This window comes from Ahaetulla prasina, chromosome 4 (genome assembly GCF_028640845.1).
Source record: "Ahaetulla prasina isolate Xishuangbanna chromosome 4, ASM2864084v1, whole genome shotgun sequence".
NCBI lineage: Eukaryota > Metazoa > Chordata > Lepidosauria > Squamata > Colubridae > Ahaetulla > Ahaetulla prasina.
The window spans coordinates 49,606,300-49,659,044 of NC_080542.1; the positions used below are offsets into that span (position 1 = coordinate 49,606,300).

The 52,745-nt window shown below is 36.2% G+C and overlaps 2 protein-coding genes across 3 annotated transcripts; one reads left to right on the top strand and one right to left on the bottom strand.

Annotated features, from left to right (window-relative positions):
* Nucleotides 1–9,936: 9,936 nt before the first annotated feature.
* On the bottom strand, nt 9,937–45,785 carry EFTUD2 (elongation factor Tu GTP binding domain containing 2). Its single transcript, XM_058181260.1, has 28 exons — nt 45,717–45,785; nt 44,595–44,709; nt 44,099–44,264; nt 43,078–43,156; nt 42,120–42,195; nt 41,321–41,386; nt 39,573–39,608; nt 38,460–38,550; nt 34,739–34,821; nt 33,202–33,368; nt 32,673–32,797; nt 30,808–30,871; nt 29,257–29,351; nt 26,367–26,498; nt 24,802–24,929; nt 23,513–23,706; nt 22,760–22,871; nt 20,987–21,127; nt 19,462–19,563; nt 19,105–19,187; nt 18,155–18,241; nt 17,572–17,698; nt 16,577–16,664; nt 15,312–15,430; nt 13,125–13,219; nt 11,703–11,856; nt 10,814–10,921; nt 9,937–10,695 (listed from the first exon to the last, which is right to left on the bottom strand). The coding sequence occupies exons 2-28, from the start codon at nt 44,697–44,699 to the stop codon at nt 10,600–10,602; spliced, it is 2,919 nt and encodes a 972-aa protein (XP_058037243.1). The 5' UTR covers nt 44,700–44,709; nt 45,717–45,785; the 3' UTR covers nt 9,937–10,599.
* A 77-nt stretch (nt 45,786–45,862) lies between these two features.
* On the top strand, nt 45,863–51,598 carry CCDC103 (coiled-coil domain containing 103). Of its 2 annotated transcripts, none has more exons than XM_058181276.1 (4): nt 45,863–46,155; nt 49,160–49,319; nt 50,267–50,399; nt 50,925–51,598. In XM_058181276.1, exons 2-4 carry the CDS (start codon nt 49,192–49,194, stop codon nt 51,399–51,401), a joined length of 738 nt encoding a protein of 245 aa, XP_058037259.1. In that variant the 5' UTR covers nt 45,863–46,155; nt 49,160–49,191; the 3' UTR covers nt 51,402–51,598. The 2 variants fall into 2 exon arrangements, with proteins under 2 accessions (XP_058037259.1, XP_058037258.1); XM_058181275.1 differs by having other exon boundaries at nt 45,864–46,155; nt 49,175–49,319.
* The last annotated feature ends 1,147 nt before the right edge of the window (nt 51,599–52,745 follow it).

The window sequence follows — 52,745 nt, forward strand, 5'->3', positions numbered from 1 at the left end:
AAACAGGCTCAAGCTCAATCCCTCCAAGACGGAGTGGCTGTGGATGCCGGCATCTCGATTCAGTCAGCTGCAGCTGCAGCTGACTGTTGGAGGCGAGTTATTGGCCCCAAAGGATAGGGTGCGCAACTTAGGTGTCCTCCTGGATGAGCGGCTGTCGTTGGAAGATCATTTGACGGCCATCTCCAGGGGGGCCTTCCACCAGGTCCGCCTGGTTCGGCAGTTGCGCCCCTTCCTTGATCGGGATGCCTTGTGCACAGTCACTCACGCACTCGTTACCTCTCGCTTGGATTATTGTAATGCTCTCTACATGGGGCTCCCCTTGAAGTGCACTCGAAGGCTTCAGTTAGTCCAGAATGCAGCTGCGCGGGTGATAGAGGGAGTGTCGCGTACCTCCCATGTAACACCTCTCCTGCGCAGACTGCACTGGCTACCTGTGGCTTTTCGGGTGCACTTTAAGGTTTTGGTTATGACCTTTAAAGCGCTCCATGGCTTAGGGCCTGGGTACTTACAGGACCGTCTGCTGTTACCATATGCCTCCCACCGACCCGTACGCTCTCACAGAGAGGGACTTCTCAGGGTGCCGTCTGCCAAACAGTGTCAGCTGGCGGCCCCCAGGGGAAGGTCCTTCTCTGTGGGGGCTCCCACACTCTGGAACGAACTTCCCCCGGGTCTGCGCCAAATACCTGACCTTCGGACCTTTCGCCGCGAACTGAAGACACACCTTTTTATTCGCGCGGGGCTGGCTTAAATTTTATGGATTTTATAGTTTTTATTATTAATTTTAAATGGGGTTTTAGTTTCTATATTTTTTTAAATTTTTAGGCAAATTATAATAAGTTTTTTAATCTTGCATTTTATATAATACTGTCTTGTCTGTTTTTATTTGCCTGTACACCGCCCTGAGTCCTTCGGGAGAAGGGCGGTATAAAAATCAAATAAATGAAATGAATGAAATGAACTTTCTTTACTTTGAAGTAAAATACCTGGAAATACCTTTCTTTAAAATTTCTCATTTATCCATTGTAAGATATGTCAATTTTTTATTCCTATTTTTTATTATACAATTCAAAGAGACTCCCTTGCCTGCACTTGAGGTAATTCCTGGAAAGATATTGACTGATTGATGTACATCAAATTAAATGTTAGTTCTTAGTGACCATGTAGAAAGAGGTTTATTTCAGGATGACCTTTCCTCAGCTACTTAATTCCTAATAAAACATGATGAAGTTTTGCTACCTCTTTCCGCAAGATTTAAGGTATTTCTTATAAAGAAAAACATTCAAGCCTGGCCATATTTTCCAAATTCTATATCAAATCTGATAAAAGCAGGTGAGAAAATATGTTATGATCTGATTAGATCAAGATTGAACATTCTGGCCATAATTCCAAAAAGTACATTTGGTGCAAAAACAGCACTGTGCATCACCAAAAGTACACCATACCCACAATGAAGCATGGTGGTGATAGCAGCATTACACTTTGGGACTGCTTTTCTTCAGCTGGAACTGGGCTTTAGTCAAGGTGAAGTAAATAATCAACAGTTCCAAATATCAGTCAATTTTGATACAAAAACCTCTGCTACAGCATCTTCATGCTGAAGATGAAGAGGAAGTTCACCTTTCGACACAATAACAACCCAAAGCATACCTCCAAATCAACAAAAGAATGAGCGGAGAAAGATCTAAGGGTTTTTTTTGTTTGTTTGTTTTTTACATTTATACCCCGCCCTTCTCCGAAGACTCAGGGCGGCTTACAATGTATAAGGCAATAGTCTCATTCTATTTGTATATTTTTTTTTATTTTTTTTTACAAAGTCAATTTATTGCCCCCCCAACAATCTGGGTCCTCATTTTACCTACCTTATAAAGGGTGGAAGGCTGAGTCAACCTTGGGCCGGGCTCGAACCTGCAGTAATTGCAGGCTCTGTGTTCTAATAACAGGTTTCTCTACTGCCTGAGCTATCCCGGCCCATTTTGGAATGGATCACCCAGTACCTGAATTTGAATTCAGTTGAAAATCTGTGGGGTGACCTGAAGAGGGCTGTACACAGAATAACAGAGTTGGAAGGGACCTTAGAAATCTTCTCATCCAACCCCCTGCTCAAGCAGGAGACCCTATACCATTTCAGACAAATGGTTGTCCAATCTCTTCTTAAAAACCTCCAGTGTTGGAGCGACCACAATTTCTGGAGTCATTCCACTAATTGTTTTAATCGTCAGGAAATTTCTCCTTAGTTCTAGGTTGTTTTTCTCCTTGATTAGTTTCCACCCATTGCTTCTTGTCCTGTCTTCAGGTGCTTTGGAGAACAAGTTGATCTTGTCTTCTTTGTGGCAGCCCCTTAGCTAATAGGAATACTATTCTTTTCACCCCTATTCTTTTCATTCTGAATTATTTTCATTAAGGCTAGACATACCAATTCCTGCCACCAATCTTTGTTTTAGCCTCCAGTCCACTAATCATTTTTGTTATTCTCTAAATTCTTACTAGAGTTTCAACATCTTTTTAAATATCATATTAACCAAAGTCAGATACAATATTCAATTGTGGTCTTACCAAGGCAATATAAAATGGTATTAATACTTCATGTGATCTTAATTCTATCCCTCTATTAATGTAGCCTACAACTGTGTTGACTACTTTGGCAGCTGTAGTATTTAAGTGATTTTCCACTAGAACTCCAAAATCCCTCTCACCAGGGCTGAAATGCTACTGGTTTGCACCGGTTGAGTGAACCAGTAGCGGTGGCGACGGGTGGTTCGGAGAACTGGTAGCGGCGGCAGCACAAGGCTCCACCCACCCGCCTGGACGTCATTTTGTTTTTTACCCTCCGCGCATGCCCAGAAGGCTTTGCGCATATTCAGACTGTCCAAAATCACATGTGACGCGCACGTGCAGCGCGCACACTTCCAGACCAAAAGGGAAGGTAAGTAGATTTCATCTCACTGTTAGTATTATTGAGACAGGTGCCACCTATTCTACTCCTGTGCATTTGATTTTTCTTGCTTAAATGTAGAACTTTACTTTTCTCACCATTGATTTTAATTTTGTTAGATATGACCCAGTATTTAAGTCTGTCAAGATCCTTCTGTATCTTGAGTCTATCTTCTGGAGTATTGATTATTCCTTCTAGGGTGTCATCTGCAAATTTGATGAGTTTCCCTTCTATCTCTTTGTCTAAATAATTGATGAAGATATTGAATAATACTGGGCATAATAAGACCGAGCCATGGAATACCCCACTGTGCATATTTCCCTGCATGTAGATGCAGCTCCATTGAGGACTACCTGTTGAGTGCAATTGGTCAGCAGATTACAAATCCATCTGGTGGTGATGCTCTCTGACCCACATTTTTCTATCTTATCAAATAGTAGGTTGTGGCCTGCTTTATCAAATGCCTTACTGAAGTTCAGGTAAATTGTATCCACAGTATTTTGCTGGTCCATTAATTTTGTCACTTTGTCAAAAAGTGCAATAAGATTTGTCTGGCATGATCTGTTTTTGACAAACCCATGTTGGCATTATGACTTTGCTTCTAGGTGTTGGCAGATTTGTTGCTTATCTTTTCAAGAATCATTCCAGGTATTGATATCAGGCTGATAGGTCTGTAGTTTCTTGAAGCTATTTTTCCGCTTTTTTGAAGATGAGAACTAACATCAGCTCTTTTCCATCCATTTGATAGTTTCTAGGTATTCCAGGTTGTTTGAAAAATATGGTTCAGTGGTTCTAAGATCACGTCTGCCAATTCTTTCAGAACTTGGGGTATAATCCATCTGGTTCTGGTGATTTGAACTCATCTAGAGTGAATAGGTGTTCTCTTACCATTTTCTTGTTTATTTTGATTTGCATTCCTAACATGCATTTTATAGTACATATTTTTAATAGGTTGGACTGTTTTTTCCTTTTGTGTAAAGGCAGATGCAAAAATGAGTCAAGCAGTTCTGCTTTCTCCCTGCTGTTCATAACCTTCTTGCCATTTTCTCCCATGAATGGACCAATTGTTTCCTTGACATGATGCCCACACAGTCTGGCAGATTTGGAGCACTTTTGCAAGGAAGAGTAGGCAAAGATTCCCAGGGCAAAATGTGCTATGCTGATAGGCTCCTACCCCAAAAGACTGACTGCTGTCATTAAATCAAAAGTGCTTCAACAAAGTATAAGAGCGCAATCACATTATTGTCAGTTTTTGTTATTATTTGTCCCCTAAAAAGATTTCATTTTTTCAACTAAATTGTATAGGTTTATATTATATTAATTATATTATATTATATTATATTATATTATATTATATTATATTATATTATATTATATTATATTATATTATATTATATTATATTATATTATATTATATTATATTATATTATATTATATTAAAGATGGGAAGAATTCTGAAATGATGTATCTTGGTCTGATTTTTTTTTGAACTCAAAAATCTGGCATTTTAACAGGGATATATAGACTTTCTATATCCACTGTAAAGAGGCAAGAACAAAAACATAGCATATAAACACGCATGCACAGGTTTATTTGACAAGGCACTTTTAATTTAAAAAAGTGGAAAGTTAGTGTGTTGTAAAACAAAACAGAAGCTTGTGGTATAGTTTTTATTTACAAAAATACTAGGTTCACAATGATCTGAGCTGAGGCATTTTCAGGTTGGGTGCCTATTTTCCCAGAAGAAAAGAAAAATAAGATGACAAAGCATATCTACTGATGAAAAAATTATGGAGTGGTTGGTAAGGAGGATCCTTGATAGTTTGCCTCAAAAATTATGCTAACATAGGAGCAATGTCAAAGCAACTGCAGAAAGAACAAAGCCCAAGGTATTTTTGTGGCTTCAGCAGACATGGAATACTGAGACAAAAAGGCCCCTAAGCATGTTTACGATAGGCAGAAAAGAAAACATGATGAGCAATGAAGTGTTAGCTAGAAATGTAGCTTTATATAGTCAGAACTCTGCATAGCTTTTCCCAAGCTTCTGTCCTCCAGTTGGTATGAATTAAAAGGTTCATCACCTCTAGCCTCTATGGCCAATGGTTATTTGTGCTGATAGTAGGTGGATTCCAGACTTCTTGAACCCAGGTTGCAGAAAGCTATAAGCTGAGGTGGAGGATCTGTGATCTTCCAGAAGTTGCTCAATTACAAGTCCACACCAATTTGGCCAACAGTGAATTCAGAAATTACAATTAATCAAAATCACCAGAAGTATAGATTTCTCATCTCAAATTCTAAGAGATGGCTTATATTTCAACTTATGCTGGCTGGGATACATACTGTCACTGAGCAATAACTTCTTTTCAAAAGAATACTTGTAGCTGTGCTTTGCCAATTCAGTTCTGTCTCACACAACCACAATAGAAATAAACTCCGTTTGTCAACCCCACTTTTTCTTATAGGCCTCCCAAAATAAGCTGCAGCAGCAACAATCCATTACAAAATATAGCTGAATGGAATTTAAAACTATATGACATTAGATCCCAGTTTTTCCTTATTTGGTAATTGTACACAGCCTTTAGCATATGGGTGATAAAATGTGAACAGAAATATTACAATCTAGGAGATTTAGCCATTGATCTTAGCCACTGAGTGGTGGCTCAGTGGTTAAGATGCTGAGTTCAGCGGTTTGAATCCCTAGTGCTGCGTAACAGGGTCAGCTTCCATTACTTGTCCCAGCTTCTGCCAACCTAGCAACTCAGAAGCATATAAAAATGTAAGTGGAAAAATAGGGACCACCTTTGGTGGGAAGGTAAGATAGAAGCCCTGCCTATCTGAAGTTATAGAATTTATCTTTAGCTGTTGATATTGTAGATGTATATGGTTTATAAATAATAATGAACATCAGTGATTAATAGGAATTGTATTTTCAATGCCATGATCAAATATCTATAGGCTCCTGTCCAATTTTGAAGGGACTTTATGATCAATTTAGACTTCTAAATGGCATTTTGTTCTGTCCTTGACAGAAGTATCACCTCCTCCAGAATTTTGATTCTCTGGTTTTCTGGCTTTACAAATATGAGGAGGCTTATGGTTGTGGCATAAATGGCATGGTAACCAATGCCATTTACCAACTGAAAGGGAAGACAAATATGAAATCTGTTCACCTGATACATTTGGGCAACTGCCTTGACTTGTATGGATGGCACCATGACATTTGATAAGGCAGTAGGTATACAAGAAAAAAGCCAATGTATGTGTGTTCGTTTATTCATGTCAGAAGCATCACAATTAAAATATGGAATACTATACCTTATTTTACTATTGATCTAAAATTTAAAATTTAAAATACAAGATTAAAGTATATAAAAGTTAAATAGATCTTGCCCAGAAACTAGCAACATTGTGGTTTGTTGTGCTGTCATGAGCTCAAGAGTACACTGATCAGAACACAAAGGGCAGCACATGTTGTTGTCTACATGTCATCAAAATCACAAATGGCAGAAGCCACCAGGTAGTCTCATTTGTTCAGAGTGTATGTGGATCTTGTTGTACCCGTGCACAGTCTACTCAAATATTTCCATATTTCCTAGCTTTCACCCAGGTGCCAGCTCCTCTGTTGGTTCCATCCAGGATTGGTTCTTTGTAGCTTATCATAGGCCCATTCTGCTCTCAAATTTTTCAAAGTCTTCCTTTGACCTAAAGAATCATTTCCTGGATTTTAATCTCTGATGAACTTGCTATAGGCCACAGAGAGATGGACCATCTGCCTAGATACAGATGACCCAGAAGCATCTGAAGTGTAAAGTCCTCATTTCAATCAATATATGTTATTTTGAGAATTAAGTTTACAGATTAAAGTATATTACCAGATGTAGCCCTAGCTTTATATCAGAACCACATACTGGTACCCAGTAATCTAGACAATTTACGATGTGAAATCTAAAGCAGTCCCTTACTATTGGATATTCTGGATTCAAACCCCCTAATTCCAAGACACCACACAGTGTGACTTTATGCATTATTGGACTAACACAGCTCTAGGGCATCAGACTGGATAAGACTGGTTTAAGACTTAAAGTCAGAAATATCAATTCCTTTGCAACTTCAATACTACTCAGACCATGGAAATCCAACTCAATTTTTTTCTTGTTTAAAGAAGTGTGTGCTCTAAAGAACTTTTTATTAAAATTCAGAGAACAGCAGGAGCCAAGACTGATTTTTGACATGACAAACTTTATCAAAGAAGGCTGCAATCAAATTGAGTACTATGTGAAGATGATATTGTGGATTAAAATATATACAACCTGGTTCCTAAGCCTGGAATGAAGTTTGAAAAGAGGAAGTAGAGAAAAAAGCACAAAGGTGGCCAAATAATTAATTGCCCCATGTGGTTAATTATAATAGTATCAGCTGATTGCTGGAAACAATATTGTATTTTCTTTAATCCATTTTCCAATTCCCTTTGCTGTAATAATACAGTATTCTTCCTCTCACAGGTGCAGTTCATAGCCTATATAGAGATCACTTCCTCAATCAGAAATAGTGGGGATATGACTGGCAATGGTTTGTCTTTTTACCCTCAATAGCTCTGAAATTTCTAGTGGCAACTCTAACAAAGCTGAACAACCCATTCCAGAAAAAAATGGTCCCTGGAGCTTCTATTATTCATTAATATAGCTTGTGTTTCCTTAAAATCCCACATTCCCAATGTGTTTTCCTTAGAAACGTGTTACTGAAATGTACAATACCATATTCATTTAGAAAAGTCTTTCCCAAAGCCATTTCCCCCTCTATTTGGTATACTGCATATATGAAAATATAATTTGCTCTAATCTTAATTGTAGGAAATATGACTTCTGCAATAGAATAGTAAAAGTCTGGAACACTCTACCTGATCCTTTTTTTAGTCTCTCTAATCCCCATACCTTTTACCTTAAACTGTCTACCATGGACCTTTCATGTTTCTTAAGAGGTCTCTAAGGGGGCAGGCAGAAGCACACCAGTGTGCCTACTGTCCCTGTCCTACTGCTCCCAGTTATATGTAATCATTCTATGTGTTTATGGCTCTGTTTTGCCTATTTATATCCTTTTTTTGTGGCAATTTTTTATGTGTCCATGTCTATGTCTATACTGTTACTTGTTTCCTTGTTCTTGTTGACAAATAAATAAAATAAACAAATAAAAGCTTATACAGAATTCTATGAACTCAAAAATTTCTAGAATTATATTCAAGATTAAGAACAATACATATTATAATTTGGAATATAGGGCTACACAAACGTGAGTATAAAATATCGGACATATACCATGACAAATGCTAGAAATGCATAGGCCAAGATAGATGTTGCCCAGCTATGTATTTGTATTTTATTCTTCCATGTCTAGATCAAACTTAAAGATTGCCAGAATGAAGTTATCGTCTTGGGTTGTCATTGGCTAAAAATAAGTCATTATCAGTAACGTTTCTGGTAGTAGGTAACATATCAGCAGTTGGGCCAGGCTCTGCATCTCTCCACATTCACACAGCATGTTATCTGCTAAAAGCCTCCACCATATTGGTCTCATATATTCAGAGTCCTCCAAGTAGCATAAGCCAGGTCAAATCCTTCAGCCATATCCTCCTTTAATGTTATTCCTTGCTTAACAATCTCCTTCCTCCATCTTTAATTCGCTTTTGTTCTTGTGTATCTTCATGAATGTTTGGTCTTGCCATAAAGCTGTTCCTCGATCTGAATTGGCTGGCTTGCACGTATCCATTCAGAGAATGTCGAGGATCATTCTCTTGCTTAGTTCTCTTAGCACAGGGCTCTGCAACCTTAAACACTTAAAGTGCCATTTGGACCGGTTTCCCACAGAAAACACCAGAAGCCACAAAACCTGGATGGGCGTGGCCAACTCAACATCACTCATTCTCACCCAGTCACATGACTGTCTGTCTCTTTCCCTGTCTTTCTATCCCTTTCCTTCTCTCCTTCCCTCTTCCCCCCCTTCTGCCTCTTTCCCTCCCTATCTCTTTCCCACCCCTTCTTTCTTTCTGTCTCTCTCCCTTCCTCTTTCCCTCTCTGTCCCTCTCCCCCTACCCTCTCTTTCTCTGAACTGGTGCTGGGTGGTGGGAATCTGACGTCCGGAGGCCAACAAGCCCAGGAGCAGCTTGCCAATGATCAGCCGGTCGCTGGAGAGCCAAAGACCAGCTGGCTGGCGGGGAGGCGCTGCATCACAACACCTGCAGCTCTAAAGAAAAAGCAACTGACATCCAGGAGGCAAGAGCAAGCTGAAGATGATGCTCTGCATCATAATTGGCTCCAAGAGAAGGGGATCCGTCTCCCCCATTCTGAAGCGCGCTAACTTTCACTGTACTGCACAAAGGCGCTGCAAGGGCAGCGGGCAGGCCATGGAGGCAGCAACAGCAAATTCACCACAACAAAGGCAGAATGCTGTTTTGGCAAGTGTAGGGGCGCTTCGTTCTCACACTAAGATTCTGGTCATCGCCACCACCATGACAGCTCTTTCCTTCCTCTGCCATGACAGGGACCACAGCAAATGGCTCCCTGTCCATTTGATAGCTAAACAAATAAACAAGTTTTTTATTGAATAATTATTGCTAAATGAAGGATATAGAAAGAAGGAATAGAGCCATAGCTTAGCAGCAGACCTATATTTATACCTATATGGCTCAATCTTGTCATCTCCGTTAAAACTACAGTTTAGGAAATAACAGTTGATAATGACCACTCCAGATCCTAAACATTTAACACTGCAAGCCTAAATAATTATGGAACTCAATTCAATAAAAGACAGGTTGCTTCAGTCTTTGGCCTCTGCCAAATTCTTCCCAGATGGGGAAAGAAAATCACTAGCAAAATTCAACAATAGAGGAAACATTTTGAAGTGGGCACATGGGACTTTCAGTATCATTTTGAATGGTACTGGTGGAAGGAGAGATTTCTTTCACTCCCACATAGAGAAATGAAACCAAGAATTAGACCTAGACAGGTATATTTCAAGACATAAAAATATTTATTCTCTTTATACTATTCCGACATCAAAACCTAAATCAAATGTCCAAAGTCAAATTTAATGAATTAGGATAGCAAGAAAAATGGGACTTTATACATCTGTATCTCCTGTTAACTTCAAGAAGGCAGTAAATATTCTCTTATAGAACTGTTGCTGAGTTCTTTATCTTTCACAATCCAAACAGTATTTGGCAGTGAAGAATCACCATACTACCCACTGCGAGCAACTGGATTATTAAATCACAATTCAGTTGAAATAGAATAGATTAAAATTTTCCCTAATCTTTCAAGCAGCTTGGTATTGCTTTAAACAAAGACAAAATTACTATTGGTTGTATATTTTTTCCTAAAAAAAATGAGCACAATTGAAGGGCTTGAAATTACGCTTTTCCAATGTAGTAAGTTGAGGACACGAGCACAGCTCAGTTCTCTAAGGGAAGATACGAAGCCTTATTGAAGAATGAAGCAGGATGATCGGCAAAGTTCACAACAAAGCTGAGATCTGCTCTTATAAAACTGGTATGCCAAAAATCTGTCTTGACTATGGGATAGTAGTAGCAAGAATGAAACAGCATTGCTGGGAAAATGCTACTACGTGACAGAGGAGGAGGCGAAGGAGGAGGAACTCAGCCAAACCCAGCATAATCACATGGGATAGTTCAGTACCACATCCTGTTTGGCCAATTCCAGCAACATGGGGTCATCGAAGAACTTGCTGATGCTCACATCCTCACTTAGACCCTAGAGAAGAAATAATGAATGGTGATCATTAGATTGGAGGGGAGGGAGGCAACAGTCTGAATTCCACTGCAGTGAAAGAACTGCAGAAGTCAAGAGATAAATTGGCTTCTCATCTTACCTTCCTGCGTCTAGTTTTGATCATAAATTCTCTGGCCAGGTGGGGGGCTGGCTGTGGCTCAAGAGGTCTGATCACGATGCTCTTGTCCAGGGGATCACCTGGCACAATCTGTAATGTCAGGCACATTTAGTAAATGTTTAGCTGAATTTCCAATCAATCATGACACATAAAATGTTCAAAATCTCCATGTTGGAATATTAATAAAATAATAATTTAATGCTTACAACATGGTTCTACTGAATGAATACACACATTAAATGACTGCTTTTTAAAGCATTCTTAAAGAGTTATATCCACATCTCAAAATTACAGATCTACTTTTAAAACATATTGCATGGATTAAACTACCTATAGTTTATAGATCCCTCCTATTGTTGTAAAAATGTTTATAAATCTTTCCTTCTGTTGTAGTTGTAGTTAAATATAGCAACTATGAAACAGGTTTGTAAAAAGCTTACTGCTCAAATTCAGAAGGAAACCCAATATTGACTTCTAAATGGCTTAAGTGATGTTAAAGAAAAAAAATAAAAAATGCTAAATGGAAATCCCAATGACCAGGGCGAACAAAATTTCAGGGTATCCAACAGGAATCTGTTCTTCCACCTTGGCAAAATTTCTGCCCTTCCCCCATACCAAAAATAGAATTTATGTAAAATAAAAGTATCAGTAACATAGAATTCAGAACATGCTATTTGCCCTCTTTCCCTGCAAAAGCATATGGTAATTCATCAATTAATGTACAATATTTTACAGGGTCTCTTACATAAATCTGTGGGACTTCTTTAAAGAATTCTGCCTGGGTAGGCTGGGAGTTTGAATAAAAAATTAAGAATTTTGCATCTTTAACTTTTTCTCATCTATCTGCTTACAATGCCTCCATACCACTTACTTGCCAATGGTGGAAGACAGAGAGTGAGAATGCTTGTCCTTGGGTATGTGTCCTGAGGTCTGTCTCAAATCCAAACGAGTCAATAGCTGGGATAAAGGCTTTGATAGTATACAGAGGGGATCCTGGGATTGGTGCATCTTGAGTCACATGGCCTCTGCATAAATACAAAAAAGAAAGCAAACTCTTTTGATTCACATTCCCAACTGAGAGGTTATATGTTTGCCTCAATGTGATATAAGGAAACAGACAAGTTTTATTATATTGAAAAATTGGAGAGGTTATCAAAACATAGCAAGGGTGGGGTGGGAGGAGAAGAGAACAGATCAAGTGCAATGTCCTTTTCTTAAAAAGAATAAGGAAGGATGTAAACATGTGTTTTGGTGAAGACAACCAACTTATTGCAAAATGCATAAATGAGGCACGATGGGGATAAATTTCTCATTTGTTTTCAGAAAAGATACCAAGTCAGAACCTTCATTATCAAACAAACAAACAAAAAAACAAAAACAAAACATCACAACCCAGCAACTGCTACTTCTTGCTAAGAGGAGGCATAAACAACTGAACATGTTCTATTGCTTATCTATATTATTGCCATATACAACATACCCTTTATTTCCAGGTTGTACCACGCATTTCATCTTTCCTATTACCTGATGCAAGCTCCATCATAATGTATGAGGTTGCAAAATTATATAATAGAATTCATGATCAGGAAGATGTTGCTCCAAAATGTTACTAACCATTTTCTTTTTTCCTGAGCAAAATATCCCTCTTTCTTTGTAATAACTTTTTGGAACAGTTATAGCTTTTGCTTTTGGTTTGGGATTTTACATTCACTTTTTAATGAACGAATATTTTCCTGTTTTATTTATAGTATACTTTTATGCAAGAATATTTTATAGTGGCTCTAGCTTTATCTTGATTTTATCCATTTCATCTCTAATCAGGATTTAGTTTGCTTAGTATACATTCTTACTACTTTGACTTTTTACCATTTTGGTTTGTAAAAAGAACTGTATATTCCTGGATATGGTTGTATCTTGAGCTAGAAACAGACAAACAAACAGTGGAATTGCCAACAGACCCATTTTTCATCACTTCTTTCCCATTTTTTCCCAGTGGGAAACTACATAGTTTGGTCCTAAAGCAGCAGTGAGAAGTCAGCTTGGCCAATATTAGAGATGTTCGATAGAACCGTTCTTCACCCTTACATGAGAACGGACAATCCCTCCCCTTCTTTCAATCCTTCGCTTCCTTTGTTTAGAAGAGATTAAAACAGTGCTTGCTACATTATGAACAATCTGTACTTTAAATACTAAATTCCAAGAAACTATGTACCAAGTTTAAGAAATATGTCACCAGAGAGTATTTCAATCAATATTATTTTAAACTTTAAGGTAGTTTAAAGTTGCCACTTACCTACGTCTGGCCAGGACAGTGTACACTGCAGAGACACAATCAGCAGGAGCCTGTACCTCCACGAAATAATATGGCTCCATTAACCGTGGTGTGGCCTGAGGAAAACATCATGCAAGAGAGTTTAGCTGGAGATAAATGCTTTCCAAAAAAGCTCATCACTAGTAAGGTTCTGTTTTTCCAAGACTAAATATATTTCCCATTTCCTTTCCCACTTATTCCAAGGGAAAAACCCCAATAGCTACTATTGACTATAGCATTTTATTTTTATTTTTTCATTTACTTTATTTTTCTGAATGTACATCAATATCATTATATGAACAGTGACATCTTTCCTATTTAACCCAAATATTTCTTCCATTTCTATTATCTTTTGCTGCCGTACCTCCAGAGGTTCTGCCCAAGCCCCTATCTTCAAAAATATCTTTCCTTTTATCCAATTCCATTTTTTGATCTCTTAATATATATCGTCCCTTATTTGATTCATAAGTCTTTATTGTCTACTTCTTCTCTTCTTGTTTTATTTGTTGATTTATCTGTTCTTTCTTTTCCTCTGGTCTTTCTATTATCACCTCTGTTTCCTGTGTTTTATGCTCTTTATTCATTGTCCCTTGTTGAACATTTTTTGATTTCCCCACAATGTCATACATTAAGTCTTTTATCTCCCTATGTTCTTTATCAACATATTGTAAGTACTTTGGAGCATCAAAACCATTTCTTTTTGAAATCCACTCATTTCCCCTAATGCAACATCTTGTTTTATTTTAATAGGTCCAAATATTGCTCAATAACCTGTCAGTAGTCTGTCACCACCCCAAAGTCTCAATTGTCTATGACCTCAGAAAGCCAGCTTAGATACTGTTTACTCAATCCTAGTGTTGCGTCTCAGGGGAATGCAATAGTTACAGTTCTTTGTGTCCCACAGTTAGTCAATTAGTTCCATTTAGGTAATTCAGGAAGATTTCCAAATATCTCTTTAAGTCCACTCTGTAGGTTCAGTCATAGATCCTGGCTTTTAAAAGTCCCTTTCTTTAGAAGTCTTTCATAATGTCACAGTTAAAGCTCAAATAATCATGAAGTAGACAGATATAGAACAGTAGATAACACAACAGTCCTCCAGGTGTTATTTATTTCCACTTTTTTCCCCCCTTTATCTTATCAGTACTTCCCAAGGTTGCAGGAGTTTAGTATATATTCCATTCACCGGTAGATGGCACCTTCAGCTTAAATTTTAACATTGCACAAAATCTAACAGATATTTCAGTTTTTGCAAATAGTCAATATCCAGACAAATAATTCCAGCATTTTAAAATGCCTTACCAAAATATTGCCAATAAAGTTTAAAAATTGAATCTTTCTATGTTTTAAAGATTTTGTGCTCTCCCTTCAGTTCCTTTTCTTTTGGGTCTATAATTTTTCTCTCTGTAATTATTCGCTGCTTGACAAGCATTTCAAAGAGTCTCTTATCCAGGGTTTATTTTCTTTGGGGTTAGGTTCTAGGTAAAAAAAAGAATCACTTCACCCAGTTCCAATCACTGTTCATCTACCCTACTCCAGCACATTCCTTGTTACTTCAGCTGCCCCAGCTTCACAGCAGCCACAATGGCTGCTTCTCCTTTTCGTTATTGAATGGGAGAGAATCCCTGGGTCCAGCTCTCTGCAACCTGCCAAGTGTCCCTCCTTTCTTTGTCACCCCTACAGGGTGATTTTAGCCCCTTGGGGGGGGGGCTCCAACGAGGAGGATTTGGTGCAGGTTTGCGAAGCCCCATTCCTCCGTCTGATTTCATCACAATATCAAACCGGAAGTCTTGACTACAACATTTTAAACAAATAATTAACTATTGGCACCTTGGATCCTTTTTTCCTAAGCTTGATTTGAAAAATAGAATTGTAGTAGATACTATAGCTGAAGTGGTTCTACAACTTAGTAATTCCTGTTTTCTAGTATATTTTCAAAACCAGGAAATTAACCATCCACTAAACTTCTATAGAGAATTAAATAATGTGTTAAGATGAGTTAAGTTAAACAATCTCTACTTTCAAATTATAGTTAAGGCTCCTCACACTATGTCAGGTCATAGTCTAAGTCTGAATGAAGGGTTAAGACTAACTAAAGTATAGCTTAGTGTGTCTTGCAGATCAAGCCCACTGAGCCAGGATAGTACTGTTTCTATCTTAGAAGTTTCTTACCATGAGGAAGGCAGAATACACCACTCGACGGGCTGTTGGGATGATCTGTCCACCTCCCCGATGTAGTGGTTCCTGAGCAATAACAGCATCCAATATCTTAAATTTCACATTGCGGATCACTAGTGAAAAAGAGAGCATAGAATATAGTAAGTAAGAACAGGTTTGTTCATATGATTAAAAATGCAGTATTAACTTAGGAGGCTGTAAGAATAAGCAAATAGAATATCTCATGTCTACAAGTTATTCTCAATGTACTTGTTTCCCAAAATGTACACATTTTATATACTGGACTCCAACAAATGCTCTATCGGTCCCTGAAACATTCATACTTTGGCTCACAATCACAACTGGGACCAGAATTTGTTGTTAAGTGGTTGTGGTTGTATGCTGAGTTGGACCCAATTTTACAACTAATTTTACAGCGGTCACTAACCAAATAATTGCAGTCATTAAGCAAATTTAGCTTCCCCAATGGACAATTGATGAAAAAGTTTGCAAATTATGGTTATGTTGACCACAGGATGCTGCAGCTAGTTGCAGGTGTGTCAGTTGCCTAGCGCCTCACATAACTATGGGGGCGCTATGGTGATAATAAGTATGAATACAGATCATACGTCATTTTTTCTTGTATCTTTGAACTATTGTTAAATGAATAGTTATAGGTTAAGAACTATCTGTAGGCTGTTTCAATTGCTTGAACTAACTTCTGATTCTGAATAACAAGAACCTAAAGCAATGTATGCCAATGGAGCATTCTAACCAATATTATATAATGCATAATTTCTAATTCTTTGATTCATCTGAAAAGTGCTAATGGTGTTAAAATAAATTTTAAAAATTTGTAACAAGTTCCCTGAGAAACTCTTTCCTGGAAAAATATTGTTTGTTACTCCAAAGGTGCTTTTTCAAGAGGCAACTGGACTTTCTTGTTTTTCTTTGAAGACATTTCGCTTCTCATCCAAGAAGCTCTGACTGGATGGTGGGGAATGAAAGGATTTACACTCCTTGCAGACAGCTGATCATTTGCATTCTTTTAGAGACCATTGAGGCCACCTGCAGATCTATCTGTGTTGTCAGGGTCACCTAAGTAGTGCAAATGGGTGTGGAGCCTTGGAACTGTTGAAAGGACTGTGTTGTAGTCTGGAGATAGATGATGTTTTATCCCTTTCCTTCTGTTGACAGAGGGCTGTTCAATTTTGACATTGTTTGTTAAATAAATGAGTAATCTATGAATGGGCGTTTGGCTGTCTTAAACATTTACTTACATTCATCACATAGGGGCCCTTCCCTAGTCCCCCACTGGAAGCCTTGCACAATACTGTCCTTCACAGAACCTAAAAGGGTTTTGTCAACCTGTACAAAAGAAGCAGCAGTGTTATCTGATGGGGGAAATCAATCTCTGTATATTAACCCACAATGTGGTATGCTAATTAATCTACTTCATGGATTACATTATGCATGGAAAGGGTCATAAGGGGTTATTCAATAAGCTAAGGTGAAATGAAACTATGACCTACAATGTGTGAATTCAGTTTGTGTGTGTGTATAGCACTAATTGGAGAAACACAGTCCCAAAAGCAAATATTACAGCACTACATTTTAGAGCTGAAACAAAGTGGTTCTAAGATCTAAAGCTCCAGATTTCTTTTTTTCATGATACCCTCTATTACTAGAAGCATAGACCAGGATTAATTTTCCTATATTTATTAGTTGTGATAGCAAGAAAAACAGTGGCTTTAGAAAGTGGAAGTTTTCAACTCCAAACCAAGAAAATTGGAGAGACTAAAGATCAATATAGCTCATATTTTGCTTGTTTGTTTAGCTCTGTTACTATAATTTACATTCCATATTTCAAGATATGGGATTAAATATTTGGACTGTACAATGCTTTGATTCAGTTCCAAAATTTTGTTTTGCAATATCTGGTAAATCATAGTACATATCATAACTTTTTAAAACAGACACCTCTTTTCTCAAGATTATGTGGGAGCAATAGTATGATATTAGCAAGAAGCAACTATTTTAATGAGTTTGCCGGTGAGTGCTACATTCATATTCCTACACCTAAGCACCTTTTTTTGAATTAAAAAGGGCTTGCTTCCTGAGTATTGCATAGCTCAATTAAATATTCCTAGATATGAATATCCATTTGGGAAGCTTATCTCCCTTGACACCCAAAGATGTAAAAGAGGAAGTAAAGAAGAAAAAGAAGATTGCTTATCACAATTTCTACTATAAATAGCTTCTGCACAATCCTTACCTCTGAAGGTAAGGTATCATCCACCAAGATGTTTGGTCCAGTAGCATCTGGTCCAAAGGCCCAGATAGAACGAGCAGCCAACAAATCCCAGTCATATTTTGTCTGGAAAAACTCACCCAGTTTTTTCCTAATAAGAGATCATATAAATATTTGAAGAGCATAAAGTGAGAACTCAAAGGTCAGACAGCTTAACATTTTTCTCCAACAGTGAACTACACCATGTTTTTTTCTGACAGATATTTATTTGTCAATTCCTCCTTATACTTTTTCAAAGCAACCTGGCATAACTTCTAAATCTCTTAAAGGATGGGCATGTTTTCTATGGCAATCACTTATAGACTAATTAATTAACCAACTGCATATTTTTGAAACAATTAAGGTGACCTTGACGCAGCAAGCAAACTGCAATGGCAGAGTAATGCCCATAGAAATAAACGTATTTTTAAAAATACAGTTGCTATTTTTGTTTTTAAAAAAATGGCTCAATTTATTCACAATTCAAGTGGTAAAGCTGGGCCAGAATTAAAGAAATTATTTACTACACGAATGCTCCCACATTGGCAGGTCTCTAGAAAATTCATACCTGTTCCATGTTATTTGCACAACTTCATTCTCAATGTCTTCAGCTAGACCCTTTTCTAGAGGCTCAGCAATCATTGTAATCTTGTTTCTGAACAAAAATATAAATGTTATTTGGCTGACGAAGCCAAAGGACAGGCTGGATATTTTCTAAAATGAAGGCATTGATAAATATCAATTTGGAACTTCTTTACTTGGAACATCTTCTATTTGAGAGTATTATAATAAGGAAGAATCTGAATTCAATTTTTATTCATTGCTTGGAACTTATAGGTGAACTGGGGCTCTTCATCTGGTTGAAGTCTTTTTTAAAATTTAAAAAAGCAATCTGCGTGCCTCAGGCTACACACGTACCTTGAGCCAATTTAAAAACTCTTGGGAAACAATCACTCTAAACTATCAATCCCAATTTAGTGAGCATAGAACACGGGAAGGAAATGAAAAAGAGATAGCACGACATACTTGGTGTAACCCACTGCAAGAATGTGGCTCGCAATAGATTATCTGCAAACCAATATAGTCCTTGTTCTCTTTCTGAAAGGAGCTGGAGGAGTCAAATAATAACTATTTGTAAGAGAGCCTGTGGGCATTGCAGAATAACTTACAGCTAATCTACTTTTTTTCTAGGCAATACTATACTGTTTATTGTTGAAAAATTGTAATAACTGGACAGAATATACCTTGATCCAAAGAAGGAATGGAAATAACTTACTAATTTGGATAGATATGATGAGGGAAGATTTAAAATGGTTTTGTAGTTCTATGTATAGGCCTCCAAGGATACTTTTCCAAATCAACTATTTCCCAAATCATTTGAGAGATTTTAAAAACAGGTAACGTAAAAAGTAAGTAAGTAAATAGCTTCTTGAAAGTTTCTAGATCATTTTGAGCAGGCAACATAGCAAACACTAGTCTTTATCATATTATTTTTAAGATTCTCATCAAAGATCTTACTTCTTATTGGGTGTCTCAGCAAAACACTTCAGGGAAGATGTTTCCACAACTGTCTCACAAAATGTGACCACAGGATCAGCTACCTTTGAAAAACAAATAATGAGAATGGGTAGAGGGCCAATTATCCAATTTTTCCCACGGGGAGAGCGGAAGTCAAATTCAGGGGCAGTATTAAAAAGGCAAACTCCTTCCCAGGTATCTATAGGAGACGGGATTAAGAGGCACATAAAAAGTCATCATCCTGGTGTCACTATTTATGTACTTGTGACAGATGTTGAGGTGTGAGTGACATTCACAGGATGATATTATTTTGTGTATGCTGTCACTATATTTTTGCTGTGGTTGCATTGTTAGTACCTTGATATCAATCTCCGAATACATTTTCCGAAGATCATGCATTACACAGTCAAGATAGAGCTCTCCTGTTCCCAAGATCACATGTTCCCCAGATTCTTCCACCTGGATAAGGCAGATAGAACATAAAAATATAAGAAAATAATAGATTAGCAGCTTTACCTAGCTATAGTGACAGAAGCAAGATATGGAGACTAAATTAGATTTTCCCAATTTTACCATAATTCAGATACATGGACTTCAACTCCCTGAATTCTCAACAGCAGTCATGCTGAATGGGGAATTTGGGGAACTGAAGTTCCCATATTTATGGGACATGCAGATTACCGAGGGCCTGGATAGACAGATAATTAAATCTTCTTTTTCAACAACAATGTGCATTTGAATGATGGATGCTAGATAAAAGAAATAACTTAGCCATTATTTGTTTCTATGGAAGAAATCCTGACAGCAGCCCAGAATCTTGTACTAAGAAATGGCTATTAGTGACTGATCATATGAATTAAAAAAAAGACTTAATACGCAGAAACATGTCAAATATTAAAGGCCCATTAGTAAATTTCAGAGAACAATGAGTTGCCATTGCTGCATACAAAGCATGTTCTAGCATTCTGAATTTCAATACAATGAGTGTGTCCAGTGGAAACTTATCAAAAACAAATAAGCAAAAATGCCCGAACAATTTTCTTTGTCACAGGTTTCCCACTGAAACTTCTTATTGAAGCATTTTCCTACCTAAGCAGGGAGTTGGCTTCCAAGGTTTCTTCCAACTCTGTTATTCTATTCATACTCCAAAACTAAGTCAATTTAACTATTATCAAAATTAGTTCTCCAATTATTAACATTTCTCCACTGGGACAGGAATTTAAATCTCAGGATACAGACAGTCCTTAACAATGGTAATTGGGACCATAATTTCTGCACTGCTTAACAATAGCAATCCCAGCAGTGCCTGTTGCTGTTATCAAGTGAAAATTGTGAGTTGCTAAATGAGCGCAATCTTCTGCCAGCTTCCCAAAAGCAAAGTAAATGGGAAAGCTGAAGCGAAGTTACAAGTATCAGATGACTCACAAGCAGGTTAGAGGATGGGTGAGTACTAGGGAATGAGATGGGGGATGCTCTGCGAGTGCATGCAAGCTGGAGAAGGGATGCTGAGTCACTGTACAAATGTGTGTGTACTGGGCTAGGGAGGAAATGCTGTGGTATAAGTGCATTATGGAGTACAAGATCCCTGGGACCACATGTTCTTTAGGGGGTTCCATAGCAGAAAAAGCATCAGGAGAAACTTGCAATCTTCCTTTTAGCTTCCTCATTCACTTTGCTTGTGGGAAGCCTCCAAATGATTATCAGGTCACTATGGAATGCTGCAACCAGATTGGAGCACATGACCACAGGGGAAATGCAATGACCAAAACTTTGAGGATCAATTGTTAGTTCCACTTGTTAGATGCTGCTGCAACTTCAAGCAGTTACGAAACAAGTGGTTATTATTTCAGCCCTCTGTCAACCTTCTGAACTGAACACGCACCTTGGTGGTGAGAGAGGGATAGCTTTTATTGACTTTCCGCAGGCCATCCAACATTTTGGGCAGCTCAGATGGATTTACAGGCTCCACAGCTATTTTGATCACAGATGTGGTATTGAACTTCAAGGGACGGAATATTTGAGCCTGAACAAAAGAGGTAATTATTATAATTCATCACACTTGCATTCTTCCAAGAGCTCTGATGGTAGATATTGATCTCCCTCCCTACAAATTCTCCAAAAGCATTGTGTATTTTTTCTTATTGTAAGAACATGGAAACTTGGGCCTTCAAATAACATGAGACTACACTCACTATTATATCCATTGGTCTGATATATTTGGAGACCAAGGCTTCTTCCCACTGTATCCTAGGATGTATGAAACCTCTAGAGGAGATACATTATCTTATAGGGCCACCTATTTCACATAGTGATCTTCGCAATAACCTATAAAAAGTATCAAAATAAAAACAGAATAAATCCTTCCCATAAGATACCAGATTTCCTGATTCAAAACATTTGAGAGGAGAGCCAGGTGTTTACAATCTTCCAGAAGATAAAAAAAAAATAGGGTTGGGGTTAGCTACAGGATGGCTACAAGCAGTTCAAAGTTTTAGGGAGATAGTTCCAAAATCTTCATTTACTTCAAATGAATGCCTCCTGCTACAGAACCTTCCCTGTGCATACTGGTCATTGTTTTCCATACAAATATGACTGAATAGAAAATTTTGTTGGTCAACATCCAAAGTTTTTCCAGTAGTCATTAGAAAATTTGTAGAACAGGCTGGAATTAGAACCTAAGCTTTTTGATGTCAGAAAACATTTAATCAACATGCATGACCAAAAGGACAAGCTTATTATTTATTTTGAAGACTGTAGCAGTAAAACCAATTATTTATTTGCAGCTACAATAGCAAACTGCTGTGTAGCTATAAAAATAATAGCTGAGAAATAGATAAGGCTACTTTCAGAAGGGGTTCTGAGAATATAGCAATGATGAGGAGAAATCATTAATCTTCTAAAACAAAAGAATGCTTGGTTCTAAATTGATAGTCACAAAATGTGAAATTGATTCATCATAATGGGACAGCGTCAAAGTTTTTAATTCTGAGTACAGGGACTTGGAACAGCAATTATCAGACTAACGTTGCTCCTAGAGCTGAAGATAAATGCAGTGCCATAAGCACCTTAACAAATCTAAGAACTTGGCTAATGAGCCAAGACTATAGATACAAAGGTTTGGAAAAATAAGAAAAAACAAAACACCATTTCCCCCCCATTGTTTCAACATTTTTAGAGCTTCTGTACGTCAAGAACAATTCTTTGAGAAGAAAAAGGCTTGTGCAGTTCATCTCATGGTTCAGTCTTCCATTCAAAATAGTCAAAAACTATTCAAAATAGGTTTTTTAACCCACAAAAACTGCTTTTCCAAAGCGGGAGAGCTTCAATACCAGAATGAAAAGTAGTAAACATTGGAGCCAATTATAGCTGGAGGAAAAGGGAAATGACCATGGAACTAATAAAAAATATTAGGCAGGGCTAATTTACTACTTTGAAAGACAGAAAAACACACTATATTTTATTCCAGTTATATCTGAACCAGCTAACCAAATTATTTACTAATATCTTGCTTTGCTTAATATTCAAAACACATACCAAAGTTGATAGTTTATCACATTAAACTAAAAATAGTCAGGATAAAGGGACAAGCAAATGGATATCAGGAACATTGTTCTTCTCACTAATATGAGAACAACTTTATATTAACTTTTGATACCTCTTCATTGCCCCTGGGTTCAGTGACAGTGGCTGTTTTCACGATAGGCTGGTCTACTCCCTCAATAAGTACCCAGTTACCAGCTGGCACTCTATTAACTTCTATATGGTACCTGAAAAAAAGATATCAGCTAATGAATCTCCAGTATTCATTGATTCATGATACAAGGATATTCTAGCAGACTTTAATTAGAAATTCCAAACTCTCTTAAAAGGGCTAAAGAGATAATTACACAAATTATGTGACTTAAAAAACCCTGCATGTGAAATCTTCAAAAAATAAATTGTCTTAAGTAAATAATTGTCATAACTGTATCATTCTTGGTCCTCCATGTCAGGCTCCCAGAACATTCAGGAAAAAGCTGATGAACGTCCCTTATTATTTGAGGGGGGGACGGGGACCTTGAATATAATAGGTAATACTGAAGAGGATCTAAAGCTGTGTTGGTATAGATTAGATAGCACCCTGAAAAATATAACCAAACTTTCATTCAAAAGCAATGTTCTTCTTTTAAAAAATGAAGTTGCAATTGGCTGAAAGAAGGAACAGAGTTGGATTAATCAAATAATCAAACCCTCAATCACCATTGGAAAGCTTGATAATTCTGTCTGCCTGCCTACCTACCTACCTATGAAATTACCACCCATCTCAGCAGGTGACTGTGGGCAGTTTACTAGCGCACAGTAATAATATAATAAATTCTAATGTGGGATACGAATAAATAAAGATTTTTTTTTTCTAAGAATCATCTACCTTGCTACAGAGATCCAAAGGCGTCCCACAGTGCAAATCTGTGAATCTTCTTCATCTTCTAGAGTATAGTTTTCTCCAAGGACCTTGACAGGTTGCTCTGCATGGATGGTTCCACTTAACACCCTACCAAATGCATGGAATTGGACCCCATCATCCGTACTATACATTTTCGTGGTGTGGCACATAAGTGGACCCTTTCAAAAGAATTTTTAGTTTTGGTAAAAATCACCTTTTAATTTACCATATATAATTTCTTTAAATATCATCATCACAATAATTATACAAATCTTGAAACCAGTAGTCACAGTGACATTCTGATTTACTGAATCCCAAGGCTGCATCTGAGAAATTTTGAATGGCCAATGCTCATTATTAAGGCTGATATCACTTTAACAGTGTATTTATCTTATGGAATTGCAGTATTCTGAATTGAAGGAACCATCATAGGCTTTAGAAATCCTGTTGGAATGCCCCAGTGGTACACAAAATGAGCCATACATTGATGTTGGGAATTATGCTTCATTTTTAAATATAAATATATTTGTGTCTTGCGACAATTGTACTTTTCTTCAGGATGGAGTCTCAAAAAAATCCTTGGGCATATGCCTGTTGCAGATGGTTATCTTTCATCATTCCTAGCAAAGCATAGGAATGATCTGTGCATTCTGATCTCTTTATTCATCACTAGAACAAGCAAGTCACTAAAATTTGCTGCCCTACATAGTTTTATACAGACTCCATGTTTCTGAGAGAAATAACATGCTACGCCTGAAGCTAAGGCATTTAAAATGGACTACTATAAGTCAGCCATCTCTGCCCAACTGGTCCCTTACTCCTCTGACCCATTAGCAAAAGGATGAGACAGAAAATGCTGTCTGATAATTTTCAGCACCTACAAAGTTTAAAACAATTTTTGTACCCATCCCTCAGAAACCTGATTTCCAAATTGTAGATGCAGCACATCTACTCTAAAGAGCAATGAATTAAAGGATATTTTGTCAGTGAGATTCAGCAATGCTATTATCTAACCACAAACATTTTACATAATTTGCATTGGAATAAAAAACTGCTAAAGTGAAATAAGCAACTTACACATTTGTAAGTTTGAGAAAGGCAATGCTTCAGTTTAAAAGTTCCTCTTTTCTTCTGTGTTATTTCTACATTTCTTCTTTTATTTAGTAACAATAACATAAAATGTAGTAAAATACAATAAAATGCTACTCAAGCACAACTGCACAAACCAGTCTGATGCCCAATACAAACAAACAAAGAGTAAATAAAACTCTTACATCAGGATCACATTCACTCATGGCCTCTCCTAGGTCAGAGTCAACGCCGCCTGTGTAAGTATGCTCAATCTTGGTCTTTGCCCCTATTTTAGGGGAGGGGATGTGTTGCACACACATATCCACAAAACCTAGAACAAAGGTAAATGGAACAGCAATACATCTGTATTTTGAAAAGGCAGAGATAGAAGCTTCTGCCTCTTTCTAATTTTCCATTGCATTATAGTCTCTTTCATGTCCAGAATACCTGCTATATTAAATTGTATTATTATTTTTTTACGCAGTAGCATCTATTCTAGAACAGCAACCTAATTTTTTTCTTTATTTAATCTGAAATTATATTGTAGAAACCTGGAAGGTATCAGTTTTGAAAGATGTTTAGGACGAGCTGAAGTGTGGGTATAAAGTTCTAAAATTATCTAAGATATATATAACTGAGGATACATCTCATTTCATGCCAGTCCATTCCCTACATGATATTCTGATAAGATTCATCTTCAGATTCTTTGATTAGAAGAGAAAAAACATTCCTTATAGTGAACACTTATCCTTTCCCAATGATGGAATACTATTTTGCACACACTGACAAACTTTCCAAAGTAAAACTAAATTGTGTTCACCTGGGCATTGTCCCTTATGTATGATTTTAAGATTAAAAGATTTTATCTGTTGTAGTGTTGCATTTTAATGAATTATAAATAACATAAGAATTCTGAACAGAATGATAAAAAATAAATCAACATTCATAGTTAAAGAAATAAAAAATTAGGGTAGCCCATTAAAATAGAAATGCAGAGGATTCAATATATACAAGAGAAATAACACTTTGCAGCATATATAAACTCTCTTGCAATATACTGTATGCATAGCATTTCAACTTTAAAGAAACAATGGAATAGTTTTCATTGCAATCCATATTAGGTTAATCACTCTGCAGTGATTAGACGTTTAGCACTTGTATGGTTCCTTTTAATGTTCTGATTTGTATGTTAGTTTTAGTCTTTTAAAATATTTTGAAAACCATCTTGTATACTGAAAAGAGCCTAATAATTTTTCTAATATATAAACGAACATAAGCAGTATGTTATTACTCTGAGGCCCACTCTAATAACAATTCTTTTAATCTATAGCAGAGAATAAAACTGAGACATCCAGGATAATAAACTTGAATTTTATAATATTTTAATGCTGTCATTTGTTTTAAAAGTTCAGGTTTATGTACCAGTCAAATTCATGTTATCCTTGTAAAATTAGGCTGAGAGGAAGTCATTGGCCCAAGGGCACTTGCTGAGCTAAAAACACTGCGTATCACCAGGGATAGGCTTACATCCAAAATAAGTTGCCCTTTCTCCAGAAAAAATAAAGCAGCTTATTCAGGAACATCTTTGCAGTAAAACATTTCTCTTCATCCTGTTACTTTGAGCTTTCATTCACAGATTTTTATGTTAGCTTGTCTCAAATCAAGGATGCTCTCTGTCAGATAACACTGAATAGTTATTGCAACACATGTTTAGCTATCCTTAGCCAGGGAAGGTTTAGGGAGTTAGGAAAAATATAATTATTTTTACCTGTGAACTCTCCAAAGAATTTCTTGCACACAAGCCTCAAGAGGGGGCGGATGTTTAATTTCAACTCTTCCTTGGTCAGATGAATTCCCAGTTCATCCAAAGTTCGAGGCAAGGTAGTATCTACATCTCCAACTACCTGCGCAAAATGGATGTAGGAAAATAATTGAAAGATGCAAGTAGTGAAGATTATATTAATTGGAAGGAGTGACTATGTGATTTATACTGACAATACAAATATGATCCCCACAATACAATGCTTCCTCCCTTTCTGTTTCTGTCACTTTACTTTCTAAGCTAAGACCAATAAACAATTATAGACTGAAGGGATTCTGCTGTTCCAAAAAACCTATTATTTTAGAAATGATAATTGATGAACAAAATCCTCTAAGCTGCACCTGGTTACACCACTTACTGTTTAGATAATTCCTTTTTAATTCATAAGTAAAGCCCAAGCAAGTAAACTCTGGACAAATTTTGAAAAACTGGAACTGAACCTCTGAGATTCATGTAAATGTCTTGTTTCTAAATTATGTAAGGTCATGGAAAAACAACTATCTCTTAAGTATTCTAAAATGGTCTTAGAAAATGATTTCCAATAAAGGATTAACAAAATGATTAATTATCAAAAGTGGAATAAGATATGAAATATAAATCAGTAGTTGCTTCTTTGGCTCAAGATAAAGAATTTCTTCTGAAACTGGTTGGGTTTTTTTAAAATACCAATAAGAAAATCTATCAATAATTAATAAGAAAATCTCATCTTTATGTTCAAATACTTTATGTAAAGTAAACATTACATATTTTAATGTGTGGTAGTTTTATCCCATTTGTTCTGGGTTGTTCTTGGAGATTTCAAAAATTATGAATCGAATACCATATTTTTCACACTATAAGATGCTCCAGATCACAAGACGCACCTAGCTTTTGGAGAGGAAAACAAGAAAAAAAAAATCTGCCTCTGCCTCCCAGAAATTTGCCTCCTTGCAGCAAACCACAACAGCCTGGTCAGCTTCAGCACAGCCTGATTTAGCATGAGCAGCTAATTGGCAGTTGGATCTGCCTCCTGGAATTTCGCTGATCAACTGTTCCAGGCTGCGGAGATTGCTGCCCTCCATCGCCTCCTTGTGGAGGTGATGATGGGCGGCAGTGGCGATGGGCAACAATGATCCCAGCAGTCTGGAATAGCTGATTGGCAGTATTCCGGGAGGCTGATCCAACTGTCAATCAGCTGCTTGTGCTAAATCAGCCTATACTGAAGCTGACCAGGCTGCTTGCTATTTGCTATAAGAGGCAAATTGCTGAGAGGCAGAGGCCCAAGGGTGGGTGGGCGGGGCTTTGGCAACATTCACTCTATAAGACGCAGACATTTCACCCACTTCTGAGGACCGAAAAATCCAGTAATTAATATGTATCTCCAGTTTGCTTTGCTGAATATATTTCTGGATTCAATGCATAGATTCTGTTTAAAAAAATCAGTGATATTTTTTTCTGACTGCTGACTGAATATCTATAACTAAACATCAGAAAGATAAACAAATGTAACTGGAGGTCTGGTTTCAGAACATTTGGCATACTGCCATAGAAGAGAGACTCTTCTTTGCTTCATGCTTGTCAAGCTTTCTTTAATATATAATCTAATTTTACTCTTTATGTTGATCAAGGGAATATGACTGATTTATGTTGCAATGACCTGTTCTTTTTCTTTTTTATCTCCTTGCAGAGAAATTGGAGAGGAAGGGATTACAAGAGAATAAACAGTCACACAATGGGGACTATGCAGCTAGAAAGCACCGTCTCAGTCAATTCAACAAGTTGTCAGATTCAATCATGGCTGCCTTTATATGTATTTGTTTTTGAATAAACCAAGAAAAGCAATTTTGTATCTGAGAAGAGACAAAGTAAAGGGACAAAGCATCTAAAATAACTGAAGGAATGTAAATTTGTTTACACTCCTACTTGTATACCAAAATCTTCTTCAGAGGGTCAGCTCTGGCTACCCTTCCTGCTAAAATGCAAAATGTGGCTAACCAGGTATAGGTCTTTTCACTAGTAGTCTTCTGACACAGTAACATCAAGCCAACTGAGGTACACCCAGCATTATCTTCATTGGCTTTTCTGTGCTTGTTAAAGGTTCTTTATTTATCTCAGGCATTTTAAAGATCCTGCTGTGCTATTTTTAATCCTGTAATATTTTTTTTAAAAAAAAATCTGTAGTTTTTACTGTTACTGCTTTATCAGGCATGTTTTTGTCAACAATTTTAACCCTTTGAAAGTACCTTACGTTTGAACAGTTTTAATTTGGCTATAAATTGCTTTAAAATAAAAATATATCAACAGAAACAACCTTTCTTCTAACGTCCTCTTCTTAGATTGATGTATTCTCTCAAATTTGTTTCCTACATTGCAGGCTGCTTTTTCTGTTGTTATAGAACAATCCTCCTTCAGAACATTTAACTGTTTGCTCTGTTAAAAAGCTTTGCCTATCTCTTCCTGGACTGTTTTAATTCACTAGTTTATCTCTCACTATAGGAAGCAATTTAGTTTTTGAACTAAGGAAGAAAACTATTTTATTTTCTGAAGTTTATGCAAACAGGATAGATGTCAGATAAAGAATCCCAGAGCTAAGAGCTTTTGGAAATCTACTCTCTAGATATAAGTAGACAACTGCTGACAGATGGCTGTCATATTGTTGCTTAAATACATGTAGCATAGTAAAGTATATAACTGCTTGAGGCAAATACCCCTAATGTTTTATTCTTGGAAATGAAGGATAAGGTTTTTTTTCTGCTCATCTTTCTTCTTGAAATGACATGACTCTCATATTGTAAAAATAGCTTACATTTCCAATATTCCCAAAGAAAACATGATTATGTTTTCCAGAGTTAAAAACCTACCTGGGCCAATATTTTGTAAAGAGGCTCAAGAATAAATTCCACAAAGCTTCGCTGGGAACTACTTGTTGGTGCTTTTTTAGTGAATTTTCTCCTAGAACATACAAAATAATACATAACTGACCATGCATGACACTTAAAAATCCTATTCTAGTGTTGTACCAAAATCCTTAGGAACATTGTAGCCATGTATCAAAGTAACTGGGAAAAAAACCCTAAAAAATGCTCCCATTTTATTTTCCCAACCATACCAATCAGAGTAATAGTTACAATTTCATCCCCCCCCCCATTTCTCTTGAACATCAGATGAGTGAAATTGGAGATTAAATACCAGATGGAATGCAACCACAGCTATCAAAATCTCTTCTGAAATGACTCAGGTTTTGAATATCTGAGAAAGCAGTTTGATTTGCTTGTCAGAATAAGCAGAAATGCATTTGTTCATACATATACCTCAATAACTGGTTTGGCACAGCAACCAACAGGACAAGTACAGTCATTAACAGATAGTTATGATTGCAGAAAAAACAACTGCAATCAGCCTGCCTTCCACTGAAGATCTGTATACTGCATGAACCAGAAAGAGGGTTGAAAAAATATCTACAGACCCTTCACATCCTGCACATAATCTATTTCAACGTCTCCTCTCAGGATGCCACTATAGAGCACTGCATGTCAAAACACCCAATTTCCCTCCTGTGCCATCACTCTGCTGAACACTTAATTCCAACAGCACTGTCTCATTTCTCACTTTCGCTATTATCTTCTCCTCTGGGTTTCTTGTGATTTATTGTTGTTTTGTAACTTATGATTAACGATTATAACTATAATTATGACCTATAACTTGATGTTTATATGTACATTGTGAGCTTATGCACCAGAGATAAATTCCTTGTGTGTCCAATCACACTTGGCCAATAAAGATTTCAATTCAATTCTATTTTATTTTCTATTCTAATATTCCACCTCAATTCTGCATGGATGTGCATTCACAGAAGAGACAATCCCTTGCTCCCTTCTCATAGACCAAGATATCCATTCACCCCATTTATTCACCATGTCAGCAAAAATACCACAAACTATCTCTTGCCAATTGTTTCCATCTTTTGGTGTTGTACCAATATGCTTAGGAACATTCTAGCCATGTCTTAAAGTAACTGGAAAGCAAAACTCAACAATGCCCCCATTTTATTCTCTAATTCTACCAGAAGAAATTCACTCACTTATCCGCTATGGAGTGTTGACAGACAGGGCCCAGATGAGAGCCTCTTCTGCTGTGGCACCCAGCCTCTGGAATATCATCCCCCCCCCAGAGATCAGATTGTCCCTGTCCCTGTCCCTACTGGCCTTGAAGACGCGGTTTTGCACTCAAGCCTGGGGAATAGGTGTGTAACAGAACCCCGTTCTTTGTTGTGTTGATCAATTTTTAAAAAAAATTCTGAGCTTCTGTGTTTTATCTTTTTTATATTTGTTTTTATTTTTTTATATTGTTCATTGGGCAATCATATAAATCAAATAGATGGATAGATAATAAAATAGTTGTTCCTTACGTTTTGGGATTGAAATAAATATCTCCCCACAGTCGTTTAGCAAACTCTTGGTAATTGATGTCTCCTGTAACAAGCAGAAAGAAGTGGAATCTCATTTCAGTTCTAACAATCTGTACAATAGCCAATTTCCAGTAGGTTTTCCTCTGTTCCACTCTAATATAATGAGAAAATGAAACAGAACTTAATGAGGAGCTGCAATGAAAATAGACAGGCTGTTGCTTGAGGAGGAAAATTCTGAAGATACTATAGAATCTAAATTCTTCTTTTGAATATCTATCTTGAAATTTTCCCCTCAGTAAGCAATTGGGCAATTTACAAAAAGCTGCAACCCTTCATGATGCATGTTATACCAGACCATATTTCTCCCTTCTGATCTTAATGAAGGAAGCAACCTGGGATTAGAAGCCTGTGTGCTATCCATATTTTAAAGCATCCCATTTGAATCCTTTTTACTAGTGGCCCTTCTCTGCCCGTCACAACTTGAGATACAATATTACTAACTGAAACTGAATATACACACATGTATTACAACTCCAAATATAAGGCTTGATTACTAATTAGAAGTGGGAAACTATGAAAATTGGTGTGTAGTCTGGATGGCAAGTGAAGAAACAAAGTGAGACCCTTTGAGACCACTGAGACCATTTGCACCATTCAGATGATCCTGATGACATAGATAAACCTCCAGGTGACGTTAATGACTCACTAAAGAATGCAAATGACCAGATGCCTGTAAGGAGTATAAAGCCTTCCATTCCCCACCAGCCAGTCAAAGCTGAAGAATTGAAACATCTTCAAAGAAAAACCAGAAACTCCAGTTGCCTCTTGAAAAAGCACTTTTGAGACAACCATTCCCGATGACAGAATCTCCATAGACACTAAACAAACTGAGAGGATGCTAAAGTGATTTAATAAATAAGAAAAAAATAGAGAAGAGACCAATGCAAGAGACCAATATACATAGCTGCAGAAGATCAGAATGTTCCAAGAGCTTGTATTTGTATATGCACATACCATATAAATATATATCATGAATGTGTAATGGGTAAATTCCTTAAAAGAATACTTAAATGAGGTTATGACAGAGGCAAGATAGAAGTTCTTATTCAATAATCATTCTTTAGCTCTTAGGTGTTCTTACATGGGATGCATAGAGTTAAGGGGAAAAAGATAAAAAATAAAGAAAGTCAAAGACATTCCAGGGAAAATGCTTCAAAAGTCATTTGGAAATTTTAATATTCTATTATTTTGTAAACAACTGAACTCCAGTTTGAAAGGTCTCCTAAATCTTTGCTCGGCAGCTTTTGGAACTTGTTTTTCACTTTAAAAGATGGACAGATGGACAGGTAGATTAAAAGATTCTTAACAAAATAGCAAGACCTTCTAGTAAGCTTTAGTAGAAAAAGATGACTCTCTGAGAACATGCTGCTCACTAAGCGATGAACAGAATATCAACATTGTTTCTCAGGGAGCATCACTGTGAAGAACATAGGCCCCAGCCTTTAAAATGAACACATGCTAAACTTTGTGACTATGGGAAAGTATACAAGGATCATTTATTTATTCAAGTAAAGTTTTCCTTAGGAATTATGATTGAAACAGCAGACAAGCCAGATTCCTATCTCTGCTACTTTCAAGCTATACAGCTCTATCAGTGGAAAGCCTCAACTGCTGGGCTTGTTTGACTGTGATGTAATATTTGCAACTGGTAAATCTAAATACGTATGGACAATCCATACATCAACACTGAAAAAATAAAATATAACAAACATTTGGACAAACAACATACGGATTTTGCAATTGGATTAGCCTTTTAGATAAGAGGATGTCTTAACATAGTTGATAGTTATTTATCCAATGCTTACCATACATGTCAGCATATATCTTGGCAAAGGAACCCAGTGTGAAACAAATGCTAAACTGAGAGCTGGCAAAACAGACATTGCCCAAAAGAGGTGAAAGGATCAGGTTCTCATCTGTGGAATACATGCTGAAAACAAGAAAATATAGTATCAAACAACTTCATCAAGAGAAACAGTAAGATCATAAGATAAACATGAATCCACATTAAAGCTTTTGCCAAAAGCTTTTTGTTTTGAATTAATTAATGTCAAGTTGCTAACTAAAAGTTTTATTCAATGAATCCGAGGTGTAAGAGCACATGTTTACAGCAATAAGTAAAATTATATGAGCAAAAGATGAATTATATTCTAGGTGTACTTTTAAAATCATTTTCTTAAAAAAACCCAAATATTTTAAAATAGAATCTTCCCAAATTCAACATTTAAAAAATGTGATGTTTAAGGAAGTCTGATGTTCTGAATTGATAGCTGTATTAAATGTTGAGGCAGTAGGATTCATGCGTAACTATTATAAGCAATCTCATTTCTGTACCTGATTAAGCCATTGACTTCATCCACTATGTGCCGCAGCTTATAATAGGCATCAGTAGGTGGCAGCTTTAGTTCTAATATCAGCCTGTCAATCTTGTTAATACACACCGTCACTGCCAATCTTTCCTGTACTGCATGCTTTATTAACCGCTCAGTGTTCAGCATGACCTAAAGGGAGACATAATAGATAATGGCATCAGGTAGGGCTTGAAGAATAAAACACTGCATCTTATCTGGTGGAGGAGCAGCCTACATAACAAGTATGCTCAACTGTAAGCTTGCCTGTCTGATCTATTTATCTATCAATCTAATATAAATATTAAAATAAAAATAACTTTTCACAAAATAAATCTCTATACTGCATAAAATATCAGCCAATTACAGGTTTAATTGTAGTGCATTATATTTTATAGTACACAGACATCTAAGCCTATGCAAACATAGAGAAAAAAGTCAGAAAGGATGCCATTACCAAAAAAAGAAAGCTATTTGTATAACCTTTTCTATTTCTGCACTGGGCAATCTTTACCCTTGGATAAAACCTCATGCTTAACAGATAGAGCTATCAATTCAAATGACTCAAAAGGAAGAGGAAGAAAGAAACTGAGGTATGTAGTCTGTAGTCTTTCCTTGAAATTGTAAGAATAGAGATTTTAGAAACCATCTTGAGGCTCAAATGCCAGATTGCTTAAAAAAATTTTATGTCAATTTTAATAATGTAACTCAAATGTTTCCAGGTTTCTTGCTTCAAAATTCTCTTAGCATCTTAGTCATTTTTTCATAGTGCCATAGGTCAAAATTGTGAACTACTACATCTCAATCTGAAAGTTTACAATCCTGTGGCACTCTTTTGAGTTCACTGCAATGCCCCAGTGCACTGAGATACAGTTTGGGAACTGTGAATATAACATGTTTCTTTTCCTAATCTGAGTAGATATTTGAAACAATAACTCTCCTTCTCCTTTTCATTTTTTTATAATCATTTAGGCTGCAAACAGTCTTCTTTCAGAATTGGAGGGGGGGAGATAGCTGTTCTTCCTTTCTGTCTAAACAATCTGTGTACAAGTAGTCCTAACTTACAATAGTTCATTCACAATATCAAAGTTCAAAGTTACAACATCATTGAAAAAAGTGACTTATGACCATTTTTCACATTTATAACCATTACAGCATTCCCATGATCATGTGATCAGTGGCCAAAATTCAGATGCTTGACATCTGACTCATACCTATGACAGCTGCAATATCCCAGGGTCATGTGATCGCCTTTTGACCTTCTGACAAGCAAAGGCAATGAGAAAGCCTGATTCACTTAACAAACATGTTACTAACTTAACAAGTGCAGTGATTCACTTAACAATTGCAGCAAAAAAGATGGTAAAATGGGGAAAACTCACTTAACAAATGTCTCACTTAGCAACAGAAATATTGGGGTCAATTGAGGTAGTAAGTTGAGGACTACCTATACTTGTTTATCTGAAGTATTGTGTCTTTTTCCAGTAGGAAAAAAACCAGCCTAAGAGAACACACACACTCACCCCCTCAGCTGCATCAATGAAAAGTACCACACCATCAGAAATGCGAAGACCTGCTGTGACCTCATCAGAGAAGTTTACATGACCTTTAGGAATTAAAAAAACAAAAAACACAATTAAAAAATGACAAATCAGTACATTTTTCCCCTTAGGAAATAAAGATAATTAGAACATGAGAAATCAGCCGATTGTGCTGCAAAGCTTTGAACATTACAAGTCAATGGCATTTTTTACGTCCAATAGGGAAACAAAGAATACTGCCAATCTAAAAATATTCTTAAAAGTATTTGCTGATTTCCAGTGTCCAGAAATTCCTGGAAACACGTTTCCATGAATAAGTAAACCTTGAAAAAGACCCGGCTTGAACTTGTTGTAGAAAGAAAATTTGTAGCCCTGTGGTAGAATACCAGCAGATTTTACATAAGTAAAATCTAAAATATAACCAATAATATCCTTAAATTGGCTTAGGAAAAAAGAAACTAGCCTTTAAAAAATGCCACTATTTTAAGGAATCAATCCTTAAAATCAATGTTGCAGTAGTAGTAGCAGCAGCACCATTTTCTTTATGCTGGCCCAGAAACCTGAAAAATTATGAGATAGTACAATAATGTGAAATCCAAACATTTGTTCCAAATCAATTTTAAAAGATGTTAAAATTTGAACATCTATATGAACCCACTAAGTGAGGTCATCCAATAGTCTGATGAAGTATCATCAATATGTTGATTGATTTTATATTACTACCTCAGGCAGTATGGGAGATTGTCAATGTCCTGTCACAGTGCTTGGAGTCTTAAAGGATCTGGAGGGGACTAAAGTTGAATTTTAATGAGATGGAGTTACTATTTATACAAAGAGACTCTCTCAATGCCAATGTATCTCTGGATGGGTAGACATTACTCTAGAACAGGGGTCTGCAACCTTAACACTTGAAGAGCCATTTGGATCACTTTCCCGCAGAAAACACCAGAAGCCACAAAACCTGGGTGGGCATGGCCAACTCGATGTGACTCACTCCCACCTAGTCACATGATCCCCCGCCACGCCTACGCAGCCTGTCATTAGGGCAGAGAACTGGCTGTTAAATTATTTGTAACACCCAGTCCTGCCTAACCTCTCCCCTCCCAACCACCTCTTGTCACACCCGACCTCGTCTCTCGGCTGCTTGCCTCAAAAATCTCAACGTATTTATAGTTCTGTAAAAATATTGTTCATATTTTCTCTCTCTCGGTTTGTCTTTCTCTTTCCTACGCTTTCCTTCTCTCTTTCCCTTCTTTGTCTCTCGTCTCTTTCTTTCCCTCCCCTCCCTCTCTCTGTCAATGAATTTATGAACAAAATGGCAAAACTATTTTCTGGACTTTCAGAGACACATTTCGCCCTTAAAATACACATCTCTCCCACCCCCCGGGAGGGGGAGGAACTCCTGAATCCATGCTGGGTGGTGGGAATCTGATGTCCAGAGGCTGATGAGCACAGGAGCAGCGCGCTGATGATCAAATGGTCTGCAGAGAGCTGAAGACGAGCTGGCCGGCAGAGAGGTGGGGCATCACAACATTGGCAGCTCTACAGGAAAAGCAACTGACATTCGGGAGCTGAGAGTGAGACGACAACGACGGATAGTTGCATTGTGGCTCTGCATTGTAATGGGCTCCAGGAGGGGACCCCTTCTCCATTATGAAGTGCACTAAATTTCACTGTGCTGTGCAAAGTGCTGCGAGAGCAGCAAGTAGGCCTTAGAGGCAGCAATAGCAAATGTACCACAACAAAGGTGGAATGCTGTTTTGCGTAAAGGCAAGTGCAGGGAGATTTACTTCCGAACTAAGGCTCTGGCCATCGCCACCAGCACAACAGGGTGACAGCTCTTTCATCCCTCTGCTGCGACAGAGCGACAGCAAGCCGCAGCAGAGGGATGAAAGAGCCACATATGGCTCTGGAGCTGTGGGTTGCTAACACCTGTTCTAGAAATATCAAGTCCATTGTAGGAGGAGTGGCAGAACTTGGAGGCAGAGTCTGTTCTGACCTAGGCTTCCTCAGAAAGCATGAAGCAAAGTCTTAATCCTGGTAAAACCTCTTTTATTAACACAACTGTGAATTCTGTTCATTCACAGTCAACATGGCTTTGGCAAACAGTCTTTCAGCGGAATATTTATCAACCCCCACCTTATCTCACTTGGAACGCTGCCAGAGAACCAATTTCCAAATGCAGAGCAAGGCCAAACTTGGCACCAAGTCTATTAGAATCATGAACGGAACTTTTCAATATTGAAATGAGATGAACTAATTGCTTCCTGCAAAAGCCCACATCCTGTTTGCTCCTCTTTTATGTCCTATGGGAGGGGCCAATCATCTCCAAGGTGTGGACTTACTCGCGAGTCTATCTTGCTTTCTTAATTGTTCTTGTCTTCTGGCAGTTCTGCACATGCCCATGCTGGGAACGGGCTCCAGCTGTTCCTCTGCTTCGCTGCTGTCTAACTCCCTCTCTGCCTCTGATGCAGAGCCCTTGTCCAAGCTTTCCCCAGCCCCCAGGACTGGCCCAAGTTCCTCCCCAACATCCTCACTGTCCGACTCTGCTGCCGGCTCCGCCAGCAGGCCACAACAGAGTCAACTTAGAGGAATCAACTTAGAATCTCTATATAGCCACAAACAGATTAAGTCTTGAATTCCATTGTACCTTATCTAACGTCAAGGCATACTAACGTTAGTTTACTAGAATTTTGTGCATAGACATAGCTAGTAATAAATTAATTTTAATACAGAAGTTTAATGGGAACTTCACGTTTGGTCCTGATATTTTGTTCCTGGCATTCATCATCTGGTGCTCCTCCTTTACTTATTACTTATAGTAGGATAGCAGGTGGAGGCCATAGCTATGGGGACCTTTACCAAGCTTTGGGTAGTGCAAAAAGAGTGAACCCATTTGATGCAAAAGGAGCTAGCCATTACCATCTGATTAGATTACTGCAATGTGCATTAAATGGGATTGCCCTTGGAAAAAAATTTGGAAACTACAACTGGTCCAGAAGGCAATGGTCTGCATTCTTATTAATACTTGACATTGGCACTTTGTAACACAATTTCTGCAACTGATTGTGTTTGAGTGTAAATTAATATGCTGACATTGAACTATAAAGACCTTTAAGGTATGCCTTGACTCCTGTGTATCCGCAGTACTACCTTCTCCCAATTATATCAGCCAGGCTTATCAGATCTTCACTGTAGGAAACAGTGAAGAATGCCAACACTAGGTAACACTGCTTTTTTGTAACAGTCCCATTGCTTTGGAATGGCCTCCTACTAGAAATCAATCTCACCTTTTCCTTAATAACAATTTTAGGAAACTATTAAAAATCAAATTATTTCAGCAAACATTTTTATAATCTTGCCAATTTAATTTCTTGAGCTATTTTATTACAACATTGTACTCATTTATTTATTGCAATTTACATGTTTTCTATGTAGATGCTTAAATTGTCATTTCACTATATTCACTATAGTCCACTAAGATTTGTCTGAATATGATGATATGAAACCAGTAATTAATTAAATACAGAATTTCAAAAGATGCAGATGTCAAGAACTGCATGTCATTCAGTATAAATTTTTTTGTTGTATACCATATACAAATATACCACTATTTTAAGATTCTCTTTTTAAATATAGTAGAGTAAAAACTTATTAGGCCAAATTTCTGCTGTTTTCTAGGTATCTTGATGATTCAACTTACCAGGTGTATCCATGATATTGAAGAGAAATGATTTGCCCTTGGTGTCTGGGAGGACAATGGTCACTGGTGTGCTTTTAATCCCAACACCCCTCTGAAATAAAAACAAGATCATGATAGGGATGAAAATATGAAACTGTGGATCACAAATTTAGGATAGCAAGAATCAAAAAAATTCTACATATTTCTAGGAATACTGAACATTCCTAGAATTCTAGGCACTGAACATTAAATTAGAGGTCTGTTGTATGGTATTTGACAAAATGAAAACCCTTGAGCACCAAGAAAGATAATATTATGAGAACCTGGAACCTTTTTTCTAGATTTTGTATTATAGATAAGAATAGGAATAAAATTACCAGAATTAATTTATATTTATCTATTCTAGGTCAGATCAGATTCCCCTTTCCTAAAAACAACAACAACATAAAAGTAAAGAAAAGAACAACCAAAATAATGTTGAATTAGAACATATTTCTTCCTGGAAAAGCTAAACAACTGGAATTCTTAAATTTAAGGAAAAAAGAAAAGCAGAAGATAAAAACAATAATATATAAATTTATACATGTAAAGGGAGAAAAGGAAGATGTTTACACTTGCAGAACTCATTGTCAGAAGGTTTTGTTGAGATAAATGGAACTGCTTCCTTATCCAATATTTGTATAAAGAAAATATTAAATGTGGATTGGGATAGGATTTAAGAAATTGCTGAAACGAAATTCACATCAGCATAGCTATACGAGCTAGGATTACTGGAAATTATATTCCAGTAACAACTGAAAACATAGCTGTTCCTTACTCCATACATTAGTTTTAGATTTAGGACTATTAAGATCAATAAGGGTTTTTATAAAGTTACAGGGAAAACCTGATAGGTCACTACAAAATAAATAGTGAATAAAATTGACATTCTGCCCGAGATAACAGGCTCTTTTTTATATGTGCTAGAATTGAAGTAAAATTTATTGTTGTCTGGTTTTATACAGTTTTTAATATCTCAAAACATAGTAGGGATATAATGAAACAGTTAATTCAGGATACTATACAAGATTAAAAGAATCACAGATACAAAACTTCCAAAAGGCCATAGTCAGTCACACACCTAAATATACTTACTTCTTGCTCAGTGAATAGAATGTCTGTATAGCAAAGCTGAGAAAAAACAGAAATAGCATCATTCAGACTGAGTTAACTGAGGCAGAATATTTCATCCAGACAGTTAAGTAATAATGAATATTGCTTATTTTATTTCTGCTTTTCCAATCTATCCTCAATAAGACACATAAAAGTTCTCTGAAATCTCTGTTGTTATGTATGTATTATTATTTTTTATTCTTTAGATTTATAACCTGATTTTCCTCCAAGAGATTGAAACATCTTATATGAGGCTCACATCTTATTTCATTCTAACAGTCTTATGAAGCTCTGCTATATGAAAGAGAAGGGCCCAAAGTGACCATCGAATTTCCATGGCAGAAGATAAAACTGAACCTGTGACTCCTTGCACAAAAATCCCAAGAAAACTATCTAGATTATAATGGATTATATAATTGGAAGACTAATCACTTTTATATGCTTTTTTTTTTTTATTGAAAGAGTTTTAAAAAACAAAAACATTTTTCCCCCTTTTTTCCCCCCTCCCTCCCAAAAAAACCCCTTCCCCCCTCCCTCCCCCGGCTTCCCGGGTCAATCACAAGGTATTGTACATAAACCAAACATAGAATAAAATTTTCCCTTCCAAGTAACCACATCCAAAGCTTTTCATCTCCCGACCCCCTCCCCATAACATAAAATAACTTTCTAATTATTCAAAGGCAATCTGATATTTCTTAATCTGATATCTATTTTGTAGATAATCAATCCATTTTTTCCATTCAATTAAATATCTTTCCTGCGTATTGTCTTTTAAAAAAGCTGAGATTTTAGCCATCTCAGCCAAATTAATAACTTTCAATATCCATTCTTCTATTGTAGGTATCTCTTCTTTCTTCCAGTATTGTCCAATCAACAGTCTTGCTGCTGTTATTAAATTCAGAATCAATTTAGTCTCAATCCCTGTACAATCCGTTATAATTCCCAAAAGGAAAAATTGTGGCAGGAACTTTATCTTCTTCTTCAGTACATTTTGAATAATCCACCAAATTCTTATCCAAAAGACCTTAATTTTCTTGCAAGTCCACCAAATATGAAAATATGTAGCATCATCACAATCACACCTCCAACATTTCGCTTGGATATTAGGATACATACATGATAATTTTTTGGGATCTAAGTGCCATCTATAAAACATCTTATAAAAATTTTCCCTTTAATTCTGTGCTTGTGTAAACTTAACATTTCTAACCCAAATTTTCTCCCATGTTTCCAACATTATTGGTTCCTGAATATTCTGTGCCCATTTTATCATACAATCCTTTACCAAATCCTTTTCCGAATCTATTTCAAGCAACACATTATACAATCTCTTTATATGCTCCTGGGTCTGATTTCTAATTTGCTTTATTAAATTTTCCACCCTTTGCATTATACCAATTTTTTGATCTTCTTTCCATCTAGCACTTATTTGCCCATATTGAAACCAAGTATAATTCCTCCCTTCTTCATTTAATACCTGTAATGATTTTAATTGCAATCTACCTCCTTCAGCATACAAAAGTTCTTTATAAGTAATCATTTCCTGTTTCTGTTCTATATTTATATTCTCTATTGCATGTCTGGGGCTCGCCCATATAGGAATCTTGAATCTAATTTATAGGAATATTTTTTCCAGACCCGCAAAAGAGCACTTCTCAACACATTTTTATATGCTTATAGTACCATATACCTACTTCCCATAAAAAATGAAACAGCATAATGGAACTTACATCCTGGTCGTATCGCTTCCTGATTTCGGGATGTGTCTGTTCGATCAGGCAATCCACAAAACAAGTCTAAAGACATTAGAAAAGAAGAAAAAAAAATGCACCAACTAGTTAAACTGCAGTGTTAAGAAGTATAAAGATGTGGTTCTTTTAGCTCTTTTTACAGTTAGAAACAAGATGACCCATAATAACAACTAAACAGCATGGGAGTGGGAAGTGTTAAAAAAGTCAAGAAGTTATCGGCACTATCATTTTTAATTTTCTTTCTCTGTTTCTCTCACTCAGACAGACACAGTCACACACACACACACACTGTAGACACTTTGTTCCACATATTTCAGAGGTATATTAAACATTAAAACTTATTAAAATCTCTTCAGATTATTCTATTTAAACATACTGTGTATGCCACTAACGTTAAAAGCTGCTCTCAAATCCCAGAATTATAAGAGTTGAAAGGAGGTGTTTAGATCATCAAATTCAACAATCGAGAAAGCCAGTTTAAAGTATCTTCATTGGTTCATCTGTCTAATAAAAATGAGCTTTTCTTAGTAAATGGTTTCTGTTTTTATTAAAAAAGAGGCTTTCATATGTTCAAAACGTTATGAAAAGCACCATTAGGTATTTAATAAATTATTTAAAAACATTCATTTCAAATTAATTTAAAACTTGAGACACCAGATATAATCCTATGATGATTAATAAAGCTTAGAATGATTTCACAGATTTTTTATTACCATATTTATTTATTTATTTATTAAATAAACCGACCCTATGAGTGAGCATTTTAATAGATGCTCACCTTCCCATGGTGTAAGTGTCCACAAAGTGTAACATTCCGGATCAGTTCCGAGTTGTCCATCAAATCTGCAAGAAAACTAAGAGAAAAAATCAAAGAGAGGAAAAAGATATTAGTGATTATCACTGCCTAAGGAAAATTTGGTCTCCCATTTTATCCTTGTCAGAGATGGAAATAATTACAGCCTTATCAGTTTACTATACTTTGCAGTTGTGTATTTAAATAGCTTAAATGAATCTCCCAATACTGGAGTGATAAGAATATATTTTACCAAAATCTCTTCACAAAATGGAAAAGTTCTCATATTAAAATGTACAAAGCAAGAGTATTGTCCTATTGAATTGAGATGGGAAGAAAGCAATATGAGCAACTGTATGTTTTTGATATCAATAGCAATTAAAGTTCAAAAAAATATCTGTTTCTAATAATTGTAATTTATAATTCATGCTGATAATATTCTGCATTTCCTCATCTCTCTTTCCCATTACTGGCCACTTGCAGCAAACATTGAGAATAGAGAATAAAAACTACTATAGTGCTGATTATAAGTTCTGCAGATAATGAGATAAGTAGGAAAGAGTTAGCCCACGACAAAGAATTGCTGACTGAAAAATTGGTTTCAGCCTTCAGAAAAATTGAGTACAATACAAAGGGTAGACAATGTAGGAGTGCAAGCATGATTATATAAAAATAGATTAAGACTGACTTAAAAGAATAGTGCAGAAACACAAGTGTTATAATATGAACTAAGTCATCTTTAATTAAACTTGTACGCTGCATATAAGTTGGACTACATCTCTCAGAACATAATATAAATTAAGATGGATACTATAACAACTAAAAGTTTTAGTGGCCAATCTGTAAAGAAGATGTGAAGAAAAGAACATAGAGAAGCAAAATCACTAATAGAGGTTGGAGGGAAAAGAAGAGGGAAAAGAAATAAATCTAAAGCTCTACTTACTCCATTTCATATACAGTAACTGGTAATGTTTGCTCCATAAGGGAAAATTTCTTGGTCTTCACTGGTTTAATAATAGGCTCTGTAGGAAAAGAAAGCATTGAAATAATACTGCCTTTAATGGGAAAACGAGGAATTCCTAAATCATTTATCAATGGGAAAAATTTCAAAAATACATGCCGCAAACCTTAAACTGGATTTCTGATTTATACATAACAAATAAAAAGATATTTGTTTTTGTTTAAAAAGAGGCTAGGGATATTTTCCAAGTATCAAATAGTGAATGTACTAATAGCACATTAGACAGAAGAATATATTTGTCTTAGTTCTTACTGATGTATAACTTCTGGCCTAAAATATAGCATAGCAAATCAGCGTCCATATGTTATTTAGTGCAAATATCTGAGCACACACTCTACAAATATTTTTTGGGACTGCATTGTAGGTACCTTTCAAATAGGGAAGTATCTTTATTTACCAGATATGCTGTAATCTATCCTGGTTACTTTCTCATCATGTTAATACAGTTTTTCCCCAACTTAGCAATTTTAAGATATATGAACTTCAACTCCCAGAATCCCACTAGCCAACACATTGGCCAGGTTGATTGGAACAGTCTTTCCCAGCCTTATGTCATATTTCTTGTGGAATATGAAAAATTACAACTATGAGAGCCATTCTGGGGTAGTGGCTAAAGTGCTGAGCAAGAAACCGAGAGACTGTGTTGTAGTCCTGCCACAGGCATGAAAACATTGGTGACTTTGCACCAGTCACTCTTTCTTAGCTGAACACAATTTACAGGATTTTTGTGGTAGGAAATATAGTAAGTAACAGCATTAGGCATGTATACTATCTTTAGCTAATCAAAAATAAAACTAATAAATAAAATAAGTAAAATATGATCCTTCTCAGGCAAGCCAGCTGGGTTTACAGCAACTCTATAGTAATCCAACAAAACCGAACTACGATTTGGAGAAGAGTGTAGCAAGTTATGCAACAGAGTTTTACCATTTAAATCTCTCACCTGTAAGAGGCTGTGTATCTTCTTCCTGCACTATAGTTTCTACTTCAGGGCCATATACCTCCTCAGCTGTTGGATAATATTTCTTATCCTCATGTAACACTACATCCATCCCAGGGTGGTCTTCATCATGGTCTCCCATATCATCGTCATCATCGTCGTCATCAGGCTGAAACCAAAATAAATTGCCCTTAGCCAACTATTAGCAATAGAGTTCCACTTACAGAATTTAGGGCTGATGTCTACATTCAGTTATAATTTGCAAACATATGTGCATAGTGGATAGTTTGTAAATGCTGCCAAACAAGAAAGTACTTTCTCAGCAGCATGTAGCAGCTACTCTTAAAATTAAGGCTCACACTGTTTTCAGGAGCAAGATTAACAGCTTAATCTTTAATCTGTTCATTACAGAAACTGAATTACAGAAGCATGTAAAAAAAACCCTAAAGGATGATCTTAAGCATGAATATTATTTGTAGCATAAGAATGAAATCAGTACCTCATCAAGATCTTTTGACTCACGACCCATTTCATCATCATCATCATCAGAATCAAGCTCTGGACCAATATAATTTCCAAATTCATCATACAGGTCTGTATCCATGTTGCTGGGTCTTGAATATAAAAATAAATAATTAAAATAGAGCTAGTTTATATTCTGAAACTATCACTTTAATATTTGATTGCTTTGCTAGTTATTTAATGTGCCTTACCCCTGCTTGCAATATTCATATTGGGATACTTTTCAATTTATTATCTTAACACCTTAGTTTTACTGCAAGCTTGATACTTTATCAGCATTTAATATTACTCTGAATAGCTTATTCCGTTTTTAGTTTCACATTTTATTTTCAGCTTCACAGCTATAAGCTGTGAAATCAATTCATTAGCTTTCTGCCAGTATTAATCCAAGAGCTGTTTTTTTTAAAATCAGCCTTCCATGATTCTCCCTAGTTTTAATTATCAGATATAACTTCTCCAACTCCTTTTTAGCCACAATTGCCCTCATATCATGTCACTCATCTTATCCAGAATAAGAATAATTATTCTTACAGAATCAGTTGTTCTAATTCAATAGTCACTTTTTCAGAAACTTCTAGTTTCTTTAGAAATATAATAGCTTTCTGTTACAGGTTAAAAAAGAAGAAAAAGCAACAAAAAATAGCATCTTATCAGAAATGAATCTTGTAGCTGTATTTTCCACAAACCTAGTCTATCTGAATGCAAATATGTTTTTACTGTTGAGTCCTTTTTACTTCAGAGGAAGATTATGTATACATTAATCTCTTTCATACTGCAATTAATAAAGATGTTTCAATAAAATATTGTATAAGATGTGTAGACATTTATTCTCTACCATTTGAAAGGGCGAAGTCTTGTTTTTTAAAATGCCTAAATCTATCTTCCCATTAGCTTCCATGGGTACCCTTCTCCCAAATCTCTACGCGTTGCCCTGTCATCCATTTATTCGAATTCCAGCACGTTCGTTCAAAGTATAAAGTGCGTACTACTGAGAGATATTGTGCAACCTAAAGGCCGTTTATTGGTTTTAAAAATAAGCATATTTTTTTTTGTATATCGTAAGGTTTTACAAGAAATAGTAACGCACGCGTGCACTTACCTTTTTTGTTCTCCTTCTCAGGAAGCGCGCGTTGCTCGAAACGTTTCCCTTGCCGGCGCACGATGCGACCGTGGCACAAAAAGTCCCTTCAATTTCCTCCGGATAAAGTTGTCCATTTAGCAGCCTGATTGATTTTCCACATTTTTCCCCTCTGTTTGATGCTGGAAATTGAGAGGGATTTAGAGATTCGATTTCGATTCTTTTCGAGCCATCTCAGGAAAATTGAAATTTTTCAATTCAAAAGCATGGACTGTGATCAGGCGTTTATTATAGACTGCCCCGATCGCTAGAAGTCCATCTCGCCATTTCGATTTCCAATTGCTATGGAAACCGAATCGATGCTTAATTGCTATTGAAAGTGGAGGCCTAGGCTGGCGGGAGGAAAAAAATCGAACTACGTTGCCACAAACGTGGAAAAATCTTCCCTTCCTTCTATTTGGTAACGGCCAAGTTAGCGAGAGAACTCGAGAGCAGTTTTTGGGGTGATGGGTGTGCATGGAATAGTAATTAAGGGGCGTGCATAAGAGCGCAAAAGTGCCTACCGTTCCTGTCCTATTGTTCCCTTCATTATAGTATTATATGCATACTTTTACTTATACTTTTACTTATATATACTTTTTTCTCTCATGATGGGTTATTGTTTATGTTGATGATTGTATATACTGTTGTGACAAAATAAATAAATAAAAGTAAAACATATATGTATATATCACTCATATATGTGTTTATATACTATATAATCTTTTTGTATGATACCTACATATATTGTTGTGACAAAATAAATAAATAAATAAAATAAACCTGTAAAATCCGTTGCCACTGAATATGGAGTGGTCAAAAGAGTATTAATTCGGGCTGACTTGTTTACTGTTTTCTGGAAGAGTTGCTGATTATGTTTTTGCTTGCCTACTTGCTATTTTATATTGATGTACTTCTTTTCCGTCAGTGCCTGATCCAGGCAAACTCCAGGGCTGTAGGCGTGATTTGAAGTTGGAAAAAAAATGACCCACAAGAAGAGTGCATTCAATAGCAAATTCATTATAATAATTTATTTTATATTTTATAATATTATAATATAATATATTTAGTTTTATTATATTATATAATAAAACTAAACATTATAATAATTTAGTTTATAAAATTATTATATTTAATTATATATATTTATAAAATATAATTATATTTAATTATATAATAATTTAATTATTATATCATAAATAATAATTTAGTTTGTCAAGCATGTATGATAAAACAAGTATAAGTATAAACGTGACGTAAGTCTAAACAGGTATAAGTATAAACACAAGAAATGAGTACAAATAAATGGGGACAGAAGGACAGGGACAGTAGGCACGCTGGTGGACTTATGCACGCCCCCTTACAGACCACTTAGGAATGGGGTGAGGTCCACGGTAGACAGTTTAAGGTTGATGTTTTGGGGGTTTGAGGATGTAACAACAGAGTCAGGTAGTGCATACCAGGCATTGGCTGCTCTGTTGCTGAAGACCACTCGATTTTCTGCAGTCAAGTTTGGAACGGTTTACTTTGAGTTTGTATCTACAGGTATTGTATTATTGTAGTAGAAACTGAAGTAGTCATTGACAGGTAGGACGTTGTAGCAGACAATTTTGTGAACTACGCTTAGGTCAGACCGTAGGCGGCATAGTTCTAGGTCAGGGGTCTGCAACCTTAAAAACTCAAAGAGTCATTTGAGCCTGTTTACCAAAGAAAAGAAAACACCAGGAGCCACAAAACCCTTCCCGTGCCTGATTGTTTCTTGCGTGGCCACAGAACTAGCATATGTAGTTGAATTAAACGTTCTGTTTTCTTCTGAAACTTTATTGGATTTATCCACGGTTGGCCTACTGGGGGTTGAAAAGCTCAATAAATCATGAGCAGGCAGGTGTTGAACATTGGCAGTTGTGACGCATATTTTGATTGACGGAGGCGCAGCAGATGGGTGAAAGAGCCACATGCAGCTCCAGAGCGCAAGTTGCTGACCCCTATTCTAGGTTGTACAGGCCCAAAATTTCAAGCCTGGTGGCATAAGGTATTCTATTGCAAGCAGAGTACTCTTCTCGTGAAATACTTCTGAACTCACTCAATTATATTAATGTCCAATATACAGTGTGAATTCCAGGCAGACAAGCTGTATTTGAGAATTGGTCTGGCAAAGGATTTGTATGCCCTGGTTTACAGTACAATGTTACCGGAGAAGAAGCATCGCAAAATTAGGTTAAATTAGGTTAATGCCTTTTTGGCAATGCTGTTACAGTGAGTTTTGGCGCTTAGACCTTTTGAAATGGGTACTCCTATCAATTGTTCAACTATTCTGACACATAGTCAAGGTCACTTTGTAGGGCAGCAGTATTGTCGGTGGTGTTAAATAGTTTTATGTCATCAGCGAAGAGGACGCAGTTGCTTATAATATGATTGCAAAGGTCATTTATGTAAATTAGAAAGACAGTGGGTCATAGAACGCTGCCTTGGGGGACACCGCTGTTAACTGGTGCAGGGTTAGGGCACTCCTTATGTTGACTACTTGTTGCCTGTTTGACAGGAATGCAGCTATCCATTTCTGCAGTATTTCGGAAATACCGTAAGAACGTAGTTTTAACAGTAGGTTGTCGTGTACCACTGAATCAAAGGCTTTGCAGAAGTCTATGTAAATTGCATCTATTGCTTTACCCTGGTCGAGTTGTGTAGTCCAAATGTTTCTGCAGTGTAGGAGTTGTAGATTACAGGACAAATTTTTCCTGAAACCAAACTGCTTGTTAGAGAGTTAGTTACAATCTACTTGCAAGGATTTAAGTGGTTGAATTGACTCTAGAAAATTATATCTGTCAGTCTATTTTTACTGATTTTATTGAATAAATTCACTAACCACAGAATGATGAGGATGGGGGTTGTATTACATATATTAGAGAAAATAAAATGCAATCACCGTAACTTTTTATTTCATTTATTTTCACATTATCATGTTGGAGCTAGAAAAACAGTACCAAAAAAACCAGTATGGAGCCAGTTTTTAAAATCCGAACAGGCAGCAGGTATCAGATGAATCATGTATCATGCTAAACAACGAAGAGGATTGTTCAGTATTAATTTAACTTATAGCTTATTCACCGAATAATGATTAAACAAGACATGATTGACTTGGATGGCTGATTCCAGATACTGAGAGTTTACGGTTGTGATCTGACTAAAAATAAAGTAGCACAGTGAAAACAGCTATAGTTTTATTCTGTTTACTACTATATTTGTAAATGAAATGAGTATTACAAAGTATTCAGTAGTCTGTACCAATGGAAATTGAAGGTTATGTATCTGAAACATGTTATCATTTAGCAAAATTGGGCAAAATAAGCTGATTGTTTTCTACTATGCAAGTATTTGAAAGAGAAACCTAGCTTTTCAAATTAAATATCTAATTTATTGGTCAGCTGTGTTGTTCTTAGGTTCCCAACTGGAAGGCATGATTGATTTCCATGCTTTGGAGAAAGAGCTGGAAGAAGCTGTTGCCACAGATGAGAAATACCGGAGAGAAAATGAGGCTAAATTCCGAGCGGTACATCAGAAAGTATCATCTTATGAAGAATTCAGGTTTCTTGCTTTTTAGATTCCTTTATTGATTTGATGCAGAATATGGATAAAAACATTTATTTATTAGGGCAATTTCCTTTGAATTTCGCAAACTTATTAAACATATAATAATTAAATTAATAACACATGTAAGTTCTGGTTATTTTTAAAACCTGAACCTTTCTGGATGAAAGCACAATATTTATTTATTATGCTTTATTTTCATACTAACAATGATTTTTTTTGAGCTGCTTTCCCTCTGTTCTATTGGTCCCAAGAAAACTGGAGAATAATAATTTTCCCATAACCTTAGTACTTCTTTAATTTTATTTCATTGCTTGTAGAATGTTGGATGATATATTTACACACTGAATAGCAACTTAAATATTAATCACGGAATGTAGACATTAGAAAGCAATCTAGGAGACTTTCTTGTTCAATACTTTTATCTTGTGCAGGAAATGTACTACAATACTGGAGAAACATTCATTTCTGTGATATGTGTTAGCAACATAATGCAGCTTCCATTACCTTCAATTTTAATTTCTGCATACCTGAGAGAAGAGAGCCAAATAACTTAACAATTAAATCACTATGCCTCCTACTATTTTGCATAATATATCAGGGAAAGAAACAACAGTTGGAGTACATAACACAGAGGCTAGAGTTAGCAGTTAAAATTGAAGAAGCAGAGGTGTCCACTGCAAAAATACTGCATTTTTTCTCCTACATGTTGCAGTGTCTATTGTGTATGGCATATTGTATATTTTAAGTTATTCAGAATTTTATATGGTAGAGCGGCCTTTCCCATAAACTAACAGTTAAGAGGCCAGGCAAGATGCATGATATAACTTTCCTATTTCCTTAATAATTAGATGAAATGAAAATTTAGTAGCTTTAAACCAAGTTGCTGTTGCTAAAACGGTTATCTGAAATGTCTCTAGAATCTTTCTCCATTCTCTCTGCAGAGATATTGTTCTAGCCTCCCATTTGAAACCTCTGGAGAAAAAAGACAAAAAGGGAAGTGGCAGAAATGTGTTGTGGAACTCCTGTGTAGTTAAAGAAAAACACAAACAAGAGAGTAAGATAGACTTGCCTCGGGTAAGAGTAATTCTGTCTATGAGCTGAAATGTTTCTCCAAATATTTTTTTAAATTAAATCTGTTTTATTTTTTTATTTTATTTAGGAACTAAAACTAGAAGATTTTTTTTCAACCTTTGAATAAGTCTAACAATACTATGGAATTATTATTATTCTATTTTATTCTATCCTAACCTGCCCTATCCTATCCTGTCCTATTCTATCCTACCCATCCTATCCATCTTTCTAGTTTTATTGTTTTGTTGAAGAATTATACCCAAAAATATACAGTGAGAGCATGTATTTTTAAACAGATGGTCTTTTTGTATTCTGCTTTTCTCCTTTTTGATCTCTTCTACTTCTGATTGCTCATCATTAATTAATATATTGTATTATTTTTTTGTTTAAAAAAATCTGTTTCTAGCAGTCCTGTTTAAATTTTAGTTTCCATAAAACATTAATTGATACTTAAAAATGAAGAAGTTATTAATTGTAGAGTTGGAAAATATAATAATAGTGGGACTATGTCGTTTTTAAAAACTCTAGGAATTAGAACGCCTGCCTGAGACTTCCGCAGAGTTCTACAGAGATTGGCGCAGATGTATGAAAAACAACCAGGATCGCTATCTCCTCCTTCTCCAACTTGGATCCCAAAACTTGGGCCGGATCTTCCAAACAGATCTTGCTTTTGGCCTCTTAGGTGAATTTCTAGTGGTGCTGAACCAAAATGCTTGCATTAAAGACTGCAATTTTATCCTGGATATCTTGGAGAATTTATCAGGCACCAAACGTTTTGGACTAAACATTGAACTTCTTAGTGAGAAAGAGAAAGAAAACTGCAGGCAGTTGTTTGAAAAATTGCAAAAAATGGAAATTGATGTCGGCAATTTTTCTGAAATTCAGCAGATTCCAAACGAAGATGGTGCAGATGCTACTCAAATCCATTGTCAAGGAGGTAAAGGAATTGAAAAAAAAGTGTTAAAACTGATGAACCTTTACCAAATATCCTTGATCAATTCTTGAGTTTATACTAATAACTAAGGATGGAACCATTGTAATATAAAGAAAGGACTAGAGTGCCTTTCAAAAACATATCTATCAGCCCTTTTAGTATATATTGGAAAAATAAGAGCATATGAAAAATAGATACCTAATCAGAGAGTGCTTGCCTCTTGCTTTTTGTGTCTATTGCATTAAAATATTATATCAACTTAAACCATTATCAGTTTTAAAGTATGCATTATTTATTTTTGTAGTACTTTTGTCATATTTCTTATCACACATATTGATTGATCTTCTGCTTTAGTTAGAAGGCTTAGTCCTTGAAATATCAAAAGCACTACTGACAACTTGGATGTTGGTTCTTTGAGCATATTTATATAGAGATTTTTTTGATTAATAGATAAGCATAACAAGCAACTCAGCTGAAACTAGAGAGAACTACTTTTAATTCAGATTGAAGAACCTGAAAGCAAGTATTAAACATAAATACAATTTTATTAAGACAGTTTGAGAGAATGCATTTTATTCTTTAGAGCTACGTAGTGTCAGTGACCGGGTATGATAGATTGCTTGTCTGCTCTATTTCTAGGTACTTACCATAGCACTAATCCAGTTAACAGTTTGGAAGCAAGCTTTTGAGTATCTGCAATATTCTGACACATTCTGTTATAACAAAAATAGTATTGCATTTCCAGGCTAATATTAACTTGATACTACTATATATTAGTTAGAATTTCAACTAACTTAATCTTGATAGAGGAAAAATTTAAAACTGTGTTATTTCTAGCACTGCAATAAAACATTTGAGAAGAAATTTAAAGAAGTTGTTTTGGATCATGTTATCAGATGGAACTGTCCTATACCTAAAACCTATACAGTACTTAATCTTTACCCCCTGTATTCTCTTTCATCCTTCCCATCAGAAATGCCACATATACCTGAGAAGCCGTAGCAAGCTGAGAGTGCCTATAGCTCTTCATTTTCATTCATCTTCATTACTTTATTAAATATCAATATGCAGACTATGCATTGTCAAGAAATTTGCTATTATTAAGTGGTCAAATTGTTTTGCCTTGTATCATCTTGGGCACACTGAAGTAGAAACAGCATTATAAAAAGATATTAATGTGAAAGTAGCAGAAAGCAGCATAACAACACATATACGCTTCAACCAAGAAGATCAGATTTGGGGGCTGTACCAAATGAGCTGTAAGAGGAATATTATATTATGCCAAAGTGCGTATGTTTTTTTTACCTAGTTCAGAAGTTCCTTGGACTTTCCTCAGAGCTATTTAGCCAGGTTTTGCTTCCAATTCAAATGATAACATTCACACTCAGAGCAAAAACAACAACCACATGATTCTA

Bases quoted from the DNA above. Each gene is read 5' to 3' on its own strand.
- EFTUD2 (XM_058181260.1), bottom strand. From the start codon at position 44,699: ATGGATACAGACCTGTATGATGAATTTGGAAATTATATTGGTCCAGAG. The intron at 22,872-23,512 runs GTAGATGATTCT...TCTTTTTTTCAG, and splicing joins CTTTGGATCTCTGTAGCAAG to GTACCATATAGAAGTTAATA. The intron at 17,699-18,154 runs GTATGAATTTTC...ATCTCTTATTAG, and splicing joins GTGCAAATAACATGGAACAG to GAAAAAACTGGGTGAGTTTT.
- CCDC103 (XM_058181276.1), top strand. From the start codon at position 49,192: ATGATTGATTTCCATGCTTTGGAGAAAGAGCTGGAAGAAGCTGTTGCC. The intron at 49,320-50,266 runs GTTTCTTGCTTT...TTCTCTCTGCAG, and splicing joins TCATCTTATGAAGAATTCAG to AGATATTGTTCTAGCCTCCC. The intron at 50,400-50,924 runs GTAAGAGTAATT...TAAAAACTCTAG, and splicing joins GTAAGATAGACTTGCCTCGG to GAATTAGAACGCCTGCCTGA.